The sequence below is a fragment of the Hibiscus syriacus genome, unplaced genomic scaffold, assembly GCF_006381635.1.
Source record: "Hibiscus syriacus cultivar Baekdansim isolate YM2019G1 unplaced genomic scaffold, ASM638163v2 tig00110895_pilon, whole genome shotgun sequence".
NCBI lineage: Eukaryota > Viridiplantae > Streptophyta > Magnoliopsida > Malvales > Malvaceae > Hibiscus > Hibiscus syriacus.
Window position 1 is genome coordinate 6,136,602 of NW_024062903.1, and position 72,089 is coordinate 6,208,690.

At 34.1% G+C, this 72,089-nt stretch overlaps 4 protein-coding genes and 1 pseudogene across 4 annotated transcripts; 3 read left to right on the forward strand and 2 right to left on the reverse strand.

Moving 5' to 3' along the window:
* The first annotated feature begins 12,575 nt into the window (after positions 1-12,575).
* On the forward strand, positions 12,576-16,423 carry LOC120146087 (annotated as a pseudogene).
* A 5,703-nt stretch (positions 16,424-22,126) lies between these two features.
* LOC120145988 lies at positions 22,127-32,242 on the forward strand. Its single transcript, XM_039159667.1, has 2 exons — positions 22,127-22,319; positions 31,965-32,242. Exons 1-2 carry the CDS (start codon positions 22,152-22,154, stop codon positions 32,235-32,237), a joined length of 441 nt encoding a protein of 146 aa, XP_039015598.1. The 5' UTR covers positions 22,127-22,151; the 3' UTR covers positions 32,238-32,242.
* A 10,179-nt stretch (positions 32,243-42,421) lies between these two features.
* On the forward strand, positions 42,422-44,907 carry LOC120146088 (IQ domain-containing protein IQM6-like). The gene is made up of 7 exons (XM_039159744.1): positions 42,422-42,789; positions 42,913-43,027; positions 43,096-43,161; positions 43,241-43,329; positions 43,397-43,484; positions 43,589-43,930; positions 44,007-44,907. The coding sequence occupies exons 1-7, from the start codon at positions 42,422-42,424 to the stop codon at positions 44,721-44,723; spliced, it is 1,785 nt and encodes a 594-aa protein (XP_039015675.1). The 3' UTR covers positions 44,724-44,907.
* Positions 44,908-49,991: 5,084 nt separating this feature from the next.
* LOC120145811 (amino acid transporter ANT1-like) lies at positions 49,992-51,885 on the reverse strand. The gene is made up of 3 exons (XM_039159536.1): positions 51,535-51,885; positions 50,597-51,244; positions 49,992-50,507 (listed from the first exon to the last, which is right to left on the reverse strand). The coding sequence occupies exons 1-3, from the start codon at positions 51,754-51,756 to the stop codon at positions 50,100-50,102; spliced, it is 1,278 nt and encodes a 425-aa protein (XP_039015467.1). The 5' UTR covers positions 51,757-51,885; the 3' UTR covers positions 49,992-50,099.
* Positions 51,886-53,223: 1,338 nt separating this feature from the next.
* On the reverse strand, positions 53,224-55,382 carry LOC120146089. Its single transcript, XM_039159745.1, has 3 exons — positions 55,329-55,382; positions 53,410-54,069; positions 53,224-53,312 (listed from the first exon to the last, which is right to left on the reverse strand). The coding sequence occupies exons 2-3, from the start codon at positions 53,885-53,887 to the stop codon at positions 53,224-53,226; spliced, it is 567 nt and encodes a 188-aa protein (XP_039015676.1). The 5' UTR covers positions 53,888-54,069; positions 55,329-55,382.
* Between the last annotated feature and the right edge of the window lie 16,707 nt (positions 55,383-72,089).

Consider the following 72,089-nt stretch of genomic DNA (forward strand, 5'->3'; position numbering starts at 1 on the left):
AAGAAAGACTAGATTGATGTTTTTAGATAGACGATCTTGAGAAATATGAAATTAGTTTCCCAAAAGCAATCATAAAGGCATCCTTAAGAGAAGGGAAAAACCTCTTTTATTGCAATGTGATGATGAATGTATGATGCACATATGCAAATTTCATGTAAAATATATGTATATATTGATTTATGTTTTCTTGATTCAATGGTCAGGAATGGGCGCACAAGCACTCTTCCTTTTATCCCTGATTTGGTTGTCTTCACTCTTTGTTTGCACCAGCGTTCATCCTGGCAAATCTTAACTCATGACAATTTCTTCTTGCCCCAGTAAAGTTTGCCCCTGATAAAAAATTGGCTTCCTTTTTCTGGACTTATGTAGAAATCCAATAGAGCTTCTCTTACGATACTATCATTATCCCTTCTAGATGGTTTGAAAAAAGAATCTATCATTCCAGGCTTTGGAGACTATGTACGCACAGCTGTCCTGAAGCGGGAAATCAAAGGTCATTACCTGGAGATAACCACGACATCGATTGATGAAATATTAGATTGCCTCGAAAAACCATGAGACATTTTTATGCCAAGGATGATAGTTGAAACCTTAGAAACAATTGCAATTGAATGTGTTTTCTCAATTGCTAGCATTGAATTCAGTCATCCATGCTTTGCATTGATTTTTAAAAGCAAATTCGTAAGGTGCTGATCATTGACCCTAGTTGGAGCCATACACTGTGTGACTATTCCAAACTCAGCAAGATTCATAATGATAAGAATTCTTCTTATCAGGTAAAACACAATGGAAGAATTGTGGAGCTTAAGGAAATTCAGATTAGGTTTTCTTGATCATTTTTTCAAATTCTTTCAACAATATAGTAGCGTTTACTTTGATTGGGCTCTTGACTCGTCTTGAGTAGAGGATCTATCTGAATTGAATGTTGAATAAGGTTATTTGTTTCACATCGTTTTGAGAAGTTAACGAAAACCCATTGTTCAATCTTTGTTGGCTCCACTGGTTTCTTGTTGTTAAAATTCCAACGTCCATTCCTTGTAATGAAATCTTCACCATTTTTCACCCTTAACTTTGGGGTTGTAGAAGACAACCTTTTATCTTGGGTGAAATTAGGATTTATGGAAACACCACATGATCGTAACATTGGTTCAAATCCATAGTTATTGGTTCGTACAACATTCAACAACTTACTCATAATTTTCTGTGGCTTTTGTCTAGATTTTTCAACCCGGGGAAGCTCTTTGCATTGTGTTTAGAGATTTTGTATAGCGTTTCAAGGACACCAAATAGCAAAGCTAATTGGTAATGTAAGTGGGACGTTTTGGCTTGCCAACATCAATGCATGGGCAATCACCATAACAATGCAACTGTATGTTGTGACAATGGACAAAATAGTCATATAGTAAGCTCCATTGTATCTGTTTCACTATTTTCAGTCGTCACACCTTTCTGACTCATTGATGTCCGCTTAATTCAATGATCTTGTATTTTTGGAAGATATGGGTCTTCAAAAATGCCCCAACATTCATCATTTCTTGCTTCAACACTGATTCTAAGCATAAGCTTCTGTGTTTGGGAGACATGCGTCAATTCTCAAGACCCACTCCATAGAGATTGTCTTGTTTGAAAATGTTTTTCTTCTTCATTTTATTTTCAAAATTTTGAAAAATATCAATAATAATTTTGAAAAAATGTTTAATTAATTAAAAAATTTGAAAAATATTGCCCCTTTGTAGGTTTCACAATTGAAACAAATCATAAAACAATAGTTCATTGGATATCAAATAATTAATTACACTTTTAATCCTTCAACATATTATAGTTATTTGACAAGTGTCAAGATTAATGCTATCTTTGAGGTAGGGTAAAGAAAGGAAAGAACAAGGTGTCTCGGGATGTTGTCTTTGGTCAAATGTTTGGTATTCTCGTTTATTTGATGTTCACTGATCCGATGGAGTAGCTTCTATGCTCATCTACTGGGGTGTTCTCCGGTTCTCGTCTCTCATGAGTATATTCGGGTTATGCGATGTCTTGTCAAGGGATTTGTGAGATCACCTCCTGTACAACAGCTGCACGATCTTTATATTCGAGCCATCTTTTCAGGTTTTCAACTCGAATCCTCCTTTGGTTTCAAGACGTTATTCAAAATTTACATCTTGAACCCCCTTTTTATTTTTCTCTATCATGCATTAAAGATTTTAGAAACCTTTTGTAAATGAACGATTAATCCTGATGGGAGGGATGAAATTTGAAGATATTCTCTTCTGTTTGGAAATCCATATATGATTATAAGGGACTTTTTAGGTATGTAATGTAGGCTATGGTTCAATGTTATGAAATAAAGGGATAAATAGGCCCAAACGAGTGTCTAAGGGTAATTGAACCAATGATCAATTCATCCTGATGCCTTCAATCTTGTCTTGCTCGATTTGAGTCTGCTCGTATGTCTTTTATTTTCTCTTGATGTTCTATGATCTTCTGGTGAATTGATTCTGGAATGATTGTACTTGATTAACCTTGTGGCTTGAGGCTTAATGAGTCACTCATCTTGAAATATCTTTCTTCTTCTTTTTTCTTCTCTTTGCTTTTTTTCTCCTTTTTTTTCTTTTTTTTTTCTCTATACTTTTTTCTTTGCTCTTTTTTCCTTTACTTTTCTCTCTGCTTTGATTTAATCTTTGCACTTTACATTTGGTTCACCTTTCAGTATCTTACATGGATTGATGGTCTTCACTCATGCGAGAAGATTTCCTTCACCTTGCCCCCAGTGTGGAGGGTGATCCTTGGTTAGGGTTGAATCAGAAAAAATTATAATTCAAGCTCAAATGGAGACACAAGGGATATATATTTTCTCATTTTGTGAAGGGATAATGAAAGAAAGTCATTCATCATTTCATACACTGAAGTCCTTGCAGAAGAGGTATCCCTAGGGGGATAGATTTTCAGGATCAACTTTTATTCACATGAAAATAATGTAATTAATGCATGATAGAATTATTTTGAATTAATAAATTTTTTCTTCTTGCTTCTATCACGTCTTAATTGTTTAGGCTCATCTTCAGGAAGTTGATGCGAGATGCCCCACGTTTTGTCTTCTTGTAGGAAGGTTCAAGTTTAAGTGAACATCTTGTACTCAGTGCCTTCAATTTTTATTGGTAGAAAAAATGTCGGTTTTACGTCTAAGAAGACAATAGTGTGATTTTATTGGCTCAATGAAAGGTATGGGTATGACTTTTTGTGTCTCGAAAAGATAAAGTCAATATTTCAAAGTCTCAAAGATGGTTAATGTCAAAATTTGGTCTTTTGGTAGTGACCACGAATTATTCCAGGTAAAGAATCAGGAGATTTTATTTTTGGTTTAGAGGTGGTATAAAAAAAGGTCTAATCTTACCATTTGTAAAAAATCTATAATTCTTGAAGAACTAAAAGAATTTGTAATTCATCCGATATTCGAAGAACTACAAGATTAAAACTCATTCAATTATTCAACCTTAGAAGGTAGCATAAATTCAATCACTAAAATATTAAAAAATATTTAAGCAAATATTAAAGAAAGAACAAAAATGAGTTCAAACAAAACAATGTTCTTAATACAAGTGGTAAATGCAATAACTTTTTGATCAACATCATAATGCCCCAACATTCTTTGAATGTCCATGTCCCTGAATCAATCAAGTTCTGGACTTTGCTTCAATGTCTCACAGTTCTTAATAGAATGCCCTAAGCTTTCTATGTGATAGTTGCATACGACATCAACATCGTAATCCTTAGGATATGGGGACTCTTTTGACTTGGACTGAATGATAGTCACAAGATTCTTCTCAACCAATGTTGGAAGTAATTCCTCATAGATCATTGGAAATTGATCAATTTGACTATTTTCTCGGATCATCCTTGAAGGCTCAGCCTTACGGTTGGCTGAATAGGCTCCCACCGTACTGATTTTAGTTTATTCCTTTAATTGTTTGAATCTTGCTTCTATTCTGAATGTGGTGTCACGTGATCAGGACCACTTCCATCAAATTCTCATGAATTATTCCCCATGTTTTCATGAATGATGCATGTAAAAATGTTTAAATAAATGGAATGCAGGTGCAAAGTGCAAAGATGCAAATGCAGATGTAAAAAGTGTTGATCTTAACGATGAATATCATAGAATAATTTTCATCAGAGATAAAAGTCTTCACATTAAAAGATAGTACATTTTTACATACATGTTTTCGCTTAGATGCTGAGTTTGAAATTGGTCGACGCTTCATCTCGAATCTTCATCCTTGAAAATGATGCCCTTTAAGCGCTTTGTAACCTAACTCTGTTAATGCCCCATGCGGTACTGAAGTCACACGTCACTTCTTGATGACTAATGATGGAATGATCGTACATAAGATTATACTGTTGGATTACTTATCGGATCAATGGATCATCTTTCCAGTCTCGGATATTGCACGATCTTCGAGCAAGTCTTATTCTTGTAATCTTTGAACTTCTTTTAGCCCTCGGTGCATGTATGTGTACGCGATTGCTTGATTGAAATTTTTTATCTCTCATTGTGAAAATTTTCACTTGAATATCTCGTTGCGGATCAACACTTTTGCATTATTTCATGTTGATGAAATGCAATGAAAAAAAAGTGAAAATGACAAAAAGAAAATAAACGAGTTAGTACCAGTAAGATAATCGATGGAATAAAAAGATGTTATATAAAGATAAATATAACACCTACCCAATCATGGTATCTACCCAAGCATGCTTTCCATAAATAGCAATCCTACCCGGACATGTTTTCTACCCAAAATGATTTATTTCAAGAAATTAATCATATTCGCATGATATTTAGTTCGCATGCTTTCATTTGAAAATAATAAATATAATTTATGAATTTAAAGCAAAAAATAGAGGTTTAGAGTTGTTCTTCCTTTGTTTACACCTATTATGACACCTACTGACGGACATAGGTTCGACTCTATACTCAAATTGTCCTTGATGTCGATGCCCTCTTTGGCTGACAAACCCTCAATCCTAACCCATTATAGGCATAAATGGATCGAGTTCCTTTTGAAGGGATTCACTTCCTTATACCCATACGAGGAATAAATCCCTATAAAGGTATAAGTCATGTGTACCCCAGAGGTTATTTTCTAAAACTCATACGAAGAATAAATTATTACGAAAGTAAAGCGTTCACCCCTACTTACTTGGAACGAAGCTCGGGTCTAGAGCTTACGTCATGCAAATGCATGTGATGTGTGTGAGGAGGAACATGCAAACCTTTGACTCTAAAGAAAAAAGAAAACTCTCAATAGAAACTTGAACACTGCTGAAAACAAAGATTAAAATATTAGTATCACAATTAAAAATGAAGAAATTAAAAACTTCAATAGATGGATCATAAATTAACTATAGACTCGAACTCATAATTTCCACCACTACTACAATATGTAAGCGACTTACAACCTGACTCTCAAAAAAAAGTTCCCAGCAGAGTCGCCAAGCTGTCATAACCATTTTTTGAAAAAAAATAAGTTTAAAGAAAACAATTATGACTATATTTTAAAAAATTGGAAATTTTGAATTAAATTGAATAGGAGTCGCCATCGACCTTTAAGCTAGGTAGGTTGAATACCTAAAACGTCCTTAAAAACAATTTTAAGAATAAATCATTTTTAAGACAAAAATTGTATGCGTTTACCAAAAATTTGATTTAACGGGTCCGGGAGTCGATTACGCGTGGGGAAGGATTAACACCCCACAACGCCCAAAATTGGTACTTAGTCGCTTATATATTGTCGTGGTTGTGAAAATTATAAATCGAATATAAAGTTAGAAAAGGATCCATTTATGAAAGTTTAATTAATTTGCTTTAAATTAATTATTAGGGAAATCCTTTAATTCGAAAATAAATATCGAGATTTGCTCATCCTCCGACGAGAATGCTATCTCTTCTTATTTCTTTCCTAAAAAGAATATTCCCCCTTGATAAAAAAATGCAAATTGAATATAAATTGAACATCGACATTTGCATAAAATAAATTACTATATATAAAAAACACAATAAATCATTTTAAAAAACAATTTAATTAGTAAAACAAACTCGATTTATTTCAAGTTCCCATTTCATTCGAACGTCGTATCAGATCACACTACTTCAATCAAGTAATGCTTTCCACGCCCATTCTACAACTTGGTGTTCTTGAAATTATTCGAATAAAACAAATAAAGAAGTATAAATTAATAGTTATAAACAAATATATATTTAAATATGTAAAGAAATCATAATATATCGAACAAACCCATATAATACATACTTGCAAAAATAAAACGAATAGAATACATTTATAGTGTAAATGTGACTAACAATATTCATTTAATTTATATATACATATATATATATATGAAATTATAACTAGCAATTAAACAAAGTTACAAATTTGGACTAAAATGCATATATACAAACATGATAAACTAAAATACCAATAAAAGAATCCCAAAGCTAGTGTGCAAACATCGTGTAACACAAGTAATAAAATAAAAATAAATCCCAAAGCAACATGCGAGACCAAAATATAAAAAGGTAAAATGTCATGCCACAAACAGAAACTTAACAAAAATATACAACAACATGAAGAAGGTGGCTAAAATGAAACAATAACAACTGGTGCTACTTAAGCGTGGATGAACTAAATTACAATGACCCGAGTCTGAATATAAACACAAATATATTTAATAGGGAATAAAGGGCAAAAATAGAATAATAACAAATAAGGAGATCAAAGTAAAAGGAAACGAAAGTTCCTTAGTGATGACAATATACAGATACAAAACCAGAAGAACCCAAAGTAAAGTTTACCCACACGCTAAAATGCACTCCAGACCCCTCTCCAAACGACGTCTTTCGATTTCCCATATATATGCTTAAAATATGCCAAAATCGGCCCTCAACCTTCATTTGCATTCTTTTCCCTTTGTTTGAAAGAGAGAGAGAGACAGAGAGCTTCATCCGGAGCAAAGAAATCCCAGAATCTGGTGGGGTCTCCACCACATCGGTCGCTGTTGATCGGCGATAACCGCCGTCCGTCGGAGTCGGGGAAAAAGAAAAATAAATCTTTCTAAACGTCTCTTCATCCCGGTCACGAATCCAGGCTTTGTTTAGCCTGGAAATGGCCCAAATGTTGTAGATTTACGAAGAAACGCTTCGGTTTCTTAGGCTCCGGTGACCCTTGGAGTTCTCGGCTATCGACTTATGAGCTAAGTCCTTTCTCTTTTCAGTTTTTTATTATTTCTTCCTCTCATTTTTTCTTTTTGTCTCTGTTTTTTCTCTCTGTGTTCTTTTTCTCTCTTCGAAGAAATTTGGTCTCTCTCTATTTATTTCTCGTTTTTTATCTTGCATGCGTTGGATGTGGTGATGATCCTCTATTACCGAGATTGTAGGATGTGATTACCTCGAGATATCTCTTTAGATTTGTTCTCTTTTTTATTTGGGGTTTTTGACTTGATTATTTTGATGGTTGATTGTTTTGGTGCAGGCGATCGACTGAGATGGCTCTGGTAGGAGCGACAGTGGTTGTGGCAGTGGAGAGCTGCTAGGGTTTCAATCCCTATATGTAATATGGACTGTTGGATCTAGATAGATCTAACAGCTGAACTAAGTCGGCGGTTGAAGGGTTACCAAAAACCATATCTTAAATTGATATAGACCGTTGGATAGGTCCAAATATGATGGATATTATTGAGCGACGCTGGAAGAGTTACCAAAAACCCTAATATGTTAGGGTTTCAGTATAATTGGGTCGGATCTTGGGGCTTCGGGTCTTGCCAATGGGCTCCGGTTGGGTTTCTTTTTTTTGGATTGTATTTGGTCCTCCAGAGATGGGCTTGCTTGTTGTAATTTGGCTTGGATATTGTTTGGGTTTCGGGTGGAGCCTGTAATATGGGTCTTTGTTGTAACCTGTTGGGCCTATAAAATGTAAATAATATTAATAATAATAATAATAGTAATAATAATCATAATAATAAGTGTTAATAATGAATTAATAATAAATGAGAACCCAGACAAAAGCGGGTGTTTACACCTATCACACTTAAATTTATCTCTATGTGGATTTTCATCCCATCACTTTTGTGAATTTCTACTCAAATTATTATTCAAATTTAGATGTGTGTCGTAATGTTACTTAAAGGTTCCTTTTTTAAAAGAAAAATTAGGTTTACGACTTATTTTAGAAAATCTTGATTGTTGATTAATTTAATTTGGAGTAGTTATCAACCTTTAAGTTTACGTAGGTCGAACACCTAAAAAATACATTTTAAACGATTTTTTAGAAAAATCCTTTTAAAAATATAATTATGGGTTTACATACTACCAGAAATTTATTTTTAAGGATTTGAGAGTCAGTTACGCGTGAGGAAATATTAACACCCCTATCGCCCCCAAAATTAGTACCTAATTGCTTATACGTTATTGCAAATGTGGAATTTGCAAATTCGAATCTAAATTTAAAATATGATAGTTTTTCTGCTTCAATTTATTTAATTGAAGTTTTGGACAATGACTATTGTTTTAAATATTACACTCGAATTCGGAAAGGATGTTCTTTTCATTTTGAAAAATAAATGGAATTTGCACATCTTCTATTTAGAAGGCTACCCCTTCGAATTTCCAACAAAAAAAACATTGTCTTGTTATTTATGAAGACAATATTATACTCGCTTCAAGTATGCATCAAAATATCACATAACAAAGAAATACAAGGTTAAATAAACTCAAATTATGGACTAGGATGCAACAAATTAAATATTATTGGGCTGGAATTTAAAACACATACTAATACTAAGTTAGGACTAACATACCATTAATATAAATTGAGAAGTTAAACTAGAAATAAATTGGGGAGCAAAATGAAATAAACCACCAATTACACGCTTCGAATTATATTTAAACGAAAACAACATAAACATACACTTCATGAGCCAAAATGAACGTATGTAAAAATTACAAAAACAAATATAAACTAATGGAAATTAAAATAAAACATATTAGAGGACTAAACTAAACAAATAAAAAAACAGCATGCTTCAATTAAAAAGGATTAAACAAATATTTCAAGTGTAGATAAGGACTAAATTGATTTAAGAATAAATTTTATGGAAAAAAGGCAAATGAAATAATTATAGAAGCTAAATAGACATTCATAAGGAACGTAATCGAACTAAAGACAAAATTAAAAGCCGTAAACAACAAGAAATTAGTCCAAAATAGGACTAAATTTAACTTTCTTCAAACTACAAGTATTATACGTGCGAAAAGCTCCTTTTAGTGCCAAAACATGCAGCTGAGAGGGGCTTAAAATGGTGGCGTTTTATGGGGCATATATAACGGCTAATATAGGGTTTAGAAACCCCAAAAAATCATTTTACTGCCACCTCTAAAAGAAAACGGAGAGAGTTTTCTGAAAACTCTTCCTCAAGCCTTTCCAAAGTTCTTGATTCTCCAAAATCCGATAAGCCTTCGTCGCAACGGCGAGCCTTCATCGCATCGACCATCGCTGATCGACGTGGCCACCGCTCATCAACGATGAAGAAGGGAAAGATGACCACTAACCGAAGCCTCTTCACGTCCTGAGTAGGGATCCCAACTCTGATTAGCCTAAAACGACCCCTAACGTCGTATATCTAAGAAGATATCCTCGGCTTCTATCTTTTTTTCGACGATCGACTTCTATATTTCTTTCCACGATCATTGTAGCTACCGACGACCCCTGACGGTTACAGGTAAACCCCATCACCCTCCTCTATTTTTTCTCTATTCTCCCATCGATTTTGCTATGTTTTTCGAAAATGTATGCTTTTTTTCTTTCTTTTTGTTATTTGAAATATGAGTGGTTGATTTTCTCTCTTTCAATTTTTGGTTGTTGCTGAATCCTCTCTATTTTTATTCGAAATCTTTTTCTCTCTCTTCGATTTTTTGTTGCAGATTATAAAAGGAGCTTGCTTTTTCCTTTTCGTTTTTCATGGCTTTTAAGCATGATGAGGGAGTCCACCACCAGAGACAAAGTCTTGACTCAGGCGGCGGTGACACATGCAAAATAACCCTGAGGCATCACATGTGTTCTGCTTTGGTGATCGGCGGAAGTCTCAACTTTTACAGTAGCACATATGCGTGGGGGTCCCAAAAGTGTACATCTCACTTGCGGGATTGTAACACCATTTCTGGTATACGTTACCGCATACAAGTCCACGATGAAAAATAATTACTTTAATTGAAATTGTTTCACTTCAATATCTCATAATTTTTAAAACTTGCAAAATAGTTCTTTTACTAACTCAAGGTTCCAAATTGATCCAAACTAACTTCCAAAGCATGTAAAACTCATCTAATATCAATTATAAATCTTAGAAAATTTTTGAACATTTTCCCCTAATATTTCCTCATGGCCGAACTTAATTAAGAAATTAGGGTGTACTTTTCATTTAATTTCAAGCATGAATTCAAACTCATATGATTAAATTCATGCAATTTCAATAATCTAAACAATGAATTCAATCAAAATTCAACCATTCTCCATGAATCCTAGCTTAGCCGAAACTTATATATGTGATTTCAATAAATTTTACTCATCACATAAGCTTGAAAATTAATCTACAACCTTAATAACATAAAAATCAAGCTTTAAATCACCAAAATCAAAAATGTTCTTCATCCACCCAAATCGTAAAATTCATCATCCAAGAACGATTTCCATAAAATAATTATACCAAATGATAGAGAATTTCAAGTAGAACAATTTTCTATTTCACATTTTCATTCAAATTCCCAATAAATTGGCTTGAAAAATCAAAAAGAAAATTTCTCCTTACCTTTAGGAAGCTCACGTCCAAATGCTTAGAAAGATGAACAAATTCTTGAGTTCTCTTCATCTTTATTTGATTAAATAAATTAATTAAAAATTCATTTATGCAAAATTACTAATTTACACTTAAAATTTAAATATCTTTACCAATTTACCCTTGAATTTCATGATAATTACTAAATTACCATGATTTCATCATCCCTTACATTATCATAGTCAAACATCAACAAACAATTTATCATCTTCCAATTTTCCATTGTAATTTTCCAAAATTACAATATAGTCACTTAAATCCAACGTTTCATATTTAACATGAAAAAATTATCTTAAATCCAATTATCCACGTTAAATCCTTCCAAATTAAGATATGGAAATAATATTCTTGACCTTGCCTCTTCAAAATATTTCAAAAATCCGATTCGGTCTGATTATCCAGATTTTTCTCGAACTTTATCACTTTATAGCTTTTAATTCAAAATCCGTATGAAAAATTTGATTCCTACGGAAACATCATTCTTAGGGGTATTAAAATTACCCTTTAAGAAAAATCCTCCTCGAATTTTCAATATGTACCTGATGTAAAATGATGAGGATACTACTTTTTCATATCTCATTTAGTTTCCCACAACTTCATCGACCACAAAATTCATACAAAGAACCTTAACATAACAAATAGAATGATTTAATTCCTTAGTTATTCAGCTCTATGTTCTAGTATCTTAACAAATTTCTTTAATCAATCAAATGCAGTTGAACCTCAATTTCTTCTAGAGAAACAACATGTGAAGTATTCCAAACAATACCTTCAAAGTATTAATACATGAAACACACTATGAATCTTATTCATTTCTAGAGGTAATAATAACTGATAGGTCACCAGTCTATCTCTTTCACTATCTCATATAAACCAATGAATGTTGGACTTAGCTTTTCTTTTCGTATAAATTGTAGAATCTTTTTCTAAAGCGGCACTTTCAGAAACACATTGTCACTGGCTTGATATTCAATTCCTTTCTCTTTGAATAGGAACAAGACTTCTGTCACTCAGCTACAATCTTAAGATTATCTTTTATAATATTTACTTCGTCTTTTACTTTCTTTATTAGATCAGAGCCAACTACTTTTTGATAATATGATTTGAATTTTTCTCGAACTTTATCGCTTTATAGTTTTTAATTCAAAATCCGTATGAAAAATCTGATTTCTATAAAAATTTCATTCTTGGGAGTAAAATACTCATTTACGGGACCATATTATATAACTTTTTAAAATTATACTTTGATCCTAAAATTTTTTTAAATTTATACTTTAACCACTAAACTTTTAAAATTTTCATTTTGATCACTAGATGAAATTTTGGGTATTACAATTCCAACTTATAAAAACAAATTAAAGACACTAAGAATTTTACAACACCTATCTAAACAAAAGAGATCAAGAAAAAAACTTTTTAACTCTCTATTTTTCATTTTTCCTTATACATAATATTTTGAGTTTAATTGCATATCTTTTATATTCATTCTTATGAGCTTAATCCATATAAAAATCTATTTTGAGAGGTCTTCTTGTTTACACAAATTTCGCCTTTGTAAAAAGGGGAATGGTTCCATTCTTTAGCCTTTTCTTATTTTCCTTCCAGTTTCTGTATAAATCATCTGCCTCGTCGCCTTTCTTCTGGCCAACCAACTTAGAAAGAGGTTTATCAATCAGGCTGAAGCAGTGATCGAAAAGATGGAGAAAGGAAGAGGTGGAGATGGAAGTGGCGGTGGAGGTTACGGAGGTCGGTGGAGGAGATCCTTTTCAACAAAGCAGCAGCTTGTAACTTCTGGAAATTCGTCTGGCAGAAACGAAAATCTTCCTCTAGATCTACGACGATCTAGTTCGATTTTGAGAAAACCACTTACAGATTCTTAACCAGGGTGAAGAGAGGCTTTGAATGGTGGCTTTTCTTACTATTCCGATTCCGACGAGCGACGGTCGGAGCTTAATGACGGTGATTGGCGCGGCATCGAAAGTGGTGGCCGGCTGCTAGGCTAGGAAGGGAATGACGCGGGGATGAAGTTTTCAGGGAAATCTATTTTGAAAACGCCTGATTTTTAGAGAGAAGCTGGAGATAGCAAAATTGATTCCCAGATGCCTCTCCAGGACTTTTTTGGAGAAATGGTGCACAATTCGGTGAGTTTGAGTATAAAAGCAGTGTAATTAAAATCAGTGGTAGGATACATGTTTGGATTCAAAGCAGTGGTGGCAGTGAGATGAAAGTAGAAAATGACCATTAAGTGTGTGATATTATATAATAATTAAATTTATTTAAATCATATTTATATTAAATAATAAAATATTAGTATGAATCTATTAATGTTAAATAATAGTTAAAAGTTATTAAACTTATATTTGTTTTAAACTGAAGTATTAAAAATTATGTATATTATATTCATATTGATTAATAGAATATAGTAAAATGATTTGATATTAAAAAAATAAAATTATATTTATGTTAAAAAATAATATAATAATAGAGTTAAAAGAAAAAAGTGGAAGGGGTAAAATGGAGATTACCCCCTCCACTGGAGTTCAGTTTATTCCACTGGAGGGTTTAAGATCCAGTCAAAATTTGAAGTCTGGTGAGGCACGTTTTCCCAATTGGGTGTGTGCTGAATAGCTACACAAATGGGACTGTGGTGAGATTGGAGGCAAAATGCTCTTAGGATTCCAATGCATGGAAAGTGCAGTGGGATCCCAAGGGGGCCTTATTGTCTCCGGGAGACTGGGATTCCTGCATAATAGTTTTGTTTTGATAATTTTTTTCTACTTAATGTCTTACGTCATGTAATAATAATGACCTTACACTAGTGTTCTTTGGGAATTGTTAGGATTTATTACAACTTATAATACATGGTTGCCTAATCTGTTAACACAATTTTGCTTTGCATTCCCCATTGCTCATATCAGTCCTTACATTCAGACTATGCCTTACAGTTAGTTTTATGGTCATTGACAGTGTCCGGATACAAACTATTTGTTTATGGGTGATTACGTCGATCGTGGGTACTGTTCTGTTGAAACCGTTACGGTATGTGCTGTTGAATTGCAAAAAGCCATTTTCTACTCTTGTCATGAAAATTTGTTTTTGATTGTTGCTAAAGTTTGGTCTGCTGGCAGAAACAACACATTACGATTTTTAGGGCCCTGACTTGTTTTAGTATCAGTGGCCTTCAACCCAATAATTTTGAGACGCCTTTGCCTTTTGGAAGATTTTCCTTTGGATATGGAGTTTTGAGTGTAGAGTTACTGCATTTTCTCTTATTTAGCTCTTTTTGCTCTCTATCTATTTGAAACACATTAAATGCAATCTAATGCAAAACATGATAGCAAAACGTTTGTCTGGTTCTACTTTCCATTTTAATGAGAGCATACTCCATGCCATACTCCATGGAGGGCATTTCATAATTCGGAGGTCTCTTACGGAAGCTGCTCTCAACCTAGTGTTGGGGGCAGCCTACTATCTTACCTTCCCCTTACCCCATTACATATGGGAATAGGGGACAGCCATACTCCATGCCAGATGTTTCTTAAAACATGAGTCAGATGAGGTTGCCTATCGTTACTTTTACCGATCATTAATATACATATTATATTTAATTTGTTGATAGATTTTTATTGCTAGCATAAGCTCTGTAAAGTGAGATCTATAACTTTAGTGTTCAAAATCTAACTTAAGCCTATATGCCTTTTAGTTGAAAATGATTTTGATTTTTTTTTCTCTTTTAGCTCTTAGTGGCTTTAAAAGTCCGTTATCCGCAGCGGATTACGATTCTTAGAGGAAATCATGAGAGTCGCCAGGTATGAAGTCTCAATGTTCATCCAGCTCTTTACACCTTGTTTGTCCTAATACAAGTGCACAGAAACGGGCACACAGAAAAGTTTGAGATTTTATGGTGTTATAATTTCCATGTCAAAGTCTTAGTTCATATTTCAGTATGAAACTTTGATCATCTTATTCAATGTCAAGCTAATTCTTGGGTCATTCCTTTTCTTTTTGGCAGATCAGTCAAGTTTGTGGGTTTTATGACCAATGTCTGAGAAAGTGAGTTCTGCGAACAGCTTTCATTTTGAAGGATGTTGTATTATGAGTAATTAATGTAATAGCTTTATTAAACTATTTTTTCCAGTTAAGAAAATAAATGGTACTGTATTTGCTTCAATATATATGATATATAAAATGGTATACTCCTTGGGGAAGTTGTATTAATACTTCTGGTGATTTACATACAGGTATGGCAATGCTAATGTTTGGAAGATCTTTACGGACCTGTTTGACTACTTTCCATTAACTGCTTTGGTAAGTTGAACACATGCAATGTATATTCTATTTTAATTTAAGGTAATAGCTGTATAAAGTTAAGGAAAGAACTAAGAATGTATCACATTGGTCTTCTGATTTTGGTGTTGCCATTCACTTATACAGTGCTGTTTTCTTAATTTCAGGTGGAGTCAGAAATATTTTGTCTGCATGGTGGATTGTCCCCATCAATTGAACCCCTGGATAATATAAGAAACTTTGATCGTGTTCAAGAGGTTCTTCACGAGGGCCCATGTGTGATTTATTGTGGTCTGATCCAGATGACCGATGTGGTTGGGGTATCTCACCGCGTGGGGCTGAATATACTTTTGGCCAGGTAGCTAATACTCAATTTGACCATTCTTTTGACGTTTTTCTGGTTGCTTTTCCTTTTCTCAGCCATTTTAAATAATAAAATGTTGCATTCTTCTGTGCAGTATATATTTGAACAATTCAACCATACAAACAGCTTAAAATTGATTGCTAGAGCTCATCAGCTGGTTATGGATGGATTTAACTGGGCACATGTAATCATCGTGATTCTCCAAATGTTAAATTATATCTCCCTCGGTCTCATAATGTTAAATTATTACTCCCTCGGTCTCATAATGTTAATCTCTCACTTTAAAGCTTTGGTGTATATAATAGTAAATTTTGTTTTCTTTCTTTTTAAAAAAAATTGGAATAAAGAAAGAGATTAAAGTCTTTAGAAAAGGAAAGGTGGACAAAGAAAATGGGATGGTGGGAGTATTAGTTTTTGCTTGTATACACATTGTAAATTGCTTAATTTCTGATTCCCAAAATCCTTGCAACAGGAACAAAAGGTGGTTAATAAATTTAGAGCCCCGAATTACTGTTATTGCTGTGGAAACATGCCGTAAACCTTGGAAGTTGATGATTGTAACAGTCAAACATTCATCCAGGTACCCGTCTTTGTCCTCTAGCTGCCCCTACCTCTTTTCCTTTTGCTATCAAATTCTCTTCTCTTCTCGTGTGTAAAATTGGTAAGTACATCTTGCTGCAGTTTGAGCCAGCTCCTAGGAGAGGAGAATCAGATGTTACCCGGAGAACGGCTGACTACTTCCTGTGAAGTTACTATCTGCCATAACTGGTTCAAGATACCCTACTTTTCGGCCGCACCTCTCTCCTCTTACATACTCAGGTAGTTGCCGATCCTTTAAAGAAATCTGTTGAATCTACTACGGACCATGTTCTTTTAATGATGGGGAACACTAAAAGAATGGTTGGTAATATGAACTTATTATCTATAATCGGAATTAATTATTATAAAGCATAATTGGATCAATAATTCATATATTGTTGGACAAGTCAAGATGGAGCTCTGTGCGTCGGATTCCTTGAACAAGAGCTCAGCATTCACTAGATGTTATTAGGGTTGTAAACGAGCCGAATTGAGCTTGAGTATTGTTGAGCTCGATTCGAAAAGTTCAAATTTGAGTTTGACTCGACTCTAAAGCTCGTGAACTTAGATGGCCAAGCCCGACTCGAATTCGAAACCAAAGATTGAAGTTTGACTAGTGTCTGGAAAAACTTGAATTCGAAGCATTCTAAAATTTATCCCAATTGAAACTCGAGTTCGATTCAAGTTCGATTCAAGTTCGAATCTAAACCTTAGTATTGGATTTTTTTATTATAAAAAAACAATATATAAATGTTAATAATATTATTGTCATAACTATTTTTTTTAAAAACAATTAAATGTTATTAAAAAAAAACAATTATGACTTTTATTAGTAAAATTGGCGATTTTGAATTAATTTGGATTAAATTGAATAAGAGTCATCATCAACCTTTGGGTTAGGTAGGTCGAATACCTAAAAACGTATTTTAAAATAATTTTAAGAAAAATCGTTTTAAGACAAAAATTTGTCTGCGTTTTCAAAGATTAATTTTTTAGGATCCTGGAGTCGATTAAGTGTGGGGAAGGATTAACACCCCCACAGTGCCCAAAATTGGTACTTCATCGCTTATATATTGTCGCAAATGGTGAAAATTAAGATTCGAACAGAAAATTAAATTATGATCCATTTATTAAGGTGCTTCGAATTATTTATATTATTAGGGAAAATTCTTTAACTTGAAAAGAAATATCGAAATTAACAATCCTCTATCGGGAAAGTTATTTCGCCTATTTCTTATCTGTAAAAGAATATTATATCTTCGAATATATAAAAAAAACACAAATCTAATATAAATTAAATATCGACAATTTGCATAAAATAAAAATAAAGTGCTATTTATAGAAACATGCTTTACATTGTTTGAATTAAAACAAGCTAATTAGCGCTTAAAAAACTTAGATTTATTTCAAGTTCTCATTTTGTTTGAATGTCGTATCGGATTGCACTACTTCGATCAAGCAGTGCTTTCCACGCCCATTCTACAAATTGTTGTTCTTGAAAATGTTCGAAATAAAAATTTCAAAATATATTATTGTTAAGTAAAATATTGATAAAAGGTCATTTTATAAATTAAAATAAATAAACAAGATCAAACAAAATAAAATAAAAATTAATAATATATAAATATTCAAGAGTTAAGAAATATTAAGTAAACATATACACACATATAATATGACATAATATGTATTTGTATAAATATACATACATAATAAAATGGAAAGAAATAGAAACCAAATTGCAAGAATCAAATTATTAAAAAAAATAATAGTAAGGACCTAATGGGAAATAAACCCCAAGCACTAAAGCATTAAAGATGGTGACTAAAATGAATACAGGAAAAACACACACTTCAAAGCATAAAGTATACGGTTTTCTACATTCATAAATACTAAGGACTACAATCAAATACTATGTAAAATCAAGGTCAAAAGTCTAAATATGAACAAATATTATACCCAAATTACAAGGACTGAAATAAAACGTTAAATAAAAGAAGAAACCGGAATGGAATGATGAAACTTTCATTAAGTGACAAAAATACAAATGTTACAGAACAGGGACCCCTCATGCGCAATTAACCCATACGCTAAACACATGGAATCCTAAATCTAAAACGACGTCGTTTCCTCGTGTATTTATAAACTACATTAAGGGTTTTGAAACCCCATTTTCTCATTTGCATTCCCTCAGTCGTTTCCTAAGAAACCAAAAGGGAAAGAGTTGCTTTAAACTCTCCCCAGCCACTGCCATGGAAACCCACTCCGGTTGCCGTGGATTGACGTCGTTCGGAGAGTAAACCGGTCTCAAACAACACTCCTCACTCCTCCTCACCCTCAAACAAAAAAAAACCTAACTTAAATCCCCTAAAACTCAACCTTTCCTTTTAAATCACCTAAAACACAACCTACCAATTACATCTGAAATAAATCTAGAGGTTACCTTCGGGGTTTGAAAGTCTTAGTCTAAAAGAGGTCCCGTTTCCGGCTACGAACAAAGTTAATATCCCTTTCTTTTTCTTTCCCTTTTTTCTTTTTTTGGTTTGGTTCGAATATATCCTCTCCGGTTTTCTCCTCCTTTACCCCCGAATGCTCTCTCTCCCTCTGTGTTTTTTTTTCGGTCCGAATCTCCGTTTTTCTCTCTGTTGCCTCCTTTTTTATGGTTGATTTTGTTGCTAAAATCACGAGATCTAGAACAGGGTTTGATTTCTCTGCTGTTTGGTATGTTAAATCCCCAAAAAAACAGGATTTAACCCCTTTTTTAATGGGATTTTGATTTGGACTTGATTTTCTCTGATTTGGTGGCTGTTTGGCTACTTTGGATGATGACAGTGGCTCGGAAAGCTTTCAGCGGCAGCTTACGCGGCTGGGGAGGCGAATGGTGAAGCCCACGCGCCGACGGACAGTCCAAATTCTGCTGATGGTGGCGGCGGCTGGAGGATTAAGGTGAAAATCCTAATATGTTTGGGTAAGATGTTCGGCCTGGGTCGGGCCTGGGCTTGTACTGTAGAGCTTCGGGTAGGTTTGTAATTGAGCCCAACTTGGACTTGAACCGAATCTATTGGGCTGGCCTGCAAAAATATAATAATAATAATAATATAAAAAATTCAAATAAAAACGGATGTCTATAATTATTAATTTAAATTTAAAAAATTAATATATATTATTTTTTTTGAATTGTTCGTGAATTTTTTGGAGTTAGGTATGAAGTAGTTCGTATTGACTCGTTAAAAACTCGAGTTGAATTCATTCAATCGAGTGTTGAACGAGCTGTACTTTGAATCGAACTGGAATAATTTGTAATCATTTTTGTCTTATTTACAATCTTAGATCTTAACAATAATACGATACTATGTATATTAGATAATAACACTATTGACAGTAGAGGCACACATCTGGAGAAGCATTGAAACAACAATATCAATTTACATGAGAATCATGAGTTAGGAATCCGAAAAACAGATCGCATATACTTCTGATGATTCAACAATTGTCATGTTCCAAAACCAACGACTTATAATACCAAAAAAAGAGAAGAACATATGTGAAATAATCGAATACAACAGACCTCGTACATGCAACATTCACGGTCTAAGTCAAGACCATCATAATTGAATGTCAAAATAATTTTTGAAACGACCCTTCTATTAGTGAAAATAACCATTGTATAAGCATTTCGATTTTGATAGCCGTCATAAAATATTGTTACATTGTATCATACACCGAAGCACGTTATGCTAAAGAGAAGGAAATTACGTAGTTGTATGATGAGTAGGACGAATCTTACAGAGAACTACGAAGTTGACTTAAAGTAATCCAAAAATACATCCCTCGAACAATTTTTGAGTTTGATATTATCACAGTCTAATCCAATTATCATGTTATTCATAGTATGTTCCAATTTTACAAATTATTTTGAACATTCCCTCAATGCATTAATGTTTTTTTAACACTACAGTCATATGTATGAAAAATAGACATCCAAACATTGTTGTTAGCGGTTGCATAGGACGACAATAAAACCCTTTTTCGATAGCCTTCTTCATAGTTGAAAATAAGGATACTAACTCGTGAATTTTTGCTTAACAACTTACGCACATATGTTATTAAAAAAGATGAAATATGTATAATTTTTTATAAAGGAGCTGAGATTAAAGCAATAATTGACCACTTAGACTGATCTCAAAAACTTCTGTATATCTTTAACCACTATTGTGTAGGATATATCATGAAAAATTATCATGAAAAATACAAAAATGATAATAAATGTCAACTTGTGATCCGTATAGATACTTTTTACTATTTTCAATATAGATTATTATTTTATTTATTAACTCTCTATAACTAATTGATCTTGAATTAATAGGGGATTAACTGCTTCAACATTGATTTGAGAAAATACTCAGAATTGAAAGGGAAAAAAAATTCTACATTGCTCACATCCTTAGAGGGGATTGAGTCCAGGCATTTGATAAGGGCTATTGATTCGGTTATATGATCACCAACTGACTGAGACGATTATTTTTTTTTTTGGAAGGGACGTGTCATATGCCTATATCTTTCATTGTGAAAGCAACATATTATTGATTATCTACGTGATTTACGACTCAGAGGAGAAGCAATTTCTTGAATGGATGGTAAACATAATGTTAATCCAAATCTTATGATTGTCCTACACACATATGTTAAGAAATCAAACGTGATGTTTGTTGATAATTTTTTGCATACAAATCAAAATATTTTGACTTATTGAATTGGTGTGATCTTTGGAAGGTATAATGCAAAAATAGTTCTTTAGAGAATTCATATTCCATGTCCACACATAATTGATGTATTTTGTATGTCCATGATGATTACATAGCATATGTGGATAACATATACAAGCTTGAGAGCATATTTAAGGTATATGAATATGATGTCCCTCAATCACTAATGAACAAGAATGAAATGTGATTAAAAAATGAGGCCATAGTGCTATTAGAGCATTCATTATTTCACAAGATAAAAAAGTTCCTTTGAAATCAACTAAGATTCGATTTGAAATAGATATTAGAGAAAATATCGGGACAACCAAAATAACATGATTATTGTAGAATTCTAGAACACAAGAAAAAAAATTATCATATTTTGTTGGCATTTCACAATCAAGAATAGTTATATTTTGATTTTTCATTTTTCATTTGCAATTTATCTTTTACTGATATCAACTTTTATCATATCAAATCGTTCTAACCATATCTTTTTATACAATATCTTTATATACAAAAATACTCGAACACAAATTATAATATCCTAAAACCTTAACCCCTAAATCCCTAAATCATAAAAATAACAAACCCTAAAATTAAACTATTTTCAAATATATCCTAATTTATAAAAACCACAACTTCAACCATACATACACTAAGACCCTAATTGTAACTTAAAAAAATTAAACCCTTTTTAAAAACCATAAACACACTTTTATAATATTATAATAGGCAATTGACTGTATTTTTATTTTATATTTATTATTGAATTTTAATTTTAATTTTTATAATGACTTATTTTATTTTATTTACTTTAATTTTTAGTTTAGTATTGAACATAATATAATTATTTTATTTTATATAACATTAAATAATTTATATCTAATTTCAAGTTCTAGAATTTAGAAATAAATAACAATCAATTTTGAATTACATAAAAATTTATAAGGACTAAACAAAAAATAAAACTTAACATTTAATTTATCCAACATATTCCAATTAAAATAATCCCTTAAAAACCCTACAACTAAAACCTAAACATAAATGATTTCCCAACATTCCATAATTTATACAAAAATCTATGATTCTGATATAATAATATAATTCATATTGAAAATAAACCTTGTGAGATACAAACATTAAAATAAACCAACAAGCTCAGGATCAGGATCGCCACTCATCCAGCTGAAAAATCTATGGACGATCTAAATTTGATATATATACATGCATGTATAAAACACTTGAGGCATCAGAATTCATTGACGAAAAAGGAAGAAAGGGTTTAGTTTGATTGAGAGATGGGAGCGGTAATCATCGACGGATCAACGGTGAGAAACTTTGTGACAGACGAGGAGCATTTCAATAAGTGCATGGACGAGAGTTTCGTATCTCTTGATCTGAACTCGGACGGCGTCCTCTGCCGATCGGAGCTTCGCAAGGCCTTCGAGTCTCTTCGCCTCATCGAGGTGTAACAACCCGACTATTTACAAAATAATATTAATTGAAATTGGAGGTAAATTGTGAAAATGGGTGAAATTAAGTGACTAAAGTATAATTTATGAAAACTTGTATGCCATTTTCGAAGTAAAGAAAATTCAGGGACCAAGCCCTGAATTTCTCCTAAAAGTGTCGGCAGGTTTGATTATAACTTAACGTGTTTTCTGATTTCAATCAGAAAACACAAAAGCTTTTCTTAAACTTTCACTCCTCCCGCACCTCGACTTTCAAGTCCGATTCCGACGTCGTTCAACATCCGATCGTCAAATTGAAACCACCATCGTGTTCGTTATCGAGTCAGGAACAATCCCCTTAAATTAATTGAAGTGAAACGCTGCTAAACGTCGGGAATTTCAAGTCAAAGCATCGACGTTTTTTTTAGCTCTATCGCCGGGAAAATCTCAAATTCACTGCCGATCGTTGCTCAGTTTACGACACTTCCTGCACCATCGTGTTCTTTGTGTCGTTTCGAGTCCGCCGGTGTCAACCTTGTCAGCCGTCGACGGCGGCGCGTGAGGAGGTGGTGCAGTCAAAGATTCGGCCGATTTGAAATCGAGCTCTCCGCCGTTCAAAAATTTGAACCGATCGTTGTAAGTATCTCGAAATCGCTCAAAATAATTTTTAGAAATTTTTCCGGGATTTTTAGGGCCCCGGAGGACGCCTCACGCGCCACATGCGCCGCCGCAGGGAGAGTGGCTGCTGGAAACCGGTTTAACCGGTTTTTAACCGGTTCGAACCGGTTTGACTGGTCTGAACCAGTTTGACCGGTCTGACCCGACCGACCCGACCCGACCATTGACCCGACCCGACCCGACCGTTGACCGTTGACTTTCTTTGATCAAAACTTAAAATGGCTTTGACCGAGCATTAAACGACCGTTAATCTTTTCCGAGTATACCTATCCTGATAGTTTTCGATGTGCCGAATCCGTTTCCGCTGTCCGTTTCATCAAATTCGAACTCGAAGGCCTCCAAATCAACGGTCAAAGTGATTGACTTTGACTTTGACAAAGAATCTGAATTTTCGAAAAGTCATACTTTATGTTTTTCGACGTCCTGATTCCGATTCCGCAATCCGTTTGGCCAAATTCAGACTCAAAATACCCCAAATTGATAGTCAAACCCGAAAAATGCTTATATACTTAAGAAGTCTAGTTTTGAACAATTAAATAGGATTTGGGACTGATAGATTATTATTGTTTGAAGGTACAAGAGACTCTCCGGATCGTTCGACAGCTCGACCCAGCTCTTCTAGATCAGTTAAACCACGTGTGCCATTATTCACGCGTTCGAAAACTGTAGCAGAGCGTGGTGAAACCAGCAATCAGTAGATTTGCTATTTGAAACTATTGTCGAGGTGTGTTCCCTACTTATTACTGAACTGTTTTATTGGTTTTAATATGTGGTACACCGAATTCATTGGTTATTGTTTTATGGATGCACCAATTTTATGTAACAATTTATGGAATATGGCTGCTATCTAATTTTTGTTTTGAAATGGTATATGATTACCATGTTTTTGGATTTATGGAATTTATGTCACGGTGCAATTGAATTTTGGAATTGAATTACGATGGAATAGCTCTGATCAAGCTAAATGGGCCTAATGTGACTCTTGAGGGCCCAAGATGTTTCATTAGGTCGGCTTTCCTTTGTTGTGTGCTTAGGGTAAGCTATATGGACTTATTGACTTGGGCTTAAGGATACAAGCTTCAGAGCCTATCCTTAAGTCGGCTTTCTTTTTGCTATGTGCATAAAGTAAGCTATATGGAAAATAATTTTGGGAACTACTGATGGTGTACCAGAAAAGGGTTTAAACTATGATTTTCAAAAGTTAAACTCCTTTACGAATTTGTGAGATTACTGGACTATGATTTGTACCTATTGTGGTTTTATGGAAATGTTGGGACACACTGAGCCTAGCTCACCTTTTGAAAATGTTTTCCCCCTTTCAGATACTGTTGGTTAGATACCTCGGTTCGAGCACTTGGAGGATCAACATATCTCTTGAAGTAAATCAGATTGTAATGTTTTTATCTTGCAAGTTGACTTTATTTTGGTGACATGGACCTTATTTTAAAATATCGGATTTTATAATGATGACTCTTTTGCTATTACTGCTCGGTTTATTGTGATTTTGAATTTGAATACATGTTTTAAATTAAATTATTATTTATTGGTAATATATTTACGAGTTGGATTTTGATAGTATAATTTGTTTTTAATTTCATGTTATTTATAATGTGATTTTATATTGATGGAATAACGGTTTCGGAAAATGTCTTTAATAATCATAATGTGATCCACTAGACTTAGTCGAAACGCATAGGCTGGGTCTAGGGGGTTACATTTATTGGTATCAGAGCTTTTGGTTTTTAACCCTCGGACTGTGTATGAGTCCACATTGAAAATACAATTTTGAAATATTTTACAAAACGAGTTACTAAGGCCATGTCACAAAGTTATTAAGATTTTAACTATGTTCGAGACTCCAAGTGCTTATCTAACCTTAAGTTTATCTTCTGTAGTAATCTCGAGATCTACCAAAATGAGTGCTAGACGTGGTCGTCGAACTAGTCGTGGACGAGGTCGAGTGGCTAGATTTGCATATCCGATTGATGAGATACGAGTAGATCCCCCACCTCCGATAGGTGATCCTGCTCCTACGACCCCAACGAATATGCCACCTACCGATGGTATTAGCATGACTACACCGATTCATAGGAGCGACCGATATTGAGTCAGAGTCTACTGGAGTTGCATTGGATGAGAATTTTAGTAGACAGTTTCTGCAGTTAATAAATGGAGCAGTTAGAGCTACTGGTGTTGTATCTGAGGTTCATATTTCACAGACGTTGATTGCCAATGGAGTTAGAACTTTTGGGGGAAAGATTGGTGGAGCTCCTACTGAAGCTGAGGATTGGCTCCAGGATACAGAGAGACGCATGGATCAGTTGGGTTTGGACTCAACTAAGAGATATCTGGGTGCTGTAGCAATGTTAGATGGTAATGCCTACACTTGGTGGGAGTCAGTGACCAGTGGTGTTCCTACCGATCGTTTGACCTGGAATTTTTTAAGGATCGCTTTCGGAGTCGTTTTCTGGGAGAGCGCTACTTAGCTCAGAGACGACAACAGTGTCAAGACTTGGTTCAGGGAGACATGACTGTTTCTGAGTATGAGATCGAGTTCTTGAAGTTGCTGAAGTATGGATTCAGTATGGTACCTACTGAGAGAGATCGATGTCGTAAATTTGCCCTTGGACTCAGATACGAGCAGCGTAGGCAAGTTGTAACCCATCAGGATGAAATATTTGATGTGCTGGTGGGCAGAGCCAAAGATGCTGAAGAGGTGGAGGTTTTAGCTTCTGGTAGAGAGCGTGTTAATCAGGAACGATCTAAAAAAATTTCAGGCCCGATGGAGTCATCGGCATAGTCCGGGAAGAGGACTCGTACTTCAGCCCCTCAGAGAAGCAATACACGTTTCAGGCCTGCAGCATCCTCACCGTTAGTTGGCAGTCGAGGCGGTTACTCGTCGTATTATAATGGGCCCCTTTGTGAGTATTGTGGTAAACAGCACTCAGGAGAGTGTCGTAAGAAGATGGGTCTTTGCTATCAGTGTGGATCTAGTGGTCATTATCGGAGGGATTGTCCTCAGCTAGTTTTGTTTGAGCAGACCACTACCCAAACTCCTGTGCGTTCGCAGACTATAGTATAGACCCCAATTAGAGATCGTAGTCAAGGAAAGACTCGAGGATCAGCGTCCAGGACAGACAGTCGAGTCTGACCTCAGCAAAATAGAGGGCCAACAACTTCTGAGGCTAGACAACCAGCTTTGGTTTATGCAACTAGACGTCGTGATGACAGAGATGAGCCTGAGGTTATTGCAGGTATATTTACTATTTATTCTACCCCATACTTTGCATTATTGGACAATGGTTCCACTCACTCCTATGTATCGAGCTCAGTATCTCGAAACCTTCAGATTCCGATCGAGAACACTGAAAATACTGTTACAGTTACAAGTCCAGTAGGACAAGCGGTATTAGTGAATAAAGTATTCTGGCGTTGTCCTCTCGAGGTTCAGGGAGAAATTTTTCTCGCTGATCTTATGGAGCTTCCTTTAGAGGAGTTCGATCTAATTCTTGGAATGGATTGGTTGAATAAACACAAGGTAAAGCTGGATTGCGAATACAAGCGGGCTACTCTGAAGACTTCAGATGGTCGGATTGTTGTGTTAATTGGTGAACGGCGTGGTTATCTCTCCAATATAGTTTCAGCGATGGAAATTGATCGTATGATCCGGAAGGGATATGAGACCTTCATTGCTTGTATTTTGAACACCAAAGGTGTATTGTCCACGATCGAGGAGATTCCTACAGTTAGCGAGTTTCCTGATGTTTTTCCGGAGGAGTTGCATGGGTTACCTCCTGATAGAGAGGTAGAGTTTGAGATTGAGACTTATCCGGGATCTTCACCTATTTCTATGGCACCTTATCGTATGGCTCCAAAGGAACTTAAGGAGTTGAAAGTCCAATTGCAAGAATTATTCGATCGAGGATTTATCCGACATAGTACTTCACCATGGGGAGCTCCAGTTCTGTTCGTGAAAAAGAATGATGGGTCGCTAAGATTATGTATTGACTATCGGAAATTGAACAAGATGACGGTCAAGAATAAATACCCACTACCCAGGATTGATGATTTATTTGATCAATTGCGAGGAGCTACTGTATTCTCTAAGATTGATCTTCGTTCGGGGTATTATCAATTGAAAGTTAAAGGATCTGATGTTGCAAAAACGGTTATTCGCACTAGATATGGTCATTATGAATTCTTAGTGATGCCTTTTGGTTTGACGAACGCTCCTGCAGCTTTTATGGATTTGATGAATCGGGTGTTCCGACCATATTTGGATCAATTTGTGGTGGTCTTCATTGACGATATTCTGATCTATTCTCGTACTGAGGCGGAGCATGACGAGCATTTGAAGATAGTTCTGCGGATTTTGAGACAGTATTGTCTATATGCCAAACTAAGCAAGTGTGAGTTTTGGCTTCGTGAAGTGTCGTTTCTGGGGCATATTATCTCTGCGCGAGGTATCCAAGTCGATCCCAGCAAGATAGAGGCTATTATGAATTGGAAACGACCTAAGAACGTATTTGAGATCCGCAGTTTCTTGGGCTTGGCTGGTTATTATCGACGTTTTGTTGAGGGCTTCTCGATCATTGCTTCTCCTCTGACAAAGTTGTTAAGGAAGAATGTGTCGTTTGACTGGGGCGAGGCACAACAGGAGAGCTTTGAGAAATTAAAGGTGGTTTTGACTCAAGCACCGGTGTTGATCCAACCAGAGTCCAGGAAGGATTTTACAGTGTATAGTGATGCTTCACACTCAGGACTTGGCTGTGTTTTAATACAGGAAGGTAAAGTGGTGGCTTATGCATCCCGTCAGCTACGACCTCATGAGTGTAATTATCCTACTCACGATTTGGAGTTAGCAGCAGTGATTTTTGCCTTGAAGATTTAGAGACACTATCTTTATGGAGAGAAGTGTTATATTTTCACGGATCATAAGAGCTGAAAGTATCTCCTGACTCAGAAGGAGCTTAATTTGAGACAACGGCGCTGGCTAGAGCTTCTGAAGGATTATGATTGTGTGATTGATTATTACCCTGGTAAAGCTAACAATGTAGCGGATGCTTTGAGTCGAAAGATGACATCGGAGTTGAGATCTTTAATGGCCAGGATGAATTTATATGACGATGGCACTTTGTTAGCAGAATTGCAAGTTAAGCCGACCTTGGTTGATGAGATCAAGGCTAAGCAGCCCTTTGATAGCTCCTTGCTTCCCATCTTTGAGCAAGTAGAGCAGGGGACAAGCTCAGATTACGCCCTTGACCGGGATGAAGTTTTATGCTTCAAAGGTCGGTATTGTGTGCCTGATGATGCTGAGTTGAGATAGACTATCCTTACTGAGGCTCATAGTAGTCCATATGCTATGCACCCCGGTGGAGATGAGATGTATCGGAATTTGAGAGAGAGGTATCATTGGATCGGCATGAAGAAGGACATCTCGAATTTTGTAGCGAGGTGTTTGACTTGTCAACAAGTTAAGGCAGAACATCAACATCCATCAGGTTTGTTACAGCCTATCAAGATTCCTGAAAGGAAATGGGAGCGTATTACTATGGATTTTGTTACCGGATTACCTATGACTTCTTCGAAAAAAGATTCAGTTTGGGTGATTGTTGACAGACTTACAAAGTCAGCTCACTTCATTCCTGTGCGGGTAAATTATACTTTGGACAAGCTGGCGAGATTGTATATTTCAGAGATTGTACGATTACATGGTGTTCCATTGTCTATTATTTCTGATCGAGATCCAAGATTTACTTCGAGATTTTGGAAGGCGCTACATACGGCTTTGGGAACAAGATTGGATTATAGTACATCCTTTCATCCACAAACTGATGGTCAATATGAGAGAGTGATTCAAATTCTGGAGGATATGTTGCGGGGTTGCGTAATCGATTTTCATGGTAGTTGGGAGAACTTTTTGCCGTTGGCTGAATTTGCTTACAATAACAGTTATCAGACCAGCATTCGTATGGCACCCTATGAAGCACTCTATGGGCGAAAATGTCGTACTCCGATCTGTTGGACTGAGTTACGTGATAGGAAAACGTTGGGACCTGAGTTAGTACGAGAGACGGAGGACACAGTCAGATTAATCCGTGACCGTCTGAAGGAGGCATTTAATAGGCAGAAATCTTATGCAGATCAAATGAGGAAGCATATACAGTTTGAGGTTGGAGATCAGGTCTTTTTGAAAGTTTCACCCTGGAAGAAAGTATTGAGATTCGGGCGTAAGGGTAAATTGAGTCCAAGATTTATTGGACCATTTCGTATCTTGAAGAGGGTAGGACCTGTTGCATATCAGCTTGAGTTGCCTTCTGAGCTAAGTCGTATTCATGATGTCTTTCATGTATCAATGTTGAGGAGATACCGTCCAGATCCAGGTCACATTATTCAGGTTGAAGAAGTAGAGCTGAGACCTGATTTGTCATATGAAGAGGATCCCATTCAGATCTTAGAGAGAGATGAACGAGTTCTTCGGAATAGGCGAATTCCAATGGTCAAAGTTCAGTGGAGTAATCGAGGCCCCTCAGAAGCTACTTGGGAGACATTGGAGTCAATGGAGGCTCAGTTTCCTCAACTATTCTCATAAGGTAAATTTCGAGGACGAAATTTCTTGTAGAGGGGGAGAATTGTAACAACCCGACTATTTACAAAATAATATTAATTGAAATTGGAGGTAAATTGTGAAAATGGGTGAAATTAAGTTACTAAAGTATAATTTATGAAAACTTGTATGCCATTTTCGAAGTAAAGGAAATTCAGGGACCAAGCCCTGAATTTCCCCTAAAAGTGTCGGCAGGTTTGGTTATAACTTAACGTGTTTTCTGATTTTAATCAGAAAACACAAAAGCTTTTCTTAAACTTTCACTCCTCCCGCACCTCGACTTTCAAGTCCGATTCCGACGCTGTTCGACATCCGATCGTCAAATTGAAACCACCATCGTGTTCGTTATCGAGTCAGGAACAATCCCCTTAAATCAATTGAAGCGAAACACTGCTAAACGTCGAGAATTTCAAGTCAAAGCATCGACGTTTTTTTTAGCTCTATCGTCGGGAAAATCTAAAATTCACCGCCGATCGTTGCTCAGTTTACGACACCTCCTGCACCATCGTGTTCCTTGTGTCGTTTCGAGTCCGCCGGTGTCAACCTTGTTAGTCGTCGACGGCGGCGCGTGAGGAGGTGGTGCAGTCAAAGATTCGGCCGATTTGAAATTGAGCTCTCCGCCGTTCAAAAATTTGAACCGATCGTTGTAAGTATCTCAAAATCGCTCAAAATAATTTTTAGAAATTTTTCCGGGATTTTTAGGGCCCCGGAGGACGCCTCACGCGCCACACGCGCCGCCGTAGGGAGAGTGGCTGCTGGAAACCAGTTTGACCGGTCTGAACCGGTTTGACCGGTCTGACCCGACCCGACCCGACCGTTGACCCGACCCGACCCGACCATTGACCGTTGACTTTCTTTGACCAAAACTTAAAATGGCTTTGACCGTGCATTAAACGACCGTTAATCTTTTCCGAGTATACCTATCCTGATAGTTTTCGACGTGTTGAATCCGTTTCCGCTGTCCGTTTCGTCAAATTCGAACCCGAAGGCCTCCAAATCGACGGTCAAAGTGGTTGACTTTGACTTTGACCAAGAATCTGAATTTTCAAAAAGTCATACTTTATGTTTTTCGATGTCCTGATTCCGATTCCGTAATCCATTTGGCCAAATTCAGACTCGAAATACCCCAAATTGATAGTCAAACCTGAAAAATGCTTATATACTTAAGAAGTCTAGTTTTGAACAATTAAATAGGATTTGGGACTGATAGATTATTATTGTTTGAAGGTACAAGAGACTCTCCGGATCGTTCGACAGCTCGACCCAGCTCTTCTAGATCAGTTAAACCACGTGTGCCATTATTCACGCATTCGAAAACTGTAGCAGAGCGTGGTGAAACCAACAATCAGTAGATTTGCTATTTGAAACTATTGTCGAGGTGTGTTCCCTACTTATTACTGAACTGTTTTATTGGTTTTAATATGTGGTACACCGAATTCATTGGTTATTGTTTTATGGATGCACCAATTTTATGTGACAATTTATGGAATATGGCTGCTATCTAATTTTTGTTTTGAAATGGTATATGATTACCATGTTTTTGGATTTATGGAATTTATGTCACGGTGCAATTGAATTTTGGAATTAAATTACGATGGAATAGCTCTGATCAAGCTAAATGGGCCTAATGTGACTCTTGAGGGCCCCAAGATGTTTCATTAGGTCGGCTTTCCTTTGTTGTGTGCTTAGGGTAAGCTATATGGACTTATTGACTTGGGCTTAAGGATACAAGCTTCAGAGCCTATCCTTAAGTCGGCTTTCTTTTTGCTATGTGCATAAAGTAAGCTATATGGAAAATAATTTTGAGAACTACTGATGGTGTACCAGAAAATGGTTTAAAATATGATTTTCAAAAGTTAAACTCTTTTACGAATTTGTGAGATTACTGGACTATGATTTGTACCTATTGTGATTTTATGGAAATGTTGGGACACACTGAGCCTAGCTCACCTTTTGAAAATGTTTTCCCCCTTTCAGATACTGTTGGTTAGATACCTCGGTTTGAGCACTTGGAGGATCAACATATCTCTTGAAGTAAATCAGATTGTAATGTTTTTATCTTGCAAGTTGACTTTATTTTGGTGACATGGACCTTATTTTAAAATATCGGATTTTATAATGATGACTCTTTTGTTATTACTACTCGGTTTATTGTGATTTTGAATTTGAAGACATGTTTTAAATTAAATTATTATTTATTGGTACTATATTTACGAGTTAGATTTTGATAGTATAATTTGTTTATAATTTCATGTTATTTATAATGTGATTTTATATTGATGGAATAACGGTTTCGGAAAATGTCTTTAATAATCATAATGTGATCCACTAGACTTAGTCGAAACGCATAGGCCGGGTCTAGGGGGTTACACGAGACCCACTTCGGCGTCGACGTTACAACCCCACCGGAGATGCTGAATGAGCTGTACGACTCTGTTTTCGACAAGTTCGATGTGGATGGCAGCAACACCGTCGACCCAAATGAGTTCAAATCTGAGATGAAGAAGATCTTGCTTGCTATTGCCGATGGCTTGGGATCTTGCCCCATTCAGATGGCCCTCGAGGATGACGACCGGAGTAATTTTCTAAAGAAGGCTGCTGATCTTGAGGCTGCTAAGCTCGTCGCCAACCATCCCAGTTGTTCATAATACACGCTTAACAATAAGGACCGCCTGCCTTTTGATCCGCGTGTTACAGATTCCGGTGAGATTAAAACTAAGGGTAATCATAAAATTATTTATTTATATCAATGAGATTAAAATTAATTAGAGATATAATACTCATAAATATGTCATGATGATAAAATATCACAAAGCCTCGCAAAGGTCCTTTTTGTTTAAATATTTTGATTAATTTTTTTAATTTAATCGTTATGGTGTATTTTTTATTAATAGTAATTGATTTTTTATTTAATTATTTTATTTTATATTCTTAATTTTTTTTACCAAATTAATATACAAGAAAGAAAAATAATAATACTATTAAACTGACATTAATTATTTTATTACTTTCTGTCATATTATTAAAAATAATTATTTTATTTTTATTAAAATATTAATATCAGTAATTGTTTATAACTTTTAATTTTTAATTAAATTGATGATGTTGTAAAAAGAAAAAAAAGTAACGTCAACATTTTAATAAAGATAAAATAATTTAATAATTTGTTGTTGTTATGTCATATTTAATTGATTTAAAAAATTAAAAATAAAAAGATATAATAAAAGTTTGGAATGAAAATAATTGAACTTGTTATATTGGAGGTAAATGTTCATTTATTCTGTTTTGGATTTGTGAATACATATCGATATCTTAGCTTACTAGTCATGAACAAACACTAAAATGGTTAAGAAAGAAAAAAACTTGCTATTGTATTCAGTTTTAGGGCGTGTAAAACATTGATTAACCGATTAAATCGAATAAAAATACTTTTTAATTTGAGTTAGTTATTTTTTATTTATTCAATCAAATATTTCGGTTTAATAAATTACAATAAAACTTCTATAAATTAGTAATGTTGGGATAATGTAATTTTATTAATTTAAAGAGGTATTAATTAATTGATAAATTAATAAATTTAAAGAGGTTTTTTTGATTCAACGAACCTAAATTATTTTCGTGAATAAAACATATACATTGAATTGATTAATTGAATGATGTTCATATACAATGTGACTAATTAAATATAATACATACCCTTAAAAAATAAAGTTCATTGTAGTACATAGTACTAATTAAAACTTAATGCAAGTTCATGTATGCTAAGGAAATTAACCACTATATAAACAACACCAAACATTCCTAATTAATCAATCCAAATCAAAACGAACCAACCATGACTTAAAATCTAAAAGGTGTCTAAAAATCAACCATAACAAATCAAATACGTAAAGCACTATGTGAATATAAGAGAGATCAAATACGTAAAGCATCGATCCAAAAAAGATTAATGTTTTAGATGTCATCAATCTTACAATCTCAGCTTGGATGATAAATGTTCAGTAAAAGACAATAGCAAATTATTTATGACACTATTAAATTCGTTCATAGGATGAAGTATGTAACATCCTCAGACCGATACGAGTGATCTGATCCGATCCAGGGTGTCACACTAGGGTCACAGGAGCGACCCAAACTGAAAATCCTAGAAATTTTAAATTTTTTGTTAATCCATTTAAAACTGTAAAATAATTTATAGATAAAACACAAGTTCATAAAATCATTTATTTATTAAAAATAGAATTCAACAATAGCCAGTAATAAAACAAGTTTCAGACTCAAATATAAAAACAGAATACAACATATACGCCCCCTAATTACAAGCACCGTACTCCGCAAGCAACGGCGGTGGAACTCCTTTACTGATGTCAGTAAAAGCACAAGATCAAACTCTTTAACCTGAAATGGTAAGTAACATAATGATTTTTGGAAAGCTTAGTAATACAAAACTACTAGATGAATGCAATAGGTCACCGGGTATAAGGTAAAGCAGAAATTTTCTTAACGATACAGACATCATCGGATTCTAGGGACGAGCTCAGATTTCATTAATTATTTCTTCAGGTAACCATCAGGAAATCAAAATCTGAAAGAAATATTCAGAGAAACAGATTCATGAGATTGAGATGAGAAGTCTATCGTGTTCCAACAAAACCAAAGAAAGTGTATATATATTTTAGAACAGTGTCAGCTTAAAACATAATTTTAATACCGCAATAATACCCTCCAACCGAACACCGATATACAGTTCCTAGAACTGCATCCATAATGACTTACCCTAGGCCCATTGGGCGTAGGAGCCAACCTAAAGGAGTATCTTGGAGCCTGAAAGCCTACCCAAGGGAGTACCTTAAGGCTTAAGAGCCTACGCAAGAGAGTACCTAGGGGCCTTAGAGCCTACCCAAGAAAATACCTTGAGACTTCAGAGCCTACCCAAGGCCACCTTAGGTTCGTAAGAAATTACCAGCTTGATCAGAGATGAACCTCCATACTCCAGAATCTTACCCAGACATAATCCCAGTAAAAATCAGATTGAGCAGTAAACTGTATTATCAGAATCATGATCCAGTAGAATCTTGTAAGAGTGAAAATGAAGTTTATTTATATCACATAACTGCCCTCCACCCGTACACCATATGTAGTCCCATGACTTACCCAAGGGAGTGTCTTGGGCCCTTAAAGCCTACCCAAGGCCACCTTAGGTTCGTAAGGAATTACCAGCTTGATCAGAGTTGAACCTCCATACTCCAGCCTACCCAGATAATACCCCAGTAAAATAGTTTCAGATAGCAGACCGTAATATTATAAATCAAAAATCATACTTTATATAAATATAACAAGAAAAACATTTTTCCATATGGAATACACTAGAGGATCCAAGTATTTTACAGAGGCACTTAGTAGTTATCAGGAATGAGAAACATGAAACTTATGTAATTTGATCGGATTACAGTGATGATGTCATCTTAAAAGGGATCGATTACTAACAGGTCTAATCAAACATTTAAAGTTGATACTCTATGACCCCTTTATAATTCAGGTGCATCAGGAAGGTGTTCAAGAACCTTTACATCAGAATAATTCAAGATTCAGATTTACTGAGAGTGGTTCCATTATTCAGGCCAACAAGGGTATTTTATACATTACGATTTCTAGTGGATTATTAGCAACTTAATCTAATAAGGTTGAAATGATGATTAATTGTATTCAAGATTCATGTCGATTTATCAGAATATCGAGTCAACTCAAACTGAACAAATCCCAACACTGTGATATCTGTCAACTACTCAAATCGATGCACTTCAAGAATATTCACACTTTAATACTAACAACACTAGTCGAACTGATCATCTTCAGAACCATTATTGAATGGATCTTGAGGAATTATATGTATTCTGATGGTATTTGTTTTATTTATGTATTACAACAGTCTCCAAGATGACCAATGTACTTGAGCCATACTCCACAACCTTTAGGGGTGACACAATACTTAGATTTTCTTGGTGTTTCCAGAATTGTCTAATAACATTCACTTATTTCTAGGCCATGAGGGTATTTGGGTTATTTCATACACGATGTTACTTCGGTCATCTTAGAGTTTGAGGTATTCCAATCATTTTATTTGATTCAGCCATATATATAAATTCAATTAATTTAACCATCAGGTGATTGTTCTAAAATAAAAATTCTAAATCTTTTATCGCCTTGGGAGTAAACAAGATGTTTCTGAACAAACTGAGTATTTATCAAGTGAATAAGTAGTATATCAGATCAAGGATGACTTTTTAGGGTTATTTTAGTTATTATTGATCTCGAGGATTAGGAATCGACTTTTAGTTATTTCAACCGATTTACAAGTCTTCCAAACAAAGCAGGAGTTCAGTTGGTGGATCTATAGTTCTATCAGGTTAAGAATGAATTATCATGTTAATTCCACTATTTGGGTCAATTTCGTTCTCTTTTTACTTCATAAGGGTATTTTCATAATTTCCTTTCCAAACATTTTCTACATCAAAACATTTAACGATAATATTCAAAGTTTAAGGATTCTAAGATTAATTCATTTGTCTATTAATCACTAACCTAAAATTTATTTCTTATCAATCTTCTAATTCCTTTGTGCAATTCAATCGAGTCTTAATCAATTTATCACTTTAAATTGTATTTGGTTCGAGTCCATCCACAACCAAATATGCATAATAGACCAATTATATACATCCATACATTTATCCATTATCAACATGTTCCATAAAGCATGCAAAGAGGTAGTAAAATATTATCTCGATTTTTGAACCATATCGGTCGATCATTTTAACTCCATTAGATCACTCTCGAACTTTAATTCCACGTCCCATAATGTCCCGGATGCATGACAAAATAAATTACATCAAAAGCATATCTTAATCGGGAAAAACAATTTGAATCATGAGATAAAAGACTGAAAAACAACTTATTGGGTTCGAATTTGGCAAACGGGCCTAAAAAAAGACTCAGGACATCGAAAAACCCCAAAACATGTATTTTTAAAAATATAGTCTACTACGCTGTCAAAACCTCATTATCCCCAAATTTGATCTTATTAACTTTGATTTCAAGCTTCCAATCCTTCTCATAAACCCATACCATCTCTGTTTAGAAATCAAATCCAATTAATTTCCCTTGCTGTAAAAATAACTTGTTATAATCCAATTTAATAATTAGAGGGCCTAATTGGTAAAACAAAAAAATTGTGGAGCCACTATAATATTGAATTACTAAAATTAGTGACTAAATTGATCTTACTGAAACCATTATGCCATAATCATAACAATATGAAAGCTAGAAGACAAGTTTGAGCTTTTACCAACTTGGATTGCTTGCCTTGTAATTTCTCCTTCTCACTATAATAACAATCCCCTGAAAACCACGTGCATTATTCCATTACTCCATTTCACATTCATTTTCATTTTTTCTTTTTATTCTTTCTTCATGTTCTTCTCTGTAAGTGAAGCAAGAAAGCTAGACGACTGATATACCGCATCGACCACCTCTTCTGTCACCATTTGATACTTTATTTACACGTTCGAAGCATCTTATCCTCCTTATCCTAGATTTGACCTCCATTCATCGAGAAACCTCATGGATCATTGTATATCTACAAAAAACTATTCGGTTTTCTTGAAACAAAATACACTGATCTGTCTCCGGTGACCATCTGAGGGTCCCAAACTGAGTTATGTTGTACGTTGCAACCATTCCAATATTTCCACCACATGAATCTTCCCATCGTCACCCAGATCATAAAAAATCGAAGGATTTACCATGAAAACCTCTCTATTTCTCTCTTTATTTTATCTCATGTTTCCTGGTTGTTGTTTCGATCTATTATTTGGTTGTTTGTGAAGATATGATGTATGAACGAAGCTAGCATCAACGGTCCTCCAATGCTATCGGAGCTCAGCTGAGCTTGGTGGTGGTCTATCGAGATTTACTGTTCTGATGTACCAACCGGTTCTTTGATCTATGGCCATCACTGTTAAGGCTCGGGTTGTAATAATTGGGTGCAATTTGGTTGATTCTTGGTCAGTTTTGGCTTAGCTTTCACATCTCACCATTTTCCATTTTAAAATTGAACAAACTCTTAAAAATATCTTCTATTTGTGGTCCTTGATATTTTTTTTCAAAAAAATAAAATCCATCAATCAAGAGAAATCTCACGTGAATTCCAGAACTTCTTAAAGCCAAAGAAAAGAAAAATTATACTTAAGGTCCTTAAATCCTCTTAATATTTCTTAGTAAACCCAATAGTTTAATTTAACTACTCTTTAAACTTCATATTTATATTAGTAGAAAAACTAACCCCATAAGGTGTGACAACTCTCCCCTCTTAAAAAAAGTGCGTCCTCGAAATTTACCCAAACTACATAAATGCATAAGTGAAACTTTCTTTAATTCTTCAATCTCTCGTGTATATTTTACAGATTGTGTCTCCTCCAATAAGCCTTAACTAGTTTAATATGCATACTCATTATAATTATTCGTTATCAAAATTCCAAAAATCTAAATAGAAATCTTCTTGTAGAACCAATCGAACCTTAATTATCGATCTTTAATCAGAATAACATTTGCTTATCTTCAGTGCAACATGAAAACATGATTGTTTTCTTTCAGAAGTAACAAAATGGCCTTGAGATTTACACTTTTACCAAGTACACATATATTTTCCTTTAATTCCAAACGGATTAAATATTTGAGTATAAGGCTCAACATTTACCGGGTTTCATTCTCATAAGATTAGAATAAGAATGATTCCAGATATTCTTCATTTCAGTACATCACAGTAAAACCTTAGAGGGAACACCTGTCTAAGCTTGGATCAGCTACCTTGCTCTTAAACACACTTGGATAGCATATCTAAATCTCAAAATCTCACTTTTAAAGTTTAGCTACTAGCTTATCATCACTAAACGTTTGGGGTAATGAAACTCATATCCATGTCAGGCGAGAGGTTAAGATCCTTAAACATGTAACTTATGTGTTACCTGTGAGGTATTCCTAAACGATCATAATAGTTAGGCACTTTTACTACAAAGAAATGACTCATCATCAGAGTTCTATCTTAGAGGAGTACGATTATAATTTAGGGGCATGCACTGACCAGACATTCTAGGACAATCGATCGACCAATCTATCCAGAAGACACGACTCAACCTAAGCTCTTATACCCCTAAATGTAACACACTCAGATCGATACGGGTGATTCGATCCGATCTGGGGTATCACATTAGGGTCACCAAAGCGATCCAAACTGAAAATCCTGGAAAATTTAAATTTTTTGTTAATCCATTTAAAACTGTAAAATAATTTATAGATAAAATACAAGTTCAGAAAATCATTTATTTATTAAAAATAGCATTCAACAATAGCCAATAATAAAACAAGTTTTAGAATCGAATATAAAAACAAAATACAACCTACATGCCCCCTAATTACATGCACCGTACTCCGCAAGCAACGTCGGTGGAACTCCTTTACTGATATCTGTAAAAGCACAGGATCAAACTCTTTAACCTGAAATGGTAAGTAACAGAGAGAGTTTTGTAAAGCTTAGTAATACAGAACTACCAGATGAATGCAATAGGTCACTGGGTATAAGGTAAAGCATAAATTTTCTTAACGATACAGACATCATAAGAGTCTAGTAACAAGCTCAGATTTCATTAATTATTCATTTAGGTAACCATCAGGATATCAAAATATGAATGAAATATTCAGAGAGAAATATTCATGAGATTGAGATGAGGAGTCTATTGTGCTCCAACAAAACCAGAGAAAGTGTACATATCTTTTAGAACAATAGCAGTTTAAAACATATTTTTAATACCACAGTTCTTATAACTGCATCCATAAGGACTTACCTTAGGGAATACACTAGAGGATCCAAGTATTTTTCAGAGGCACTTGGTTATAGTAATATCAAAAATAAAAAATCAAAGATCAGAAACAAGTAATTAGAAACCAAATCTCAGAAATCGTACTTTATATAAATATAACTAAAAAACATTTTTGTCTGAAGAGAACACACTAGAGGATCCAAATACTTTTCAGAGGCACTTGGTAGTTATCAGGAATAGAAAACATGAAACTTATGGAATTTGATCGAATTCAACGAATGAGGTCCTATTAAAATGGATCGATTACTAACGATCTAATAAGACATTTAAAGTTGATACTTCAGGACCCCTTTATGATTCAGGTGCATCAAGAAGGTGTTCAGAAACCTTTACATCAGAATAATTCAAGATTCAGATTTACTGAGAGTGATTCCATTATTCAGGACAACAAGGGTATTTTAGACGTTACGATTTCTAGTGGTTGCATGTGAAGACATTACGCATGAACGAAGCTAGCATCAACAGTCCTCTAATGCTGTCAGAGCTCAGCTGAGCTTGGTGGTGGTCTATCGAGATTTACTGTTTCGATGTACCAATCAGTTCTTTGGTCTATGGCCATCATTGTTAAGGCTCAGGTTGTAATAATTGGGTGCAATTTGGTTGATTCCTGGTTGGTTTTGGCTTAGCTTTCACGTCTCACCATTTCTCATTTTAAAACTGGACAAACTCTTCAAAAATATATTCTATTTATGGTTCTTGATTTAAAAAAAAAAAAAATCCATCAATCAAGAGAAATCTCACGTGAATTTCAGAACTTCCTAAAGCCAAAGAAAGGAAAAATTATACTTAAGGTCCTTAAATCCTCTTAATATTTCTTAGTAAACCCAATAGTTTAATTTAACTACTCTTTAAACTTCATATTTATATTAATAGGAAAATTTACCCCCATAATAGGGTGTGACAAACTAGCCTCAGGAAATTTAAATAAAGGAACTACTAAAGTTTCAGTAACTTGATACAATAATTAATGACCTTGGGTACAACAATAAAATAGATGTCAATCACCTATTGGGTTACCTGAGTGAAAATGATACATGTTCATAGGTTCAAAGTTTAGAAGAATTTGTAGCTAGTGTTATTGAAAATCCTATTCAAGATGAAACTAAAGATGATACAATGTCTTTGTAACCAATTACGCGGAAGGAAGCACTCATAGCGGCAACAACTCTTTATAATTTTTTGTTGCGGTATGAGAACCCAACACCAAAACTTTTTGATACAGTAAGAAAAGTTAGAGATGAAAAACATCTAGATTTAAATTTTAAAAAGAAGCAAACAACGATATAAACACATTTTACTAAGCTGCCCTAGTTATATTTGTAATTTTATAAAATTATTAATTTAAAATATTGAAGTAGCTATAAATTTATATAAGAATCTTTCCGAAAATTATTATCTTATTAATTTATTAAAATTATTAATTTAGATACTAGATCCAAGTCAGGATAGAAAAAAATATTATTTTAAAAAGATTATCAATTTATCGAATATTACTTTATAAATGTTCTACCTTAAGTCATTTTTATTGTAAAACGAAGTATCTTTCTTTCCACCATCATCCACGGTCCAAAGCTCTCCGACTCAACTAGTTTCTATAGCTTCACCACCGACTGTGGTTCAAGTGGAGGAGCAAGACCAAAGTGGTAGCAAATCATGGGTAACGATTTGTATTGAATCTGATACAAACGATCTTTAATGTTACCTTAGACCTTAATAGCTTACTCAGGTTAATGCAAATTGCCATTTGGTACTATTCCAAAGTAAACGAAGAGTATGAAATTTGAAGGGACAATACTAGCTTAGTATACCGTTTGGTATTTAAAATTATGTTATTATTTTATTGTTTCAATTAATTTGATACTTATATTTATCAAACATTGCACATTTGATACTTTAATTTATTTTTTTTTACTTTTACTTATGTGATACATGTGTTTTCTTTGTTTCCAATTTCATACTGTATTTATCAAACATTACACATTTAAATTACAATTTGTTTATAATTTATAATTTATTTATTATTTTAATTTAATTTTTTCAAAAAAAAATTATTTCGTGTGATATTTTAACAAATAAAAATATTAAATGTATAATGTTAACTAATAAAAATATTAAATAGATAATATTTGATAAATATATTTACCGAATTTATTAAAAAATCATGTATTATGTTTATAAAGATGATAAATTCATATAAAAAATTGATTAAAAAAAATACAAGTACAACACTTTAAAAATAATTTGAGTTAACTTCAATTCTCTATCCAATGATAAGTTGAAACCTTGGCTTTTGTAATCTACCGTGAGATAAACGTGAGGTGATGATTAATATTTTTCTAATATTACAAGTGGTTATAAGATAATATCTACTTAAAAAAATTAATCATTAATAATACACATTATAGATATAGCTGTACCAACTCAAAAATTTTAAAGAAAAGAACATAATTTTATCACTAATATCGTTTAGTGATTCTGGTAACCAGTAATTAAATGTCTTCCGTCATAAAAGAATGATTGATATTTTATTGATAATAAAAGATAGGTCCATTTGAGTGAAAAGAGTACGTGGTGGGATATTGTGTGATTCTCTTATAAATAGAGGTTTCAAGAATAGCATTTGCAGCGAAGGCGAAGGCCGTACGTCCTTTGTGAAACACATTCTTCGGTGTTTCTCACGTTTTTAGCCCCACTCTTTGTTTTATTTCATTTCGCTTTTTGTTGTTGATTGATCAATGTTTTCTTTCTTCTGGTGTTAAAATGCTAAGGTGATGTACATTCTCTTTCTTCTTTCACTTAAAATGGCATTACCATTGGAATATTGAAACCAGATTGTATTGATTGTTAGGTATTGAGACCTCATAAATCTTCTAGTTGACATCTTTATCTGAGGAGACGTCATGGGATCCAAATTTTCAAGTCCTATTGGTAGTCTCAGAAGCCTGGAAGACCAGGTTCAATCCATGCTTGGAAAATCATTAAGTTTCAAAGATGTGAGCGTTAAGACAATGTTGCAGTCTCTCAGTTTCAAAAGGGTCGCTTCAGATCAAGGAGTTGAACCAAAAGGTCTTGAAGAATCTTCAAGCTTTGTTGAAACAGAAAGATGTATGAAACTGAGGAACGATAACATCCACGAAAAGCCAGTTTCGAACTTCGCCGAGCACGGAGGACGGCAATACCAGGCTGCATTGAAGTTGCAGAAGGTTTACAAGAGCTTCCGGACCAGGAGGCAACTAGCAGATTGTGCAGTTGTTGCTGAGCAGAGATGGTCTGTTTCAATCCTTTTGCCTACTCCTTCAAGGAGATATTGGCAACCAGGAAAGCAAAAATGAATCAAAAAGTTTTCATGTGTCCAAACTGCATATTCTAATTTTTGATAATCCATTTGTAGGTGGAAGTTGTTAGATTTTGCTGAACTTAAGAGAAGCTCTATATCCTTCTTCGAAATCGAAAAACAGGAGACCGCCATTTCACGATGGTCTAGAGCAAGAACAAGAGCAGCCAAAGTAAGATGAGTTGTGAAGAATTTGATGTAATTATGGATGATGGTGCTGAATGTTGTCTTCTTTTGCAGGTGGGAAAAGGATTGTCTAAAGATGAAAAAGCTCGAAAGCTTGCTCTGCAGCATTGGCTTGAGGCGGTAATTACCATCCTAAGAATGAAGAAACATCAAGCCAAACTACTAGTTTTCAATAATCATGTCTTCTTGTTGCTTACAGATTGATCCTAGGCATCGTTATGGTCATAATCTCCAATTTTACTATGCCACATGGCTTCACTGTGAAAGTCAACAGCCTTTTTTCTATTGGTAAGATTTCAATGGTATTTTCTCTTCAACAACGTCAGAAACCAATCCTTTTGTTTCCTACATACAGGCTTGATATCGGAGACGGGAGAGAAGTCATTCTTGAAAAGTGCCCTCGATCGAAGCTTCAACAGCAATGCATCAAATATCTTGGTCCTGTGAGTTTAATCCGCCTTGAGTTTTCGTTCTCGATTATTTGTTTTCCCCTTTGAAACGATCTTCAAGTTGAAGGCTTGAAATTGTTGTTGTTGTGGATTTGTAGGCGGAAAGGGATTCTTTCGAAGTAGTAATAAGGAACGGGAAGTTCGTTTACAAGCAGAGCGAGCAAGTTCTGGATACCACAGGAGGACCGACAGATACTAAGTGGATTTTTGTTCTTAGTGCGTTTAAGACTTTGTATGTAGGAATGAAGAAGAAAGGCACGTTTCAGCATTCGAGTTTTCTAGCCGGTGGAGCGACGTTGTCCGCCGGAAGATTAGTCATTGAAAACGGTGTTTTGAAGGCGATCTGGCCTCACAGTGGACACTATCTCCCAACAGAAGAGAATTTCCAAGAGTTCATCTCATTTCTTCAAGAGCACCATGTTGACCTCACAAATGTGAAGGTAAAGAACGTATTTTTCTTACTTTTTCATGTCTTTTTGACAAGCATTAATGCAATTCTTGTGACTGTTTTAACAGCAAAGCCCCTGTGAAGATGACGAAGCCTTTAGCATAAAGAGTAATATCGTTCATGGCAACGAACCAGAAAATGAAGGCTCGAAGCACATTGAGACAACGAATAATGAAAACTCAACTGAAGCCAACACTGATTCGAAAGAGCAAGATTGCGATGCTACCCAAAATGCCATTAAATCCATGTCAAGATGGTCTCGAGGATTACTCTCGAAAATAAGAGGACTCGAAATACCAGCAAGAGATGATGTGGTCAACGTCTCCAAGACCGAAACATCCGCGGCGCAAGGCGGACGTGAAGCAACGGATTGTGGCTACGAATCATCGGATGAATGTTTATCCGAAGAGGAATTTCTCTGCACTAAGACCAATTTGCTCGGTGAAGATGATGAACAGGAGGAAGATGAGAAGCCTATTCCAAAGGAAAAAATAATGAGAAGGATAGACTCTCATAAAGAACCAAAGTCGTATCAACTAGCTGATCAGTTATCATCCAAGTGGTCGTCTGGTGCGGGGCCGCGCATTAGCTGCATGAGGGATTATCCTTCCGAGCTTCAGTACCGGGTCTTAGAGAAAGCACACTATTTCCCAAGGCCAAGAAGTTCGACTCCAGCGACATTGTTACGTAACCAAACAAGTTCATTTAGAATGAGTTCACTTGCACCCGACCCCAAAGCAAGGGAAAAAAGCAAAAGCATAGGCTGCTTTGAAACAGAACTGTGATTTTGGTTATGGTTCTACTTTTTCTGCTGTTTTTGAGACTCTTTATACGTTCTTTTTCTTTTTCAAATGGTGAAAAATGGAAAAGATAAATTGGAAGGGCTATTAGATTTGTCAGTTTAGATAACATCAAGTTCCTTTCTCAGTTGTAATCAACAGATTTGTAAATCCTACTTAGATGAGATGAGATTTGTAAATCATGAAAGAGATTCGATTCTACAAGGAAATGAAGATTGCATTTCTTTTCCGATATCTTCATTTTCTCCTTATAATTAAGTCTCCAACTTGTGTCTTCACATTCATGAGTCTTGGGATGTGCTTTAGTTTTATTTTATGCGTAATGCAAACAAATACCCCTAACCAGGGTTTTAAAATAGCGTTCGTGGTCACATTTTCGGTCGCTTCGTGTTTATCACGGTTGCGGACATAACGGATGTCATTGCGGGTATCGTAGTCGTGAATTTTTTTAAATGTCGCACAACTTACCCTAAAATAACTAAATTAAATATAATTAAAATAAAATTGTAAAATTTAAATTGCATAAATTTATATTACTGAAATTAATACTAAATTAAATAAAAATTAAAGTTTACATTTTAAACTAGGGATTAAATTATAAATTCTAAAAGTGAGAGGGATCTCAAATTAATATATCCTTTAAAATTATATTTTAAAAATTATTAAATAAATAAATCACCCCTCCCCTTCCCCGACTTTTCTGCCTCATCTTCCTCACCTTTCTGGTTCTGGCTCCTCCTCCCCCCACCATCATTGTGTGAAACAAAAATGGTTTTGGCCTTCCTCCTTCCCCCTTCCTCCTTCCCCCCATCATTGTTTGGAAAAAAAACTGTGCCACCAATGTTTTTTGTTTTGGAATCACGTTGGATAACGGTTATTGCGTCTCATTATCGGCGCAATCGTTTGTTTTCCATTAAATCGCGGGCGCAATCGACCGAGATTGGTGTGAATCCGTGACCCACCGCAAAAACTATGAAAACCGGTTTCGAACAGTAGTGTGACCACAATATCACGGTCGCTATCACGTTTTTGAAACGCTATTAGATACCATGTCCCTAACGTTTGACAGTATATGTAAATTTACCCCTATTGTTTTTTTGGAACATTTGACCACACAATGTTTTATTTTGATTCAAAAGTCACCCTCGTTAAATGGAAACCGTTAGTCACTAACGATCAACATCTCCAACTGTCTAAGCAAGCATATGTGGACACAAATGATGACGTGGAAGTATACTTACATGGAATTGACACGTCATATTTTATTTTTTGTTAAAAATTTAATATTTTTATGAGAATTTTGTTTTCCAATGAGAGAGCGAAACGTGTCACTCTCTTATTAGTGCGAATTTAAAGGAAGAAAAGAAAAACCCATTTTGCATGGAAAGGTACTTGAACCTGAGCAATGGCATGAATCGGTATGCCTCTTGCTACCAGACCATGCGGACTACTCAGTTTTATAACAAAACAAAACCTTATATAACCCATAATTTCTTTTCATTTTAATCCCAACTTCACCCGCAAATCTACACATTTCTTTCACTTCTTCCGATTGCAAAAACAGCTTCATTTTCTCCTTCTTCCTCGCCTTCTCCATATCCTCCAACACCATATTACTCACTTCCCGTACAGTCCTCCATAAATCTTCAATAAATTCCTGCGAGGGTCGCCACAGTCGAACCAACCATCTGCTGAATACCACCACCACCCTTCTCCACAATAACTAAAAGTATCCCATCTATTGTCTCCTTATTACAATCCGTGTATACTTCACTTAAATTCCTCTCATTATCCAAATGAATAGAGATAAAAACTCGTTCACAGTTCCATCATCTTCATCCTCAGAATCACTAGACACAAGTTTTACTTCAACACTAGCATAACTTAGCCTAGTTTCTCGGGTTGAGTGAATATATATAAGAAAACGGAAAATGTGTTTAGGGTTTTTAGGGTTTTGAAGATAAGCATAGCTTTAACCACTACTTCCTGGATGGAGGGAAGGAGATATTGCGGCTGAAATGATTGATAAATCCTTGGACTTAACAGAAACACGCTTTGCATTGATTGTTTTCCTAAAAACTAAATGCTTCAAGTTCATGTTTACTCTACAATAGAAACCAAATCACTGATGCCGAATTCCTCAGAAACTTAAAGAAGATCAAGGAAACTACTGATTATAAATGCAAATACCTGGGAGATGAGCCAATCTGTTTGGTTCTCGAGGGAGAGAGAAAGGTGGGCGCAGGAGAAGGTTGCCCTGAAAGTAAAGTGTTCAAATGGACGGCTTAGATTTGAAGGGTTTAGTAGAGGGACAGATCCGAAGGGGAGATGACTAGGGCTTCTTCTTCTCATTTTGTTCTGTTTTTCTTGGAGAAGATTATTAGTAGGGCGGGTGCATTCGGAACAATCCAATTATTTTGGATTAAATTGAAAAGAAATTATGGGTTAAATAAGGATTTGTTTCATTATAAAATTGAGTAGTCTGTTTGGCTTGGTGGTAAGAGGCATACTATTTTACACTTGTACCCCTGGTTCGACTCCTCTTTCACGTAAAACGGGTTTTTCTTCATTCCTCTAAATTCACACTAATAGAAGAATGACATAAAAATTCTCATAAAAATATTAATTTTTTAATAAAAAATAAAATTTGACGTGTCAATTCCACGTCAGTACACTTTAGTGACGTGGACATGCCATCATTTGTGTCCACATGTGTTTACTTAGTCAGCTGGAGGCGTTAATCGTAAATTGACTAACGGTTTCCATCCAACATGGTGACTTTTGAGTCAAAATAAAACGTTGTGGGGTCAAATGTTCCCAAAAATATAATATGGGTAAATTTGCATATACTGTCAAATGTTAGGGGTATTTGTTTGCATTATGTTTTTATTTTAAATCATAGAGACAAACCTTGTAATCTAAGGTGTTTTATGTTCGTAAGATTAACTTTAAGAATAAAATTTTTATAATGTAGTATTACTTTATATCACTTAATGTAAATTATCTTATTTATTTAATTTATTTATTAGAAAATAAAATTACGATTTAGTTCGGGTATATAAGATTATATGGAAGTATTTTTTACAACATTACCCTTATGATATATTTTCTTTTTTATAAGTTAAACTTTCAATAATCACTTGAAAAGAATTCATCAAGTGGTCTCATGATAAAAAGGAAATGTTATTCTCCTTAGAGATTTTAAGTTCGAGCAACTGCGTCTGTAATGTGTGTTATCTCTTCTTAAGAAAATTCTAAACATATATTACAATCAGACTATTCAAGAAAAATAATCGCTTGAAAATATTTGCATAAAATTTCATAGAATTACTTTTGTTTGACTATTAAAATTTTATTAAAAATATTATATTTAATATATTATTAATATAATTAGTACATTAAACAATATTTAAAAAAATAAATTTACATAAGTAATGTAACATCTCTGACTCGACTTAGATATTATAATCTAACCCACAGTGTCACCGAAAAATGGATTTAAAACTTAGACTAGTCCATAGGAATAAAAATATAACATAAATTTAAGTATGAAACAGTTCTAAAACCACAAATAGAAAAAAAAAATAAAGAGTAATATTTAAAAATTAAAAATAGAGTTGAAATCGAGACTCTCCAGATGATGTTAAATCTGAACATAGAATATGTGTCAATCTGAAAAGGAAAATAAAGTTGAAGAATTATAAAATTTAGTGTACCTTTAAATAAAATAAAATAGAGAAAATGGATGTTACATAAATTAATCAAATTAATCATAAATCAAACTAAATGAAAAAAAAAATTAACTAGAAAAAAGTCAAAGAATGACAAGCATACAAATGAGTCATAAGTACATAATATTCAAGTATGTTTAATAGATGCATTGTATACATTGTGCACACTTAATTTAGAATAAAAGTGTGGATTTATTGATTGATTTTAGTGGTATTATCACATAACAGTTTAAATATACATAATTCTATGAATTATGTAACGAAAACCATATAAATATTAAATACGTTATTTCAATAATCACACATTCTAAACAATCAAAATATTTGTACGAACCAACTTATTTCAGTGGCTAAAGGAATAGTTAATATTCCTAGAGGTTATTGGTTTGAGCATCAGCAACTTCAAGGGTGATTGAACGTTTATTGTCAAATGGTTGAGAGTATTTGAATATATACTACTTTGTAATCACCTTAGTTTAATTAAAAAAAATCAAAACACACATAATGACAATGTTCATAAAAGGTATATCTAGGGATGGCAAAAAAACCCGAACCCGACGGGAAAAACCGAAAACCGAATTAAACGGGTCGGGTTCGGGGATGATAAACAGGGACGGGGACGGGAAAAACCCATTTATTTTAAACGGGGACAGGGACGGGGACGGGTTTGGTAATCCCCGCCCCGATTACCCGATTACCCGCCCCGATACCCGACCCGATAAATATTAAAAATAATTATATATATATATATATATATATATATAATATTAATAAATTTAATTTAAATAAAAAATATATATTTAATTTAAATATATATATACCCGGCCCGATTCCCGGCCTAATACCGACCCAATACCCGACCCAATACCCGTCCCAATACCCGTTTAAATAACCGTTTATGCTAAACGGGGATACCCGTTTCCTCGCGGTTTTTCCCGATTACCCGACGGGGATCTCCGTTTAAATCCCCGCGGTTTTTTAAACGGGGACGGGTACCGGTTTTTTAAACGGGGACGGGGACGGGGGACCAATACCCGGCCCGAACTATATCACTCAAGGAAGACAAATCTATTTCGATATTACGAGGTTCATAAATCATGAGATAAAAATATGAAATTATCTTTTATCCCAATTCTATACTTTATGAGTCCAAAATTTAAAACCAAATACCAAATATTTAATCCACATTTTAATATTCTATTTCAGAATTTTCATACTCGAGTTTGCAATTTATGTAGAGGAATTAGCCAAAATTCTATACTTTGTTGACTATCCATATAAAAGTAGAGGGATTAGAAGCATATTTTGACCAAACATTAAAATAAAAATTAACCATATGGATGGGCAAAAAAGTTTTGAGTCATTTTTATTTTGGTCACTCAATTTAAACCCGCATGATTTACACGTTCAGGATTCCTGTCCGAACCGATTTTATGTAAAATTTACTGAAACCAATACTATTCTTTTTTTCTTTTTCCTGGGTGCTTTTAAGAATTTCAAAGACCAATCCGCACGACAAGAAAATCCAATAATTTTGGGCAACTTCACAAGTCTGCTGTTGCTTTTCATTAATCGAATCGAAGAACTAAATTTTTCGAAACCAAAACCAATTTTCTCTTGTTTTTTTTTTTCATACTCCAGCTATGGTGTTATATGTACCATATGCTGCAAAAAGTATTCCGCACAACAAGATGAAACAATCCAAGGCTTTTTGACACAAACTCATAGATGATCCCATCAAAGTCAGGTGAAATGAGGCCGGCAAAACAAACGATATCAATGCACATACTGTACTCCCGACAAGCGACGCAAATACACCAAATCCTGGGACGTACGATGCCAAGGCTGCCAAACTGACTACCAGAGCGGCTCTACTGAGGTATATTCCCAGCTTTCCTAATCCTGTGACTGAACTTTCAGCGTCATTGTTGTTGTGCTTTTGAAACCATATATTTTTCTTCAACTTCCCCTCCAAGATTTCATTAACAGGGTGAACCATGATCGGGAACGTAAATACGAGCCCCAGGCACAACCCAATCTGTTGTCATGAAGCACAAAGGACTGTTTAGATTATGAAATTGCAGTAGCAGATGTAGGATTAAAGAGATTAATGATGTATAAAATTACCTGCACTGCAATGGCTGTCCAATTCTTGGGAAGATTCAATGTTATGATATCTTTTGTTTCATCACCATAAGCCATGTAACCAAAAAATCCAAACAAAACATACACAAGTGTGATCCATGTAAATGCCATGGCTAACACCTTGGGAAATGTCTTCCTTTCTTTCATTGATGCCTCCAAAGCCAGTGTCATTCCAAACCCTTCGAAACAGAACACCGCCATCCCGCCTGCGAATGGCAACCCTCCCAAGTTATCAGTCACGGCTTTCCGGTCTCGAAACGAAAAATCTCCCCTGCTTGCACGCTCTATATCTTCTTTAACAACAAACCCCATTGCCAACACATTGCATATATCTGCGAAAATGCTGAAGGGAGCAAAGGCTGAGAGGGATCCTATCCATGATAATGCAATTTCAATGGGGACCAACAAGAATATGTAAGATGCAACACTGAACATTTGGCCTTTGAAAATAGATGCAAGATTTTGCCCAATAAACGCCAAATATGCTACGGATCCTCCACATTGGGAGATAAAGATGAGAAATTCAGTCAGGTATCGTCCCGGTTTTCCGATGCATTTGTAACCTAAGTCACCATATGTTATTGACCCTTGTAGTTCCTTTTCTGATGCTAATTTATCCCTGCACTGAACCTGTTGGCCAAAGTTCAAAACTTAAGCAACTTCTCAATAAGAAAAAGGAAGAACAGAACATAAATTGGTTATTGCATCTATAATTAGACCTTGATATCTCTAAAAATCTTATATTTAGGGTTGTAGACAAGTTTCAATTTTGTATAGGAAAATTCCCTTTTAGCACCAAACTTAGAGGTAGAAAAGGTTGATAAAATACAATGAAGTTGTAGTTTTTGCAGGATATAAACACAAGTTCTACCAAGAAACAAACAAAGCAATATTGAAGGAGGGAAAGAATCGATACTAACAAGGAGAAGCATGCAGTAGAAAGTAGCCAAGCCAGCGACAATAACACCGAGGGATCCGGCGAGCCAACCTGCAATCCGAAAAGCAAAAGGGAGGCCTAAAACGCCGGTTCCAACAATTGAAACTATGATGTTGCCTATAGTCTGAAATTTGGATGCAGTCCCTTCTGTTGTTGTAGATGATGATTGATTGATCAAAGGGATTGTATCAGAATTTTTCTCCATTCTTTTCTTTTCTCCCAGATTGTGGAAAAAGATGGATGGTTAACAGGCTTCAAGTTTGAAGGAGATCCGTCGCATATCAGGGGGGCCTCTCTGGCCTGAGAGTGTTTAATGCCTGTTGTGAAGCCGTAAACAAGTTTGCATATTGAGAAGTGAAAGATCTAGACTTTATCCTTCAAGGACTTTCAACAAAGGACAAGACAGTGGGGCACATCTAATGGGTGGTGGAATCTTACCATATTTTACGCTTTATTTTGTTTCCAAGTTCCGTCTACTTAATTCTAGTAACGTGCTCGGCTTTACTTCCCCAATTAAATCATCCTCATTCTATTATACTCAAATTTGATATCCACAAAATGTGTCTTTTTTCTCTAACCTAAGTTTTCTTTTAGTATTTTTGTGCTGTCATTTTTTTATTTAACTAGTAACGACATCAATTTTAATATTGGTTCTCGACCATAAGTGATTATTATTTTTATTGTTCTTTTTCATATTATGTACTTTATTTTCCTTTTATTTCTTGAGTTTTTTTAATTTTAAATAAGAAACTTTATCTTTGTATTTTTCTCTGTTTTTGTAACACATTTTTCTTTTCTCTTGTAAGACGCTCCTCGATAATTTTGGTATGTTTTTCGCATACCTATACAACCATGTTGACGTTTGCACAAAGACCCTCACAACATTTATTTTCTAATTGGTTTATCGGTGATTACGTATTGTCAAACTATCTCTTTGATAAAATATTATTTGCCAATATAATCAAAATTGTATAACGAAACAACATGCCAAATTGTTTTGTTAGCTCACCATTATTTTATCACATCGTAAAATGTCTCATTCAAAAAAGACAGTTTTATGAAGGTTACTGGATTCTTTTGATGTTGAACGTCATTTTTAAGGAAATGTTACATTTTTCTTTGTATCTTTGAATTTAATATTTTTATTTTATGTATAAGTTTTTTGGAGACTATTTCCACATTTTTCTCCCCATGTCCCTATATTTGTTGAATCAAATTATAATCTTAGTTCCTAAAATGGGGACTAAGATTATAATTTGATTCAAAAACAAAGATAATTGGAGTTCTTGGTCACTATTGTCCCCATTTTTCAACTTTACAACTAAAATTATTATAGTATTCAAACTACATCTAGGGTTTAGGGTTAGCAACGAAATCCAGGGTACAACTAAATCCAGGGTACAACTTTTCTAGGAAGCAACGAAAATAAAATATGTGATATGTAGGCATATATGTTCTTGTGTTAAACTAAGGTGAATTAGGGTTAGCTGGTTATTTGAGTAACAACAGTTTTATTCCTAAACTATTTCTAGTAGAAGAGGCATGTGAAAATCAACATCATTACCTTTTTTCTACACATCCTGGAATAACCCTTTTGATTTTGTCCTGGCTTAATGATAGGTAGCACCAATCTCTGATCTCAACCACTTGTGTCAAATGCTTAAACTGGATCTTATATGCTTCCATTTCTACCTTCTAATTCATCAGTTGAAAGGTAACTAGGTCCACCAGGAATACTTATAAGGCCTCCAAGCAAGACGGCTGACAGACGCAATCGATAGCATGGATCAGTTTTCTCCTTGGACCGACTGCATCTGCACCCATATCTTTGAGCTTTTGCATATTTAGATTCACTAACTGGAATTTGTTGATACTTTTGGCCTGAAAATCCTTACAAACTGATCTAATCCTAATGATGTTAGCCACCTGATCAGGCCACCAGCTTGTTGAAGCTTCCTCTCAAGATTTAACGCTCGCAGCCTTCGGTTCAGTAACATGCTCCCAGAAAAGGCAACATTAGGACAATGAATTGATTTCAGGCTCCTGATAGTTTTTGAGGCTTCAGGCACTCTATGTATTTTATGAGATTTTGAAATAACCACTCCACCTGGATTCTTGGGTTCCACTCGATAACCGGAAGATTTGGCTGAAGTTGAAATTTGCTGAGCAGGAGATCTTCTAGCAATTTCAATACCTTTTTTACGAGCACATGGAGTCGACTTCTCCCATCCAAACACATATGGCAACTTGGGCGACATTTGAATAGGGAGCCTTGATTGATCCTCCACTTTATTTTCAGGCGTGGCTTCTAATTGACCAGGTCTCTGGTTTGCCATTTTTGATTTCTTGGTCAAAGGTAATGGTGGTATAAGAATGGTGACTCTGCTTTTTAACTACAACCCAACCATCTTCTCCAAGCAGGTCCAACTTGCTGTTGCGGTTTGAAGAGCCTAAGCGGTTCTTGTTTGAATGCTTCAGTCCTAACTGCCGTCGCATTGATTTCACCATTAGTACACACCTATTTGGTATATATCAGGATAGGTTAAAAGCATTCAGTATAGGAATTGCAACTGAAATATCAATCACATAAACGGAAAAATGAAAGAAAAACTAAAATGTTCATAAGATCACAAGGAAACCTTCAGGGAAAAAAAAAGAGCAGAACAAGAAAACAGAAGAAAGCTTACTGAAAGTAATAAACCAATCCAACCTTAAGAAGATTCAGGTTCAATGTAACGAAAAAAATCACATTAACATAATTAGTTTCATGAAACTACACAGGTAGGTAACTTGATCGATTTCAAGAAGTCATTCAGCTCCTCAAAGCTAAGAAGCAGCAATTCGAATTATTCTTCATAATAACATATTGCTAAGAATCAGAATGTAGGATACCTACAATAGAATAGATATTATATTTCCTGTAATGTTCTGAAAACACCTCAGGCTCATTTGCATGGAAATAAAAGAAGTTATTATGAACAAGGCAATTCATTTGCATCTATATTGACAAAACTAAAGATATCGCCATGCTATCCAACTCGTCATTTTCACAAGGTACCTATATCTGTTCCAAACTTACTCATACATGCTAACAGGAGTATGGTCCTCCAAATATCCCGAGTGAAAAATACCCGTATTCAACACCCATCCCCAAGAATGCATCAATTAGCAATTTGGTAATCCCACAGCTTCAGCATCATTTATCTAAATCGATTCTTTCGCAAAACACGTCTTTAGGAATTAAAGTTGTTAAAGCCAACTAGCTTTCAACATAACAAAGCGTGTCCTCTTTGCATCATAAAAAGAAATTAAAAAAAAAGGTATTGCAACAGTGATTTTAATGAAAATGTAAACCTACACTACTTATATTATCTTAGTTAACAACTGAATGAATAAGTTGCTGCAAAGGTTTCATCTGGAACATACATAAAGTTAGAGCTTAAGGCTACATTTCGTAATAATACAAGCACTCATAACTGACAAGAGATTGCATCAACGTCCATATAGAAACTCAAACACAATTTTTTTTACAGAGAACATACAAAATAACCTGCAAGGGCTTTTAAGTGTGCTATTTTGAAGTAAAATCATCAGAAATCAAATGGGTTCTTCCCAAAAGATGCCTTAAGAAAAACGTATTTAAGAACTTATAAATTAGGTATTCCCAAATACACATCATAATAAGGACCCAAAACCTACAAAATAAACCCATACACATAGTTTAGGTACTAAGATGAATTTTTTTTACCATGAATACAAGGATTATTTTTTTCTTACCTGGGCTTTGATTTAAGAACAAGTCTGATGATTCAAGAATGGGATTTTTATTTTGTTCATAAAAAAACATGGAATTTTATTTACTTTGGTTTTTATTTGGGAAAAAGAAAGGGCAAGCTTTGCTCAATTTGTAGGATGGGGACATAGGGTGGAGTAGGGAAGTAAAAATATATTATTTAGTCACTCAATTGTTATTGTATTTCTATTATGATTACCACCTAGTCATGTATTTTCAAAGAAAAAACTACATCGTCTTCAACCAATATATGCATCTTTTTTATCATACACTTGGTGAACAACTATGGTTTGCTCTGAATTATCTCAAACTCTTCTTTCATGGTGTCCTATAATTGCTTTTATACAAAAACACCCGTGGGCGTGTTTAATGGAGCTAGGATTATAAATGCGATCAGGCATATAACAAGTTATTTGAGTTTGATTCAATCAACATTCAATTGGAATGAATTCGACCTGAATTCTTAACGAGTCGAAACGTGTTCATTGATATCCGACTAAAAATGTTTGCGAGCTTCAATTTAGTTGTTCTTAAATGTAGTAAAAAGTTTTCATGTAGTTAAGGTTTTGGTTTAAACTCAAGTTCAAGCTTCAATCGAGTTAAATTTGATAATATTTCAAGTTTAAATTTTTTCGTATTCAAGTCTAGCTTTGATAATTAATTTTGTGTTAAGTCAAACTTAATAATCTTAAACTTCCAAAAATTTCAAATTTAATTAAATTAAATTTTAAATTTTTGAATTAAATTAAATTAAATTAAATTCAATAATATTCGACTCGACTTATTTACGGTTATAAATGGAGGCTCATTTGTTCCCTTCACTACAAACTTTTATTCTTCTACTAAATCATGTCCGAGAAGTTTAGTTGGCAACAATATTTTACCAGATTCTATGTTCAAACACTTGGCAGGAAAATTTTATTTTTTTTTATTAAAAATATAGAATTAAATTATCTTATTTATCTTAAAGGGACGTTTAGTTCACAGAATATAAAATTATGTTTGAGAATAAGGTTACTGAAATATAATATTACTATGAGAAAGTTGTATTATATTGTTTGTTTTTTAGTAGGAATATAAGATTGTAATGTTTAATTGAAGGAATATAAGATTATTTGGATACATATTTTATCAAATTATTCATGCGATATATTTTTTTAATAAGTTAAACTTTAATATTAAATTATGAATATTTAAATGAAAATTCATAAAAATACTTTTAATGTTACATTATGTATCGTTTAAGAAAAATATATTTAATATAATTAGTATATAAACTTATATTTTTAAATAATTTTCATAATTTTCATATTTATTTATATAAAGTATAATATATTAATAATTTTCATAAGTATCATATTTATTTATATAAAATATAATATACAAATAATATTATGGTATGAGTGGACAAAAATATTAAATTTCAATGAATAAAATTATTTTAAATAATTATATTTTTATAATAATATCATTTTTCACCTCATAAAATTATAAAATATTAATATATTAAAAGTATAAAATAATTGTAACTACTTAAATTTATTAATATTTTAAGAAATCAAACTCTTTGTATATTACTATTATATTTATAATTTTGAGTAAAGTACGAAGAATTAGAATTGAGAAAGATTTATATAAAAAGAATGGATGATGCTACCACGCTCGACAAGCTCAGATGAGTACCGTTAATGATGAGCATATTAAATTAGCTTATAAAATGTTAAATTATAAAATACTAAACACATAATTATAAATTAATTAAAATTTTAAATGTAATTTAATTAAAATACAATATTTATAAAACATTAGGTTTTAGGGGAAATTATACCACTAACCACCTAACTATTTACTCCTTTTACTTTAACCACCGGTTTTTCAATTTTATCAATTGGGTCACTTAACTATTTAAATATTATTAATCAAACCACCCGTGTCGTTAAGTATTAACGAAGGAGATGACATGGCAATTAAAAATTTTGTATAGTTACACATTTAGTTCTAACTTTCATTTAATTCAATAAATTTAATTCTCAATCCGATGGTGACATGTGTCACTATGTGATTGGATTTTTTTAATTTTTTATTTAATAAAATTTTCATCCAATCAATGGTGTGACGTGTCACCAATTGAATTAATGAAAAATAAATTAAATCAATAACCGCTGTTGATGGGGTTTGAACCTGAGACGCAAGCCAAAAAACTATGCCCCCTGACCACTAAGTTAGACCACTAAGTTACACCACTAATTTTTTTTAGTATACAAAATATAATCTATATAATTTATAATATAGTTAATGGTAATAAATAACCTTATAAGGGCTCAAACATGAAATAATTGAATAGTGTGAAAATATAAAATATATATAAACAAATATTATAATTGATTAATAAATGAATATGTTTTATTTATATTTTAAATCACATTTACTGAAAAATAAAAGTGAATTTAATATGTTATAGTTGAAATGTATCATTTTACATATTTTAAATTAATAAATTATCTTCATTATTCTAATTTTATTGAACTATAATGTATCGTATCTTATATTTTAAAATATTATAACGTCGATCAGATTCTAATCTTATTTAACACATCTATATTAAAATAGATTAATTTAATGATGTCTAAGGGTATTCTTGTTCAAAAGGGTAAGAATTGTTCATTACCTAAGAATTTAGAGGTAATGAAATTCCCGTCATTTTTAACCAAAACAATGCTACTATTAGTAATAAGTTATTATCAGGTAATGATCTTGTTCGCGGATCAATTGTGAGAATACAACTCTGAAAAAAGATTATTTCCTTTGGTAATGATATTTTCCGCGAACCAAACACCCTCTAAAAAAGATTGCATTACTTTTAACCTTATAATATAAAGAGTTCATAAGTATATATTTCGAGATAAAATATAAAAAGTAATACGAGAATAAATATTAAATTATAATTATCTCGATTGTTTAAAAAATTATTTACGTCACCATTCTTATAAAAATTATAATCTTCAATATAGATTGGTTGCCAAAAGATTTCAAGATCATACTATAACATCAACAAGATCATGAGAATGAATAATATAATATATTTTCCTTTCTTCTTTCGATAAAATTGTCCACTACAAAACCACAAAATAAACTAAACGAAAGCCGGAAATGAAGTACCACGGGTTCGAATTTTTTATATATAAAATAAATGAAAATATATTAATTATCATTATTTGTTTAGGTCATTGCAAATACTTTCTTTAATAAAATAAAAAATAGATATCCATGTATTATTTAGCAGTTATTGTATAGGTCATTCCAAATAAAGCAGCCATGTTTGCATTATAATTGGTTGAACTTTCGTTCCAACTTTGATCATTAAACCAACATTAGTAATTAATTCATTAATATGGTCTAAACATCAAACTAAATCATGACACGTCAATAACTTTCTTACAATATTTTTTAATTAATTATTTTATCTTATATATTGATCAACTAATCTAAATTGAGTTTTATAGAAGGTTATTACGGAGTGATCCTTTCAATTTAGCTTGTTCTATTTACAAATGTTAGAATCTAAACCTATGATCTAATTTAAAAAAATCTAATGTCTCATCTCATTAAATCAACTAGTTGTTGGTTACATTTAAAAAAAATAAATAAAAGAAATAGAAAAAAACCTGATGAACAAACAACGAAACAAATTTAAGATGATTTTGCAATTGTTGATATCGATATGCATACAATTAACCAAGTAAAAGTGATAATACATAACTTTTCATCGACTAATTTTCTGGGTGAAAGTGGGTTTGGAAAAGTTCATATTATGTACATCTTTTCCAAAGCCTTCGGTAAAAGTAGAATGTGAAAGTGAAGTAAATCAGGAAAGTAATCTTTATGTGTTGCCATATAAATAAAAACACACGTGTCAAAATATTATTAGTAGGGCACAAAGAGGGGCACATAGAGATGTCAGAATAAAATTAAGTTAATTACCTCATACGTCTTTAAAATATTACTCTCATTTTAAATTAGTTCTGTACACACATATTTTCGTTCGATTTTTTATTATTATATATATATAGTTTTTATGTATAGTATATTATAATATAGTATATATATAATATATTTTTATTATATATTATATTTATATATTATATTATAGTATATTATATATATATATATATATATATATATGTTATAGTGTATTTATATTATATATTATATATATTATATTTATTTTATATTATAGAGATTCAGAATACGTCCGTTACTGCTGAGGTTTGTGCTTAACAACTGGACGGTTGAAGAACTACATGTGGTTTTCAAATCTCTTTCAGAGTAATACTCAAACTTTCCCTATTTGCTTATACCCGAAGCAATAGGTGATCTTATGTAAGGGTTAATAAATTGTTTTTATTTATATTTCAATAAAAGATGCAATTTTCCTTTCCGACAAAAAAATATTTCTTCTTCATTTCCCTTCTTCCATGATTAATTTTAATTCTTCATTTCATGTGGGATACTTTTCCTCTCCCACATACATATTTATTTTCTCCTTTCCCTTTCAGGTCCTTAGATATTAATGATGTGGACAATGATGATTCTGACCTGGAGGTGAATTTTGAGTAGCTAAGCTATTTTGGGGAAATTGATGAATGTGACAATGAAGAATAATGCAACTTACCTTCTGAATTATTAAGAATGGTGAAAATAGAAGATAAACAAATATTACCACATGAAGAGAAAATCGAAGTTTTGAATTTGGGCACAGAAGAGGAAAAGAATGAAGTTAAAATTGGCACAACAATTTCGTCTGAAGTAAGGCAAAGCCTGATAAACTTACCTAAGGAGTACAAGGATGTGTTTGCATGGTCCTATCAAGACATGCCTAGGCTAGATACATATATGGTAGTCCATAAACTACCCATCAGGCCATAATGCAAACATGTACAACAAAAGCTCATGAGGATAAGACATGAAATGCTCCTTAAAATAAAGGAAGAAGTCAAGAAACAGTTTGATGTTGACTTTCTTCAAGTGTCCAAGTATCCGTAGTGGGTGGCTAACATAGTGTCAGTACCAAAAGAAGGATAGAAAAATCCGCATATGTGTCAACTACCGAGACCTTAACAAAGCAAGTCCTAAAGACGACTTCCCCATACCGCACATAGATACTCTAGCGGACAACACGACATGAAATGCTTTCTTTTCATTCATGGAAGGATTCTCAGGATACAACCAGATTAAAATGCATCCAGATGACATGGAAAAAACCACATTCATCACAATATGGGGAACTTTCTGCTACAAGGTGATGCCCTTTGGATTAAAGAATGTTGGGGTAACGTACCAAAGAGCTATGGTGACCTTGTTTCATGACATGATGCACAAGGAAATTGAAGTTTATGTCGATGACATGATTGTCAAAGCACAAAAAGAAGAAGAACATGTTGAGAATCTGAGAAAACTCTTCCAAAGGTTGAGAAAGTTCCAACAGAAGTTGAACCCAAACAAATGCACCTTCAGGGTGATGTCTGGCAAACTACTGGGCTTCGTGGTTAGCAAGAAAGACATTGAGATTGATCCATATAAAGTCAAAACCATCCAGAATTTACCTCCCCCACGAATACAAAAAGAAGTTTGAGGTTTTCTAGGTAGATTGAATTATATTGTGCGGTTCATATCTCAACTGACCAACAAGTGCGACCCAATTTTCTGCCTCCTTCGAAAGAACAACTCTGGAACATATGATGAGGACTGCCAGACTACATTCGAGAAAATAAAAAAATATTTATCTCGCACTCATGTCTTAATGTCTCTCATCCCGGGCAAACCTCTATTCTTGTATTTGTCCATCTTTGAGAATTCAATGGGATGTGTCTTGGGCCAACATGATGAGTTTGGAAGAAAAGAGAGAGTCATTTACTACCTGACCATGAAGTTCACTGATTGCAAGGTTAGTTATTCACCCATTGAAAAAGTTTTTTACGATTTAGTTTGGGCTACACGAAGGCTCAAACAATACATGATGTACCACACCACTTGGTTGATTTCTAATTTAGATTCGCTAAAGTACATGATGGGTGTGCCCTGCTCTCTCTGGAAGGTTAGCCCAATGATAGATGTTATTATCTGAATTGGACATTGAATATGTGAGCCAAAAGGCTATAAAGGGAAGTGTCATATCTAACTTCTTGGCAGGTATAACCTCTGAAAACTATGAACCACTTGACTTTGAGTTCCCAGATGAAGATGTGATGGCAATTTCTTTAGAAGAAGCGAGCACTTCCACATGTGACACCTGGAAAATGCATTTCGATGGTGCATTAATTGTGTTAGGGCATGTCATTGGAGCTATCATGGTCTCACCCAAAGGAAATCATTATCCGTTCACTAGCAGATTGAACTTTGATTGCACTAACAACATGGTAGAGTATGAACCTTGTATTTTAGGGATTCGAGCTGCTATTGGACAAAATATAAAGACCTTACGGGTATATGGAGATTCTACCTTAGTAATCTATCAACTCCGAGTAGAGTGGGAGACAAAAGATGTAAAACTGGTCCAATACAGAAGGCTCATATTGGATCTACTTGAAGATTTTGATAAAGTCATTTTCCATTACGTGCCTAGTGAAGAAAATCAAATGGCCGATACCTTAGCTACCTTGGTAGCAGCATTCAAGGCTGGCGAGGAGTATGCATGATACCAATTGACATACAGTCGTATGAGTACCCGACTTATTGTTACCAAATTGAAGAGATAAAAGACACCCAGCCTTGGTACCACAATATTCTGCAATATATTAAAACCAAAGCTATCTAGAAGAAGCCACCGAAACTGATAAAAGAACAATTAGAAGGATGTCGGCCGAATATATTTTTTATGGGGAAGTCTTATACAAGAAAGCCCTGATCAAGTCTTGTTAAGATGTGTAGATGCAGAAGAAGCAAAGATGATCTTGGAAGAGGTACATGACGGAGTTTGTGGAACTCATGCAAATGGACATATGATGATAAGACAAATTATGAGAAAATAAAAGAAAACAAAAAATGAAAGGGAAACAAGTTAGTAAAATAAAAATAATAATCAAAAAAAATAATGAAAGTAAAAATTCCTACCCCACATGATATTTACCGCACAAAGGCTTGTACGGAGAATAAATTCTCACGAAGGCGTCGCTTTCACATCCACTTACAAAGGGTTTGGAGCTCAGGTATAGAGCCTGAGATGAAATTTTAAAAAGCTGAAATCATTGAAAAAACATCAGTACAACTATTTATTTGAAAAAAATAATCAAAGATAAATTATAAGGATCAAATAAATAAATTAAAATTTTCGTTTAAGAAGATGATTTTCGTTTAAGAAGACAACCGAAAATTAATTTTGGCCTAACTCGCTTACCTGTCCCCAGCAGAGCAACCAAGTTGTCGTAATTGTCCTTTGGGTGGGCCCAAAATTAGGCTTTGACTTAAATAAAACATTTTAGAGCCATCACCGATCATTTTTTAAGAAATTAGGTTGATCAGACACCTTAACTTACCATCTTACCTGATCTGTGTTTTATCAGATCTGGTTAGTTATGCTTCTGTCAGCCTTAAACAGAATGATGTTCAAGAATTGTGGAGCATTTGGGACAGTTGGAAAAATGACCAGAAATAGAGATTCTACCAGCGGTATGGTTAAATCGCGCTTATACTCTATGTCAAGATAGATGAGCCCCTAATTCGAGCTTTAGTGCAATTTTGGAATCTGGGGTACAACTATTTTACATTCAATCAAGAAGACATGGTACCCACAATTGAAGAGTATACTACTTTATTACATTGTGAAGGAATTAGAATGGACTGGGTTTACACCAAATATATCAAACCTCAGCCTTTCTAAAATGGGTTGGCAAATGTTGCAGGGGTAGATGAGAAGTGAGCAACTGACCGGATTCAGCATAAAGGTAAAGGAGAATGAATTGTTTGGACCCATATCAAGCAATTAATGAAGAATCATCCAGATGAATGGAAGGTGATTGACTTTTCACACTAGGTCTCTATGGTTTGGTTATCTTCCCAAAAACTTTGGAATATCGAGGCTGTGGTGGAACTGTGAACAACTACTTAAGCGAGTGAACCCTACGCCAGCAATATTAGCTGAAACTTTTCATTCACTAAACCATTGTAGAAAGATTGGGGAGGAAGATGTATAGAGTGCATACATCTTCTTCAGGTCTAGATTAATAGTCACTTCTAAAAGACTGACGTGATTTATTATCACCGAATTAGCACCACTTACTCTCCTTAGGGAATTCCTACACTAAAGTGTCAAGAAGGCATCCCAAAAGAAAAATGGGTAAAGGTATTCACGCACCTTCAAGATAAGGACATTGTCTGGAGAGCCCCTTGGTTAATCTATAGTGACATATTATATATATATATATATTATATTTGTTTTTTGTTTTTTAGGTCCATTTTCTGTCCAAGTCCAACATCCAAGTGGCCAGCAAGGAGCCCAATCGGGTAGTCTAACCCAGCAAACTCGGTTAGGGGGCCTAACCTGCCTAAAATCCAAAGTTAGGGTTTCGTGTTTAACCAGGGAAGTCGTAAGAGAGGAAAATGGCAGCACACTTGGAGGCCCCACACCAATAAGTTGACCGAGACTTTCGGGAGAACGCCTGAGACTGAACTATCCCGGGATTTTTGGCCCAACGACGACCTTAACAGAACGTGAACAAGTCAGGAAATAGCCCCGGAAAGATCGGTGATGACCCCGAGATCATCGAGACCCAAACGTCGTAAAGAGAGGAAAATGGCAGCACACTTGGAGGCCACACACCAATAAGTTGACCGAGACTTTGGGAGAACGCCTGAGACTGAACTATCCCGGGATTTTTGGCCCAACGACGACCTTCAGAACGTGAACAAGTCAGGAAATAGCCCCGGAAAGATCGGTGATGACCCCGAGATCATCGAGACCCAAACGATCTACCGAATATTATAAAAGCATCGTCAGAGAGGCTGAAAGGCACAAGGAAAAAACAGTCGTGACCAAACACAAAAATCCAGAAATGGCCGAAAGCAAAAAGACAGTGGAAACTGAGCATCACCCAAAAGTCGGGCAAACCAAACAACCAAAGTCACAAACCGAAAGCAAAAATAAGCAAAGCAACCGAAAGGAAAAAATAAACAAAGCAATCGAAAGCAAAATAAATAAATAAAGCTTGGGGCTTTATTTTGTCAAAGGACGCCTGAGATCTTGTTGGGAGAGGAGAAGCCGCCGAGAATTCAAAAAGACATCGGGTTAAAGGTAAAAATCAAATCTTTGTTTTAGATCTACCGTTAGGGAGTTTTTTTTAAGGAAATTGGGCTTCAGATTCAACATTAAGGGGTCGGGGAATCGTTTGGTGTAGTGTGGAACTTTTCTGGCTGTCAGAGTGGCGGACGGGCGACGGTTGCCAATTGTTGGCCAGCCATGGAGAGGGGGAGAGCTTTTGAGAGTGTTTGATGGAGATGGGGACTAATTGGCCCTTGAATTTTGAATTTTTCAATTTATCCCTGAGCATATTTTTTTATATTTTGCAATTTAGTCACCTAACATTTTGGTTTTATCTTGCAGCTCACTGTTATCATCAATTTGATCCATGAATTTCAATTTATTCCGATTTAGTCCTTTAAGTTTTTTTATTTTATTTTTTTAATTTAATTCTTTTTCTTTTTATTATGTTATTTTTTATTACTTCCACTCACTTACCTGTCCCCAAAAGAGTCATCAAACTGTCATAATCGTCCTTCGAGTGGGCCCAGAATTAAGATTCGATTTAAATAAAACATGTTAGAGCCGTCACCGATCATTTTTTTAATAAATTAGGTTGACCGGACACCTCAACTTACCATCTTACATGATCTACGTTTTACCATAAATGTATAAGATTCGCGAGTCGATTACAATCAAGGAAGGATTAACACCCTTGTACTGCCCTTTCGGTACCAATTTAATTTCTCGGTTGTCTTCATTGTGAAAATTAAAAGTTAAATTGAAACTTAAAGATTCGATTCGAATTACTTACATTTGATCGATTAAAATTACTCCTAAAAGTCAAAAAGATCTTAGATTGTAAAATAATTAAATATTAAATAAAAGGGATTTTTAAAAAGTTTTAAAAATATAAAATAAAATCAAGATAAAAGAAAGAATAAAAAAAGAATGAAGAAAATTTAAATTTTAAAAGAAATAAATAAAAATAAATAAAAAGTGAAGAAAATGTTAATTTTTAAAAAGAAAAAAAGAAACAAAAATAAAATAAAAATAAATAAATGTTAAATTTTGGAAGTAATAAAAAATAACAGAATAAAAAGAAAGATTATTAAATTTAAAAAAAAACAAAATAAAAAAAACTTAAAGGACTAAATTAGAATAAATTGAAATAAAACATGTTATAGCCACCACCGATCTTTTTTATTTTTTAAAATTAGGTTGACCGGACACCTCAATTTATCATCTTACATGATCTTCGTTTTACTAGAAATATGTTGGATTCGAGAATCGGTTACAGTCAAGGAAGGATTAACACCCTTGTACTGCCCTTTCGGTGCCAATTTAATTTTCTGGTTGTCTTAATTGTGAAAATTAAAAGTTAAATTGAAACTTAAATATTCGATTCGAATTACTTACCTTTGATCGATTAAAATTGCCCCTAAAAAGTAAAAAAATGTTAGATTTTAAAATAAATAAAAAAATATTAAATAAAAGGTATTTAAAAAAAAGTTTAAAAAATAAAATAAAACTTAAAGGACTAAATTTTCGTTCGGTATGAAGGGGTCACTGAGTCTAATATCCTTCTTTATGAAGTTGAAATTTGACTCGAATATCTTAGTTAGAAATAGCTCCCTGTTATTGAAATTTAGACCGGTTATGTTATATCATTTAACCGGAAATATTATCAAGTACAATAACATATTAAGTAGAGCTTATATAATGTAATAGGTAGCGCTTATATAATAAAATAGGCATTTAACCAGAAATATTATCAAGTACAATAACATATTAGGTAGCGCTTATATAATGTAATAGGTAGCGCTTATATTGACCAATTTTCTAAGTAAATCGATATATTTATACCGGTAACATTACAAATTTACCTATTACATTATAATTATCGGTTTCGATGTTTTTTAGATCGATACAATTTTAAATGTATCGACACTTTATGCATGCACCTCGTTGGGCATTCATTCTGGAAAAACGTATCGACACAAACTTAAAAAGTGTCGATACATTATTTAGACCTATTTTCTCATAAAACCGGTATATTTCTATCGGGTACATTGTAAATTTACCTATCACATTGTAATTATCGGTTTCGATGTTTGAGGAATCGATACTTTTAATAAATGTATCGACACTTTATGCGTGCACCCCGTTTGGCATTCATTATGGACAAAAAGTATCGACACAAATTTAAATAGTGTCGATATTTTATGCTGACCTATTTTCTTATAAAACCGATATATTTATACCAGTTACATTGTAAATTTACCTATTACATTATAATTATCGGTTTTGATGTTATTGGGATCGATACTTTTAATAAATGTATCGACACTTTATATTCTAGACAATAAGTATTGACACATTCAAAAAGTGTCGATTCATTATGTTTACCTGTTTTCTAATTAACCGGTATATTTATATCGGTTACATGTTTAATTTACCTATTACATTATAATTATTGGTTTCGATGTTTTTGGGGTCGACACTTTTAGAAAATGTATCGACACCTATTTAGCTAGTTATTGTACATACCTAAATATGTCATGCGAATTTAATGTTGTACCTACCCTTCAACTACCACTACCAATACCACATCCTATTGAAAGTACGACTGAAACATGTTTAATGAACCTTTACTTACATCTCCATCAACTCCATGACAACTGGCAAGGTACAACAAAGTTTTTGCCATAGATCATACTGATGCAGACAATGTTAAGCCAACCAAGGAATGCCATGAAGTACATAATGTTGATGAATCTGACAAATTGGTTAGTCAGCTCTTCTCTTCACGTGATCAAACTTTGTACTTTTACACGCACGAGAACATAGGTTTAGTGCACGTAAGGGAACAACACGGCTTGACGTGTAAGGGAATGTGAAGACACAAGAATTTTGTTGTTCCAAAGAAGGGTTTCGAGTATCAAAAGTCAATATTGTTGATCGTCAATGTGCTCATAGGCCAGTCACAAGAACAAGATGCAAGTCTAGAGTCGTAGTTACAGCAACAAATACAAATGATCAGTGGGTTATAAGTAAGTCTTATCAGAAACATAATCATGAATTGTGCACACCTGCTATGACACCATTTATGCGTTCTAATAGATGTAAGTAAGGATGATATCGATGAGGCAACAGCATTGAAAGAGGTCAGTGTTGGAACGTCACAAGTAATGAACTATTTAACGCAGCAAGCAGGGGGCTATCATAATGTTGGATTTACACATAAAGACCTGTACAATGCACTTCAAAGAGGTAAAGCAAAGGAAATTGTCGATGGGGATGTGAATAAGCTTATTGCTTACTTTGATTATAAGAAACATGAGGATCCCAGGTTTTTTATGACATACTCGGTAGACGAATTAGGGGCATTGCATAATCTTTTTTGGTCGGATTCTATATCGAGATCAGATTGCACATGCTTCAGTTATGTAATTACGTTCGATACAACGTAAAAAGATAATTTGTATGGTCGACCAATTATGCCTATTGTCGGTGTCAATCATCACCATAACACAATTGTGTTTGCCACTGTAATAATCACTGACGAGACGTCCCAATCTTTCGAGTGGGTGCTACAAAATTTTTTAGAAGCCGCGATGAATAAATCGCCTATTTCAGTTGTCACCGATGGGGATAGGGCAATGCAGAGGGCTATCAAATCTGTTATCCCTTATGCTAAGCACATATTATGTTCTTGACATATTTCTCGCAATGCACAAGCTAACATTGGTGACCCAAAATTTACAGCAACATTCTCAAAATGCATGGCTTCTAGGTGGACAACCGAGGCATTTGATATTCAATGGCATTCTGTTGTTTCAGAATTCAACGTCGAAAAGCATCCATGGGTGATTGAAAAGGGAAATACTCGATACTTATGGGCACAAGCATATCTAACCGGTCATTTCTTTGCTAATATTCGCTCAACACAAAGGTGCGAGTCTATGAATGCTTTACTCGCGATTGCACTGAAACACAAGAAGACATGTTTAGATGTTGTTCATGCAATTGAAGATGGGATTAGTAGAATGCGTATGAACGAGTTGAAAGTAGATTATTTAAGTTCCTAGACGAAGCCCTTCCAGATCATAAAAGTGGTCGACCTTGAAAGTCATGCTACTGAGATTTTTACCCGCGAATCTTTTCATGCGTTCCAAGATGAACTTCAACGGGAGACATTGTACCGGATTCAGGAAGAGATTCAGTCCTTATCAGATGAATGTCAACATTATATTTTGACAAAGTACAAATAAAAAAATATGACATTTGACATTAGTTTTAATTCTCGTACGGAAACCTTAAATTGCTCCTGCAGAAAATTTGAGACCGTTGGACTTCCGTGTCGCCATCAACTTCACATTTTGAAGCACTTGGATTACACATATTTGTCCGAGACTTTGATTCAAAATAGGTGGACTAAGGATGCGAAGGCTTCTGCACCCAGTTTTGTTGATTTGAATGTGCCTCCAGAAGTGATGCAAATGGCAAGGTTCACTACTCTACGTTCAACGTCAAGTAGGTTTTGCTACATTGCATCAAAGACAGACGCATCTTTCAAAACCGCAAGAGATGAGATGAAAAGACTAACAGAAGAATTTGAAAAATCGTTTGGTTTGAATGATTTAGTCAACCAGAGCAGTGTAGTAAACAACGTTTGTGACCCTTAACGAAAACAAAGCAAGCGAAAAGAAGTATCGAAAAACAAGGTCGAGAAGAAAATTAGGTGATGTGGGTACTGCAACGGTGAGGGACATAACAAACTAACATGTCCTCATGTCAAGCTCAGTTTGAATACAAGCACACAACCTACATCAAATGATTTTTTCTAAGACGGAATGGAATGGCCATTCAGTCCCGCACCTGATGACAACGATCTCCATATATCGTAAGTATCAACATGACTCGTACTGTGTATAAGAGACATATACAACAACCTATTGCTAACTTTTCTCATCTCATACATAATTACATATAATTATTGAAGAATTGTTGTATTCAGTTATTGAAGAATTGTTCTTAATTTTATATAAGGATAGTTGTTATGATATACATTCACGTTTCGGGACCAATTAGTTAGATGAATGCAGTAGCCTATATCCTCGAGGCAGAGCACAAGAAATCTGGCACTTAAAGATTTACCAAGAGCTGTAGCTTTTGCTCTGCATGAAGACTGAACCTAGAATCAACTTTGCAATTATGCCTATCATGCTGAAGAGAACCTGATAATAATAGGATTTGCACACAACTGTAAGCATTTTAAACGCTAAACCCAACTCCTCACATGGAAAATTATACAACATAGATGTCAGGATTTCCCATAAAATGATTGAAATGTGAAGGGAAAAAAGTGTTCAATCTGGAAATCAATACCTTAACATTCAATAAATTTACATAAATATCTGATCGTAACCGTTATGAACGTTGGTATTCGTCGGAGTGGAAGAGAAGAGAAGCTTTAGGGTTTGTCGATTTAGGGTTTGTATAGCGTTACATATAAATAATGAAGGGAAAAATTAGTAATTTAAAAACCTATCGACACAAATTTAAAAGTGTCGATACACTATGTTAACCTATTTTCTCATAAAATCGGTATATTTATACCGATTACATTGTAAATTTACCTATTACATTATACTTTTTGATTTCGATGTTTTTTGGATCAATTCTTTTTATAAATGTATCGACAATTTATGCGTGCACCCCGTTTTGCAATCATTCTGGACAAAATGTATCGACACAAATCTAAAAAGTGTCGATACATTATGTTCACCTATTTTATCATAAAATCGATATACTTATACCGGTTACATTGTAAATTTACCTATTACATTATAATTATCGATTTCGATGTTTTTGAGATCGATACTTTTTAAAAATGTATCGACACAAATTTAAATAGTGTCGATACATTAGGTATACCTATTTTTCTCATAAAATCGGTATATTTATACCAGTTACATTGTATATTTACCTATTACATTATAATTTTCGGTTTCGATGTTTTTTGAATCGATACAATTTTAAATGTATCATCACTTTTATACGTGAAGCTCGTTGAGCAAAGGCTCAGACAAAAAGTATTGACACAAATTTAAAAGGTGTTGATACTTTATGCTGACCTATTTGCTCATAAAATTGGTATATTTATACCGGTCACATTGTAAATTTACCTATTACTTTATAATTTTTGGTTTCGATGTTTTTTGGATCGATACTTTTTATAAATGTATCGACACTTTATGGGAAACTTTAAGTTTGGAAACTTTATGTGTCGATACATGTTTGTAAGTTACCGATATTTCTAAGTAGGAATAATCAATGATAACATGCATATTAGCTAAGTTAATAAGTTTTGAAAAAGGTAAGTTGTTACCTTATAAATGAAATTTGAAACACTCCCGATGCTTCCATTGAGTAAGTTGTTGTTTGGATGGAACAAAGGCTCGGGCTAATATTTATAGTGGAGCCGAAATTTATATTAAAATTCAAACTCAAATTGAAATTTAAATTCAAACTCTAATTACATATGAAATTAATTTGAAATGCAATGTTAAATTGAACCTGGAAATTGCATAATTGATTCATATTGTTGAAGTAACATGCGTTATGAACCATCAAGAGGGTAAAAGACAATATTGATTGAGTTCAAAGTTGAGTTGTGAGTTGATGGGGTTGTCAAACTTATCACATGGTGGGAATAAAGTACTCACATGGAAGAAATAGACATATTGTTTTGTTATGCACAACCCATCCCATTCGAATGAAAATATACACACAATATAATCAAACCAAAACATACATACACAAGAAATTTATACATAACAATGTTCAAATAATGTACCCACAACGAAATTAATCCGATGAAAAAGGGTTATTTCTAACGAATTCCGAAACATTAGGCGCCTTCAACAAATTTTCCAAATACTCTCGTATGTTACCGCCTTTTTCTGAGGGCATATATAAATATTTTAAATTATCAAACTAATGAGGTGCAATTTTACTAACAATAAACTAAATTCGCATAAGAAGGAATAAATTTGTGTCATACCTAGAGCATTGTTGCCCGAATGGGAAGCAATGTCAAAAGAATGTGGACATATGTAATTGTATTTCTATATAAACACATAAATTGTTAATCAATCAATGTATGAACACCTGTTTAACTAGAAAAACATATTGCATAAATGTAACTTACCGGATTATAAATCATTTTTTCTGGTGAATCATCGAGCAACAGTGTATTTAGGTCGTTAAAATAAGGGAACGCGTTCCAAACATCATTGAGATCTTTATAGTAGGTAACATTATCGTATGTTTTGCAATTTTCTTGATCATGTTCACAAACAGTCTAACATAAATATGTAGGAATCATAGACAAATAAAAGTCAGCAAACTGCCCAAGTGAATAGAAAATGGTCAGACAGCAAAGGTAGTTTCTCAAGTACAGGGTTGATGCTATGCCTGAGATTGTAATCAAGTTTGAATGTTAACA

Excerpts from the sequence above, each read along its gene's own strand:
- LOC120146088 (XM_039159744.1), top strand. The coding sequence starts at position 42,422 with ATGGGATCCAAATTTTCAAGTCCTATTGGTAGTCTCAGAAGCCTGGAA. Across the intron at positions 42,790-42,912 it reads GTTGTTGCTGAGCAGAGATG|GTGGAAGTTGTTAGATTTTG; the intron begins GTCTGTTTCAAT and ends ATCCATTTGTAG. Across the intron at positions 43,485-43,588 it reads GCATCAAATATCTTGGTCCT|GCGGAAAGGGATTCTTTCGA; the intron begins GTGAGTTTAATC and ends GTGGATTTGTAG.
- LOC120145811 (XM_039159536.1), bottom strand. The coding sequence starts at position 51,756 with ATGGAGAAAAATTCTGATACAATCCCTTTGATCAATCAATCATCATCT. Across the intron at positions 51,245-51,534 it reads TCTACTGCATGCTTCTCCTT|GTTCAGTGCAGGGATAAATT; the intron begins GTTAGTATCGAT and ends TTTGGCCAACAG. Across the intron at positions 50,508-50,596 it reads GGACAGCCATTGCAGTGCAG|ATTGGGTTGTGCCTGGGGCT; the intron begins GTAATTTTATAC and ends TCATGACAACAG.
- LOC120145988 (XM_039159667.1), top strand. The coding sequence starts at position 22,152 with ATGGGAGCGGTAATCATCGACGGATCAACGGTGAGAAACTTTGTGACA. Across the intron at positions 22,320-31,964 it reads AGTCTCTTCGCCTCATCGAG|ACCCACTTCGGCGTCGACGT; the intron begins GTGTAACAACCC and ends GGGTTACACGAG.
- LOC120146089 (XM_039159745.1), bottom strand. The coding sequence starts at position 53,887 with ATGGCAAACCAGAGACCTGGTCAATTAGAAGCCACGCCTGAAAATAAA. Across the intron at positions 53,313-53,409 it reads AAAAGTATCAACAAATTCCA|CCGTCTTGCTTGGAGGCCTT; the intron begins GTTAGTGAATCT and ends TGCGTCTGTCAG.